The following is a 72,089-nucleotide window of genomic DNA, read 5'->3' as shown; positions in this document are numbered from 1 at the left end:
AGGAAAAAAATCGGTGGTCAAATCTGAGATATCCGAAGCCATTGATCTCAGTGGTGTCGGATGTGGCACCGACAGATGCTCAGTGACGTGGCGGCCCGTGAGGATCGCCGCTCTTTTGAACAGTTTTCTTCAACTTTTCGACAGATCGGCAACTAGAGAGTCTGCAGGCGTGGCGCGTGGTAAGGTCGGTAGGCAGTAGACCAATGCTTCTTGGTGCTATGGAAGGAAAACACTGAAATAAACAGAAGGAAAAAAAAACACTATAGACAACTTCAGTGTTGGCCTGACAGGAGGAGGGAGGGAGGAGTCGAAGTTCGACTCCAACCCCCCTCTGGGCGGAGCTAGGCAGAGAAAGATGTCGACGATACTAGGTAGAGAGAAAAGGCTCTAGAGAAAAAAACTAGTGGATTAGTTTAACATTCTATTAAATGTATGAATGGTAATAGAATTGTAATAAATGGGCACCCATAGTGAGCATCTCTTGCTATTCATATGCCTAGCAGTTATGCTTGACACATTATATGCACATTATGGCTGGGCTTAAACAAATAAGCCCAATCGTGGGTTACAAAATGGAAGAGTTATATATATAACCCCTCACACCTTAGTGAAAAATATGGATGATTGATACAAATGAAAATCTCTCTCTCAAAGAGTCCTCTCTAGTCTCGGTACTTAGACTGTGGAATATATGGGTATTGTTCTGGTCTTACCACGTAGCATGTTCTACCATCGATCCAGGAAGATTTCGGATGAACAAAAATGAAGACAGAAAATCTATGGATTAATTACACTAGATCTATGATTTGTCAACAAGGTAATATTGTTTCTGCTACATATTATGATATAGTATTTCAAACATTAGTATCAGAGCGAAATCGGGTGTTCCTGATTTAAGTTTTGACGTGCTTGTGATTTTCTTTAAGGAAATCATTTTTGTGTTATGAGAAAATCTTTCCTATCTTGAAAACATGACTGCTTGAGAGTCACCGCAACTAAAGGAGGTTTGCACCATTTTAAAGTGTTGTGCAAGTCGACACATTGCAAGCAGCAGCAACCCTTTGGTACATAAACTGGCAAAGCATGCAAGGTGTTACATGGGCACTGCAAGAGGTGCAATAATAGGCAGAGGTGCATTATGGTTATGCTGCATGCGACAGAGGGTTGCGCTCAACGTAGTAAGCTCTGTTTCATCCACAACGGAGTGTGGCGATGTGAAACCAGCGCAAGAGCACCCATGGGTTGCTGTCTACCAACATCGAGCACCCAATGGCATCGTGTGCCCACATGGATATAATAGGCACTGCAACTGCTGAGCGCAGTGCCCTGCACGCCCAATGCATTGCTAGGCGACAAGCAGTACCGCACAAGGTGCTGCATGACAAGCAACACTGCAACACCATGGTGTTGCACGTTAGGCATAAGCTTGTACCAGTAAGTGTTGCTCTAGTCTTGGCCACTTCTCTCCAACGAGGATGGTGCAACAACTAGCACTGCCACATGCAATGCTGCGTATGGTGGTGCAACAACTAGCACTGTCACACGAAGTGCTGAGTATGAGACCCCGTGTTCTACAACTTGTACCACAGAAGAGCACAACACACCGTGACAGTGAGGCGCACCATGGTGGAACAGCGTTGGGAAGTAGCAGAGCTGCCATGAATGGCTGCTCTACAATGCAACTGAGAGGCAAAGGCTAGAGCTACCGTTAGCACCGTGTTGCATTGCTCATAGCTCTGCCCTCACTAGTGTGCAACACCACATGTGGAGTAGGACAACACCAGTTAGATTCAGCGCCGCACAAGGCTCTACGCAACACCAGCTGGGTGCAGTGCACTGCCAATGGTGCTGTGCATAGGAAGCGCCTGTATACAACTGCAAACTGTACTGCTTGTGGAAGCGTAGCCATGTCTCTATGCTGCTACTATGAACTTTGATGTTGACATTAATATCTGCCGCACTGCAACTAATGGAGGCCATAAGTTTTCTTCTGTTAAATTGTAACCGTAGGAAGGTTACAGAGGTAGAAGATGAACAGTTAAGTTTTTTTTTTTCTGTGATAAAACATGTTAGGGCTCAAAACTAGTATAGGCTTATTTTTAATCAGTTTTGTTTTAATCCAGCCCATAGCTTTTCCTTGTTTTTAAAAAATAAAAACACATTCCATTTTCTTTAAGAAACAGGCCTCTAGGTGAATTGGGTTGTGAGCCCAACAATCAGAAGGCCTGCTCTGCATTTGGGCACTCAAGAGGGTGCGGCGCTAAATCTAACTAGGCCTAGTGACGTTGGAGGAAGTTTTTTTTAGCTAAAGGGCTTTGTGGTGTTTTGATCCCATGACCTCATACACATGAACAACGACCTCAACCATTGGGCTAGAGCTTATTGTAATGTATATGCTGATTTTATTAATTTAAATCAGCATGTAATTGTGGCACATAATATTTATTTGAAAATATTTTTTGCATGTGATTATGGTTATTGAATACATGCATGTCATGATATTATGAGATCATTTTATCGCATTTGTTAGGCATTTTATTACTTATATTATTATTTTTTGTGAATAATCAATATTTGGATGAAATGTGATTATTTTTGTGCATGTACTGTGATTACATGTAATTATGTAAGCTTATTTTATCACTTGTATTTGTTAGGTTAATTTTTGAAATTAGTCTTTAATTTTTTTTTTAGAATGTGATAAAATATAGGATTAAGTAGCCCGAGTTTGTATTGCTTATGCTTATGATTGGCCCAAAACAAATTTCTTCAATCTAAGAAGAAATTGTTTCTTGCATGTGACTGACTCGGTAGATTGTTTATCCTAATGGGAATTTGGTTGAGATTGATTTGGAATTAATCTCCTATACAATAGAAATTTGTGCAAAAATTAAAAGTAGAAATTAATAATTAGGTATTGTGGCGTAAGAGATGATCAGGAAGCTTAGTAAATTTTTGATTTTGCAGTGTGTGTTAATTATTTTTATTCTGACTTAAATTGACACGGTAAATTTCTTAGATGTGTGTGCAATTAAATGCACATAAGTTAGTAAATTTGAGATAACCATGAAGAAAGCCTAGAGATTGTATATGCAACTAAATTGTCGCATCAATCTCCTATATGAGCAATAGTTGGAATCAAATGAAAATTATTACAAGTGTTAGATATTCTTAGACAATCATTATTGTAAAAATCTCTTAAATGTCTAGAATAAAATTAGAAATGTGCGTGGGATGCATGCACTACAATTTTCATAGCAGTTGAAGAGATCAACTATCAAATAGAGTTAAACCATTATTTTGCCTGTAAAAACTTGTGGGTAATAACAGAAGTTGGGTGTCATTTTTTGTAACATAAACATTAATTGCTTCTACATTTGAGGTTAAACATTATAATCTTGAAACAACTTAGATTAACTCATAGATAAACACATACTCTTTAAAACTTGCTAGTATGTCTTGCAAGTAAGGACATTAAAATTTGAGTGTGCAAGTATAACACCCCATATGATAAGGATAATAGTAGGCCGTGAATGAGATCTCACATTGCTTAGAAAGGAAAAGTTATTGCTCTTTATAAGATTCTAATAGAGCTCTAATTGTATCTTAACTAGTCTTTTTGGAGTATAGGTCATGTTGTTTGGGTTTTTTCTTGGGGCATTACAGCAAGAGTGTTGAGAACATTCTTGATTGACACATTCATTTTAAATGTTTTATCAGTACACCTCTTTGTGGTATTATCACTGGTAATCTTACTCAAGTTTTCATTCTCTATAGCGAGAACAAATAGGTTTTTGCAGATATATTAACTTAAGAACACCCCTTTAGAGAAATGTAATACCAAGCACCTTGGAGATTTGCATGGTAGCTATGGAAAAAGCTTGAATAATTAGGTTCGATCCAATTAAGCCTAAAAATCTTACTCGTAGTTGCACTGATGCAAAATAGGTTTTAGACTAACATAATTTCTCGCAAGGTTTTCATTTCTCTCATATAGTAGATTGGAGAATATGAAAAATATTGAGTTAGCGAGAAATATGGATATATCCCTAGTTAGCGGCTAAAACGTCACATATTGTATTTTTTGCACAAAACGATATTTTTTTAGCACTTTTAATGAGACATTAGAGAAGGCTAAACCTAATTTGATTTAAAACTTATTGAGAATAGTTGTGTTAGTCAGAATTCCTAGAGGTTTAGAAGTTAGTCACTTATTGACTTAGTAATATTATTTCTCAGATAGAGAGATGATATGCTATAATGTGCCGTGGAGGCATATGATGATGGGTGTGAAACTTGAAAATTAAATATTTTTTCAAGAAAATGCAATATTTAGTAAAGTCAACTAGAAAATGCAATATGAGCATTTTTTATGCGAAAGTTTCTATACATGCATATTAAGGACATGGAATAATAAAAAATATTGTTTCATCAAATAAATGTGATTCTAATTTTTTTTAAGGAAAATATATTTTTCAGTTAATTTTTTTTTTAAATCGCAATCGTTTGAATTATATGATGAGAGCAGTTATCTCGCAATTTAATGACTTGCTGAGAATGGAGTTATAAATTAATTATGGCGTAAAATAGTTGTTACATCACACTTGGGTTGATGTAATATGAAGTTGCGGCCTTAATTCTGACTTGTCGACCTTAGATCAAGTTCATTTGCCATTAAGAAAAGCTAAGTGATTATTTTGTACGGACATGAATTTTTTTAAAAATCTAGAGGATCTAACATTGATCATTTTTTGTTGAGTTAAGAAAATTATTGGTATTTTCGGCGATGGTTGGGTATTTTGAATTTTTGTAACACTTACTTTTTTGAAAGAGCGTTTCATTCCACATTACCTTAATATTAATATTTTCAAATTCTTTTATAAAATGTTATCGAAAATAGTGAGGGTAATTCAACAACTAGTGTGAGTATACCTTTGAGTGATGATATACCACTAGTGATTGTGACTCCCAAGAATTTATAGAATATAAAGATCCTAACAAATAGTGTGATAGGTATATATCAGTAATCTCTCATCATTTAGATACTAGAAGAGAATATTTGTAATATGACTTTGCTAAAGGTACTGAATTCACATAGTAGGAATCCAAACATAGAATCTTATACTCACTTCACTTATATGATTCAACATGGGGTTGTTGATCTAATTGACAAAGAAAAAGTGAAGTTGATAAAGATATAAATCCATCTATTGGCATTAGTTGAGTTGCTTTTAGATAAACATTGATTGAAACTTTTCTTAAAAGAGTCAAATATTTGATTTTTGCAGAAAAGTTAGATGCTTAGCTCTTTGTGATGTTTAGGCGTAGAGTATTGTGAGCGCATGATTGTTGCTTGTACTGTTTGGTATAAAAAGTAAATGAATGAAGTTGGTACTGTTAACATGCGGCCTAAACGAACCATCTATTCAAATATATCCAATGTACCTAATCTTTTTTATTAACGATCTATTGAATAAAATGATGTTTTTTTAACGCTGTTGACAATCTTAGAAAAATGTCACTCTAAGAGAGATGATGATCTGATTGTCTTAAATAATTAATTGTCGGCTAATGAGTAGTTTTTCATACTACGAGAAAGTGAACATAGGTTTATAAAAAGTAACTCAAACTTCATGTCTTGTGAGACTGCTTATATGAAAAACAATTTCTAGGAGCTCTTGTTCAAAATTCATAGACAATTAATGAGATGAAAAATATCAAAAAATCTAATTTTTTCTATACTATTTGGTGTTTTCATTATGGTTTGCTCATGGAAGTTAGAGGTTAAGATTTTGTTAGGGGGGAAAATATGGCTTATTTGATTAAGTGAGTTTGTGAAGCAATTGGACAAGTCTTTAAAAGTAATGACTAGACTATTGTGATTGTCTTCTGGGGCAAAGGCCCTAATCACTTTACCCTTAATGAAAAATGAATGATGGTTATCTCACATGTTTTTGTTAAGTATAAGAGATTCATATGAAACCCTGAAGTCACACATTAAGTTTACTGAATGACATAATTTGTGGTTACCTTGTAGATTCTCAAAAGTCGCACTAGGACCTGCTGACTAGAATCTAAGTTTTATATTGTGAGTTTGACCTTAAATGAGATTCGTAATGAGTCGTCATTGACTTCATGGTTATACAAAAGACTTTTAAATATAAAAGTAGAGTTTCTTGGTAGGAGCATAGCATAGAGAGAAATAGTCATGTGTAGGACTTTGAAAAATTGCTACACATGAGAATGCGCATAGCGAGAAATGGTCCTAAAACATCACTTGAGAGTTGTGGTTTGGTTATTTTTAGTTGACCATTTGATTTCTCTCTATCATGTTATTTATCGTCATGCACATGATACTTATGTGTTCTATAATCATGTGGCGTGGTTTGAAACATTTTTTGGTAAGTATACACAGGCACCATAAATTTGGGAGTTATGGTGAAAAATGTATATCGACGGACATAGATTGGATCACTCACATGAGCGATCGTCTTTTGCGCTACAATGGGGTAGGGATCAAAGATGAGATAATGTATCACTCGGTACTAATCTAGAGAGGGATAAGTTGGAAGACATAAAAAATATGTCGCCTTAGTACGAGCTAAGATGAGGTCCATCATATTTCAAAGGGTTATGCATGGTTACCCACAATCCATGTAGCCTATAGTTTAGCCAGATGCGAGATCTTCTTTGGCGCTTCAAATAGCGAGCAAATTGAGGGACTTGGGTTAGACGCTGAGATAGCGATTAAACTAAGATTTGTACGGTATATTGAGATTAGATATACGCTCTTTATTTTTTAAAAGAGAACTCCATCGTAACATGTATCTTATACTACACATGCTTGTATGACCAACAATAGAAGTGAGTGAATTGATCCCTGCTTCCTCATCGTGTGAGTCTTGTAGGTTATAATTGATGACCCTAATTTATTTATGTCTTTAGGAGACTTTTGACTATATCACGAGGTTGATGTTTTAGTGTCTATTACTTTGGTATGTTATCTATGACCATAAATGATGCTGTCTAAAAAGACATTGCCGGAAAAATGACTAGAATAAAACTGAATGACATGAGGGTGAAAGGAAAACTATTTGGTAACATATTGATAATGGTGTGTACTCACTACTGCAAGTTATGTTACTTTTTGGGAGTTGAGACATAGTTGTTAGTACATCATGTTTTATGGAGATTGAATATTGCTCTTAGTCATTCAGACTCAAGGGATTAGAGAGACTTAGTCTAATGTGACCAAATGAGTCGAGACATAACGAGACACTTTTAGGAATATTGCTATGCTGGTCTTCTCTTAGAGAGATTTGGTATAGTACTTCTATTTTTCTTTTACAGATGTACTTGATGGTTGCACAACCCATTTGTCAGTGAAAAATTCTTCTCATTAGCCACTATTCACCACCTCACACCCTATGAAAAAGCTATAGGTGTGGAGTGTGGGAGTGAATAGTAGTTGATGCATAATATTTCTCTTTGTCAGTATAAACAAAATTGAGAACATATTGAGAAATACAAACTTGGGGTCTTACTCTCTATATGTAAGTGAAAGACGTAATACAGGGGCACCCATAATGGTCACCCCTTGCTATTCATATGCCTAGCAGTAATGCTTGACACATTATATATGCATTATGGCTGGGGATTTAAGCTCAGCCATGTGTTACAAAATTGAAAGGTTATATATATAACCTCTCTCCCATTATAAAAAATATGGATGATTGGTACAAGTGAAAATCTGTCTCTCAAAGAATCTTCTCTAGTCCCGATATTTAGACTGTGAAATATGTGAGTATTGCTTTGGTCTTACCACATACCACGCTCCACCATTTATACGGAAGGATTTCAGATGAACAACGACGAAGGAAAATCTATAAAACAACTGCACTAGATTTACGATTTGTCAAAGAAGTAATATCGTTTCCGCTATGTATTCTAATCTAGTATTTCCAGCAAGAATAAAATAAATACTAAAACATCCCTTAATTCGTTTTATATATATATATATATATATATCTTTTTTATTTGAGACTCTAAAGTTTTAAGCATCAACTAATTAGGAATATTTTCTTATATATTTTCCATCGATAATTTATGGTAATGAAGATGGTGGTTTCTCATAATGGTTCTGTTGAAATCGATGGGCAATTCGAAGACCTACATGAGCATGCATGCCCACAGTTATACATGACTTGCAAACATTCTTGTCTTAGCCACTTCACTTGCCAGACCACTTTTATTAGGTTCACTTCTTGGGATTATATATATAGTTTAATAAACTACCAATATTTCTGATCGAATAATTAATAGTTCAGGTATTTACAGTTATCCCTACAAAATTTATTGGTTTTTAATGCATTATATCATGTTCTGAGTTATATATTGATTAGTTATAGTAAAATCTAAAATCATGCATCTAACTATTAACAATTACTAAGATTTGAAGAATTCTACCCTAAAATTACCCATATTTGTAGTACTTCTTGTCCATATATATATCTTATTCATCCTCCGACATATATCGCGCCCTGTATTTGATGAAAGATGATGATGAACTAATTGAGACCAATATTCAAAATTTTGGTTTTTCCTCCAAAATTTAGAATAGCAATATTTAATGAGATGTGAATTATATAAAATAACATATATTTAATCATTACAAGAAAACGATTATTCGTGACGATTAATTAAAACTATCATTACAAGAAAATTATTAATAAAAAATAACAACTTTCGTTGTAAATAACTAGTTATATATAAGAGCTTGTTTGGATAGAGAAATCATCTCATCTTATTATTATAACTTTTTTAAATTCTCACACAAAATATAATAAACAATTCAACTTTTTTAAATATTAAAATAATAATAATATTAAAAAATAATATTTTAACAAAATTGTATTCAATTCATCTAAAATCATTTCATCTCATTTTATCTCATCTCACTATCTAAATAAATCTCAAGTGTTTTTCTTATAATGAATAAATAAGAGTATAATAATAAGTAAAGGGTTAAAATGATAATATTTTTCACTTCATATATATTTCTCTTCCAAAATTTAAAGAATTATTTTGTTCTAAAGTTGGTGTGTAAGTCACAAAATCTACATCATTAGTTTAAATAAGATTTAATTTATAAGATTTAAAATTTAAAATTTATCTTATAATTTAAATTATACAATATAAACACTCTATTAAGTCACGATATAAGAATAAAATTTAAAATAATCACTCTACAAATAAAACTTGAGAGAGTCTTTTATTACACCCGTCAAATCATAATTATATGCAGGCTTACGAAACTTTTATAGGTTGTGTTTGAATATTGAAGTGAGTTGAGTTGAGTTGAGTTGAGATGATAAAATATTATTAGAATATTATTTTTTAATATTATTATTATTTTAGAATTTGAAAAAGTTGAATTGTTTATTATATTTTGTATTGGAATTTGAAAAAATTGTAATGATGAGTTGAGATGAGTTGAGATGAATTTTGTAACCAAACTCAACTGCCACCCAGCTTTTATGCGTGCCTCCAGTACAATTTTATTTATTTTTAAATATTTTTTAAATTCATTAATAATAACTTTCTTAAATATTAAAAAAAATAAAATTAAAATGCATTAAAGATCAAACTAAAGAGACAAATTAGCATTTTCCTTTTCAAATTTCTCTCACTTCATCAAATCTACGGTAATATTATAGAGTAATGTTAGATATAGTCATTAAATACATAAACGTCATGAAGTCGTTTTGAAAAAAAGTGGAGTCTACTATTTAAAAATTAATTTATTTTTAAGTGGATCTCGTATTTATTCATTTTTTTCAAAGTGACTGCACGACGTTTGCATATTCACGATTACAACTATCATTTCTCAATATTATATGCCAGCTTATAACCTCTTCCAATATATCATCCCTTTGTTAAAAGAAAAATTAATACATTTTGTAAGAAGATTCTATAAAAATAAATTTATACATTGATATGACTTGATATGATCGATTATATTATAAAATTATTTTTATTATAAAATAAATCTAATATATCATATGAAGTCATATTAATTTATAAATTTATTTTTATGAAATCTTTTTATGACTGTAACACTTCTCTTAAAATATAAATGATTGCTTATTATCTTGCCCCATCATATATACCAACGACTAATTAATTTATGTAGTGACATGAGCTAGCATTACTTTTAAATTTCTCTACAACAAATGTGGCTATGACAAATACTACAATAAAATTTTACACTGCATACATTTATTTAATTAATATGTGATTTATTATTTTTGTTATTATAAGACGTTTATATTCGCAGCTCATCTCAACTCATTTCACTACTATTCTATACTAATCAGCAACTTTAACTCACAAATCTCACTACTATTCATAACTCATCTTATTACTATTTACAATCAATCTCAACTCATCTCAAGTCATCTTCGAATCCAAACGTCTTAAACACACATATTTAACTATTAAGATTGAATGACAAATATGATATAGAAAAATTATACTTATCATCTCCTACATCATACGTCAACATGAAATTTGTCATTTTTGTCATTCTATTTAAACACATATATTACTGTGTAAATATATTTATTTAAATAGAATGAAAAAAAATGACAAATCATATATTAATGTATAGTGTGAAAATGATAAGTAGAATTTTTTTTTACTGAAAAGATAAGTAAAAATCCTCTCTTATAAGGATGAAGATAGAATCAATGAAAGAGACTAGCGATCCATTACATTCTAATAAGTGACTTTACAAGAAGTATATGTTTTTAACAAGAAATATTACAAAGAGAGATTCTTTCAAGGTTAATCAAATCTTTCAAATAAAAAGATTCATTACATTCTAATAATTTGTTTTAAATCAAATGATTGGAATTCTACTGTACAAGCAATATTTATTAATATGATAAAAATTAGATTAAAAAAATGTTGAGATATTCATTAAATTAGAATCATATGATTTAGATTTGATAAGATGATATTTATAGTCATGTGCAAAATCCCTACACTATTTTTAAAAAAAATTGATTAAATATAAAATCTATATAAGAAAATTAAATTTTTAATAATGGATCACATCATTTTTTAAAGTTAGTGTGTAGAATTTATACACCTTAAAATTATATCTAATACTACTCGTTAGATTTAGGTTGTGTTTGGATGTTGAAGTGAGTTGAGTTGAGTTGAGTTGAGTTGAGATGATAAAATATTGTTAGAATATTATTTTTTAATATTATTATTATTTTGAGATTTGAAAAAGTTGAATTGTTTATTATATTTTATATTAAAATTTGAAAAAATTGTAATGATAAATTGAGATGAATTGAAATGAGTTTGGTAACCAAACTCAGTTTTAATGAATTCTACGATACCATCGTATTTAACTATCATACCACATAAAAACCTTTTTAAAATAAATAAATAAATAAAGGATGCTGATCAAACGTAAAAAATGTTAGAATTTTTATTTGTGGGCTGCTTTCCTAGGATCGAAATTGGGTATGATATTATTAAAGAGAAATTACTTACATTATCCTATTTTTAATGTAATCCTCAATCCTCAATACACTTAATATGTTGAGTTTAAAAAATAAAATACAATCAGAGTTTGCTGAGGGTGCGAATGATGCGTAGCCGGGCTCATTATCAAACTGCAAGATGGGCCTGCATACTTGTGTTTTATAAAGTTAATAACTTATTTCGAATCTCAGCCGCAAGACTGCAGCAGCCTCAGAGCTTCTCCGTTCTTCATTACTCAAGTCTCCCCGTCTCTCCCTTTTTTTCTTTTTTTTTGGGTTCTCAAGTTTTCTCGGTCTTGCTCCGTGATCTCTCTCTCTTTCGTCACGATCAAAACCGAAATCATTTCCAAATGTTCTCCCATTCTTCATAGTTCTCAACAGGTAATACCAATGATTTCCTATTACTTCTCAAGATTCTTAACAGAGATCTTATCCCCAAGTCTTTTCCTCGATTTATATATATATATATATATATATATATATATATATATATGTAAGATTAGGTTTACGTATAGGTTTTCTGATTGGGAGGGGCAATGTTGGAGTGGTAGGTGAAATCGAGGGCGAGATCCATGGAGTGGACGACGGTGCATCATCTGGATCTGCGCCACGTGGGACGGGGCCTGAAGCCCCTGCAGCCCCACGCGGCGTCTTTTCATCCCCATCAAGCACTCGTTGCCGTCGCCATTGGAAACTTCATCATCGGTAAGATGAAGCTCCGGTCGCCTTTTTGTTTTATGTGTTACTCGTTAATTTTGTGGCTCTGGATAGTTTTCGCAATTGTTAAAAAGTAAGAAAAAAAATTATATTGATGGGGATAATTTAGTCTTAAGCTTTATCATTTTTGCATCTTTTTCTAAGGGGATCTTGTGCTTCTCATTCTTCTATGAGGACATCCACATGGATGTATCTGGTGTCGCTTTTAAAACCCAAAGGAGTGAAACAACCAAACACGTATTTGATTGTTAGTATATGTCAATGTGGATTGATGGTTAGTATTTGTTTTATGTGTTACTCGTTGATTTTGTGGCTCTGGATAGTTTTCGCAATTGTAAAAAAGTAAGAAAAAAAATTATATTGATGGGGATCACTTAGTCTCAAGCTTGATGATTTTTGCATCTCTTTCTATGGGGATCATGTGCTTCTTATTCTTCTATGAGGACATCCACATGGATGTATCTGGTGATGCTTTTAAAACCCAAAGGAGTGGAACAACCAAACACGTATTTGATTGTTAGTAGATGTCAATGTGGATTGATGCTTAAGTAACTAACACGTATGATTTTATATGGTCTGATCTGTAACTTCTGTGTAATTGGTGTATTTAATGGTAGTTACACCAACAAATTGCAGCAATCCTTACTTATTAATCCTTAAACCCAGTGTCAGGGGCTCCTATTGGCGTATTGGTGTTTGACACAGATAGCTTAGAAGAATGCAGAACCATATTTAACAAGTGTTAGTAAAAGCTTGCTTAAGAGCAAAGCGCCAAGGCTGAAACGGTTCGGGTACCTATAAGTGAAGCGCATTTAAAAAAGTGTGCTAATTATGTGAACTTAAAGCTTCAAAAGGGCTGTTTATATTTTTTTAAATTATAAAATATTAGTTCAAGTCCTAGAAAATGAGTAAACAAATTTTCCTATGTATTTATTTGATATTGAAGATCATTTACGGATCATGGTGCCACATGTCATTACATGTGATGTATATGCTTTGAACCCAATATAATAGTCCAAATTAGCTTTCTACATGGATTGATCTTTGATTGTTGATGTTAGCATAGAAGTCAAGTCCGATAGTTCCTCAGCTTTTTTGGTCATGGCCTTCTTTGTACATTTTGATTAAATCATGTACTTGAGTTTGACTATGGCTATCAACTATCATAGATGTATGTATTTAGTAAAGCACGAGAATTATATAAAAATCTTATGTGATTTGTTGATTACTTAATTCTAATGTTGCATGGTGCTTGGAGCGCAAATGAACTTTACCAGAGGAAGATCCTTGAAACTCATCGATGTTTCATGACACAATACTCTGGTCACGTTATATAAAACATGAGCGTGTGAGACCTATAAATAAAATTCTCATGTTGCATAGTACTCTAACAAATAGGTTAAATATATTACCATTTTGATTTTTAAACATTCTTTTATTATATTTTTTGGATTTTCTGTTATTATGCATTATCTTTAAAAATGTATGCTTACATCAATCATTGTACCTTGCGTTTAGCCTCTAGATGGCATTTTCACCAACATTATGCTCACCCATAGGTGCATTGATATTATTTGAGTCTGTGCAGCCATATGTGTGATGATTTGATGAAAGGCAAACTTAACCTGAAATATTCCTATGCTGAGCATGCTCTTCTTAAACAAATATAGTCCTCCTTTTTATGATGCTTCTCTTCCATTTGAGTGCTACTTACTAGTTTTTATGATGATCAATTTTTGTATGCGCAGAATTTGATGCGTTGACAGGAAGTAAGATCTCTTCTATTGACATTGGTGCACCTGTTGTACGTATGTCTTACAGTCCTACAAGTGGGCATGCTGTGATTGCCATCCTTGAGGTTGGTCCCAAGTATATCCTCTTGTTTAGGATTTTTGAATTGGGTTAAATATTCAAGCATTTCCTCATGCAGGAATAATTTTTTAGGAATTTTGAAGTGCTAACTCATGTGTTAAAGTGACTAATGATTGGAATTTTTTACTGAGATTATTGTTATAAAGGAAGCACTGAAGTGTTTTCTTGACATCCATGAATTTTCAATGGCTTGTTGTCGCATTTGTTGAATTTGAGTTGTAGCTAGATAATCTACTTTGATTTTATTTTTTTATTTGGTGTATATCCTGTATACCCTCTATCTGCCTGGATAATGTCCTTTTTGATTACCAATAAAGATGAACATACCTATTAAAAAATATCTACTTTTACTACACAAGATGTGGAGATATATCTGTGATTTGCTTGTATTGGTATCTGATATAATTTTTTTTGGAGATAAAATCTACATAATCCCACTCTTTTGAGGGATACATGGAGGCATGAGTCAAAGTCTTTATGCGATGGGTAAAGTTTGTGATCATGAGTTTTCAATAGAAGTGTTTTCCCCTTTTTCTCCTTTGTTCTCATGCACGCACGTAAACTCATCTCCGGCGCCTCTCGCTGAAGCTGATTCCCTACTGTGTTTCTTTTTCTCCTTTATTTTCTGTTTCTTTACAAGTTACCAAGATGGAAAGTGATGGGAGTTTTATGGGAGTGAACAAAATGGGCCTTTCTAAGGAGTTGGTCATAGGTTCTAAATGTTTTACTCTCGTGAAAGAGGGGGGCAGTTTGGCTATCATAGAGAAGAGTTGGAGGATGGTGGCTAAGGTGGTTCTGGGTCCTTCATTGGTGCAGTGGCTGGCCAAGGCCATGGAAACGTGTTCAAAGGAGGAAAAAAATGATTTTTACACCTCAGTCCGGGAAAGCAGCCGTACCTTTATAGCACAACGCTATGCGAATAATTGAGGCCGTTATATGACGGTGGTGGAGGGAGGAGGAATTTTATCTTCGTTCCTGAGGAAGAAGGTAGTGGCTGGAATAGAATGGGGGAGGCGCTGCGGACTTTTTCTTCGACAGAAGAAACACCCACAACGATGGTCACACAAGTGGAAGGTGGCTGTGGTTCAGGCACATCACCACTCTTTCAGGGAGGCATTGATGGTGGAGCTGACCCTTGTGTCTCGAAATGGAAATGACGACATGCTAAGACAGAGAGGCATGCTAAGACAGAGAGGTGTGTCTACAGGACTTGGCTTTGACAGAGAGGTGCGGCTTGTATAGTGCCAGGGTGGTGGTAGTAGACAAGTAGGTGGCGTGGCAGAGGGGGAGACTTTGAAACCTTTGCTGGAAACTAAGGCGCAACTGATAGATATGCAAAGCAAAATTGACTGGTTAATAAGGAAGGAAATGGGCTTAGTTAGTAAAGGGCCTTGCGTGGGCTTGGAGGTGGATGTAGAACAACTTAGGCTTAGGCCTCAGGCAGATGGGCGTGAGCCAACAACTATTAGGCCTCAGTCTAGGGGGAACTCAAGTAATAACTGGATGGTGGGGTTTAAGCCAAAAATTATGGGCCGCAGTGAGCCCATCAGTCACAAGGCCCAGTTTGCATCCTTAAGGTCCTAACCCTCCATTTGGAGAATTCATAAGGAAGGAGACCCGCCCATTGCCAACGGTAACTCCACAACAGTGCCGAAGGAAGCACCGGAAACATTGTGTTCAATGGTGGGTCCTGTGCCGGTGGCCCAGATAGCACCGGCGACGGTGGTGGAGCAAATTTTACCATCACGCGTAGAGGAAAAAGATGCTATACTGCCAACGCCAATATTTTTCCTTGAGTTCTGCACACAAAAAGTGCCGATTCTCAACGTGGAAATCATATCTTCCTAGATGGAGGCTTTAGCTACATCAGAGGCTCACAGAGGTTAGTGATGATTTATGTGTGGTTCCCGACACCCATGAGATTACCCTTCTCTCTGATAACGTGGAGATAAACGTGGATTTTGTGGTTGAATGGGAAGGACGTAACCTGCTTTTTTTTTGGGTGGGGGGGGGAGATGCTAGTGGCAAGGACCCATTCCCACTAAATTGTCTACTACCAAATGACTTTGAGATCTCTCACTGGGTGCTCAAAAAGGTAAAGGACATCCAACATGTGGTGGGTATGGAGTGTGTGGGTTACGAAGAGTAGGTTATGGCCTTTCTCACGGCCATTGAGGTGGGTCATTCTCAGTCCAAGACAACTGGATCCAAGAAACAGAGGGAGCGAAAGAGGCGTAATTGGTCTTTGAATGAGGGTAGCTCAAGCCGTGATAGGTCCAAAGGGAAGGGTATCGTTGTTTCTTTATGAAGCCGAAAATTGTGTCTTGGAACGTGCGCGGGCTGAATGAGGGTAATAAGCGTCTTCGCATAAAAAACTTGTTTTGGGAATGGAAGACGGACATTGTTTATTTACAAGAAACCAAGTTGAAATGGGTGACCAGAAAACTAGTGAGAAGTGTGTGGAGCTACCTGTATGCAGATTGGGTTTATTTGGCTTCGAATGAGGCATCAGGTGGTATTCTTGTGATGTGGGATAAAATGGTGATGGAGAAAATGGAGGAGTTTATAGGGGAATACACAGTGGTTTGTTCTTTTAAGATGGTGGAGGATAATTTCTTATGGGCTTTTGCAGGTATATATGGACCGAATGTTGACAACATCAGAAGTCATTTGTGGGAAGAACTTGCCGGAATATATAGTTGGTGGGATCTCCCTTGGTGCATAGGTGGTGGTTTTAACATAATAAGGTTCCCTAGTGAAAGATCTAGAGACAGTCGTCTATGCCTAGCCATGACATATTTTTCAGAGTGTATTTTTGACTTGAACTTGGTGGATCTCCCATTAATAGGTGGTCCCTTTACTTGGTTTAATAGTCAGACGTGGTCTCGGCTGGACAGATTCTTAATATCGCCATATTGGGAAAGTCATTATCCGAAGGTATATCAGAAGAGATTACCACACCTCTGCTCGGATCACTTTCCCATATTGTTAGATGGAGGCGGTATTCTAGGAGGTCGTCGCTACTTTAAGTTCGAAAACATGTGACTTAAAAGCAAAGGCTTCATGGACAGGGTAAGGCTTTGGTGGTCATCTTATCAGTTTCATGGTACCCCCTCTCATATTTTTGCAGGCAGACTAAAAGCTTTAAAGAATGATTTAAATCTTTGGAATTCTCAAATTTTTGGTGACATAGGGGAGCAAAAGAAAACCATGATGGAGGAATTACAGAATCTTGAGAGGATTACTGAAGATAGAGTCCTCACCTCAGAGGAAGTCTCACGTAAGGCAGAGCTGGCCTCAGAGTTGGAAAGAGTTTTATCTTTAGAGGAGATCTGTTGGCGACAGAAGTCAAGAGCACTTTGGTTGAAAGAAGGGGATTGAAGCGCAAAATTCTTCCATAGAGTGGCTAAATCTCACAGGATAAATAATACCATTGAGATACTAAAAATCAATGGTAGAGACTGCACGGAGGCTCCTATGATTCGGGAACATGTGGTGAGTTTTTTTGAACATTCATTTACAGAAGGAAAGGGTTGGAGACCAAAATCAGATAGACTCGATCTTGATTCTATCGAGCCACTGTCAGCGTTTTGGTTGGAGAGATCTTTTGAGGAAGATGAGGTATATGATGTGGTCAGAAGAATAGAGAAAGATAAAGCACCAGGTCCAGATAGCTTTTCAATGTGCTTTTTTTAAACATGTTGGGAGGTAGCGAAAGAGGACATTATGAATGTGTTCCAGGAGTTATTCTTGGCTGGGTAGTTCAAGAAAAGTCTGAATGTTACTTTTATTGCTTTGATCCCGAAAAAGACCGGAGCATTGGAAGTGACGGACGTTAGGCCTATTAGCCTCATAAATGGGGTTCAAAATCATTTCCAAGGTGCTTGCAAACAGGCTAGGGGTGGTCATAGGTAAGATAATCTCAAAGTGACAAAATGCTTTTGTAAGGGGTCGCCAAATCCTGGATTTAGTCCTAATGGCCAATGAATGTCTAGATAGTAGATTAAAGTTTGTTATTGCAGGGATTATTTGTATGCTAAATATGAAAAATGCGTATGATCATGTAAATTAGAACTTCCTTATTTAATTTTATTAAAGATATGTGGCTTTGGGGAGAAATGGTGTATGTGGATCAAATTGTGCATTTCAACAGCAAGATTCTCAGTTCTGATCAATGGCAGCCCAAAGGGTTTCTTTAACATTTCTCGAGGCCTAAGACAGGGAGATCACCTGTCCCCTCTTCTTTTTATTGTCATCATGGAGGCACTGAGTAGGATGCTATCTGCTGTAGTTAGCAATGGTTTTATGGCTGGATTTTCAGTGGGTGATCTAAATAGGGGGCCTTATCTCAGTTTCTCACGTTTTATTTGCAGATGACACTTATTTACTGCGAGGCAGAGCAAGAACAACTTAGGGCACTAAAGGCGCTTCTCCTATGCCTCGAAGCAGCGTCGAGTTTGAGAGTGAGCTTTGATAAATCAGAATTAGTGCCAGTTGGAACGTCAGTATTGCTCGGCAATTGGCTAGCACTCTCGGGTGTAAGGTCGCTTCTCTTCCTATGACATATTTGGGATTACCGTTGGGGGCTGCATCACAGGCCGTATCTATTCGGGATATAGTTATTGAGAAAATAGAACGAAGATTGGTAGGGTGGAAGAGATTGTACTTGTCGAAAGGAGGCTGGATGACTCTTATCAAAAGTACTCTCTAACTTACCAACTTACTTTCTATCTGTATTTCCAATTCCAGCTAGTGTGGTGGCACGGATTGAAAAACTCTATCGTGATTTCTTATGGAGTGGGATGTGGGATGATTTCTAGTCAGCTAGGATAAGATGTGCAGACCAATTCCGTCAGGTGGGTTGGGAATAAAGAACTTGAGAACATTTAATCAGGCACTTATTGGGAAATGGCTTTGGAGATACAATATGAAACTGGAAGCCCTCTAGAAATTAGTGGTAGATAGCAAACATGGCAGTTTATGGGGGGGTTGGTGTACTAGAGAGGGGAATGAGTCCTATGGTGTGGGGGTTTAGAAGCAAATAAGACGAGGGTGAGGGGTGTTTACTCGCCATACTAAATTTATGGTGGGGGAGGGTGCTATCATAAAATTTTGAAGGGACATTTGGTGTGGAGAGGAAGCTAAAAAGGACTCTTTTCCTTCCGTTTTCTCAATGGCATGTGATCAAGAAGCTTTGGTAGCGGACCTCATGGTTCGTTCAAGGGACCAAGTCCAATGGAATGTCACCTTTAGTAGAGCAGCCCAAGATTGGGAAATAGACAGTTTTGAGGGTTTTTTCAGCCTAGTGTATTCTATGAAGCTCAATGGATAGAGGGACAATAAACTATGGTGGACACCTGCAGGTAAGGGTACTTTCTCAGTTTGATCCTTCTACAAGTCCCATACACTTATACCAAATACTCATTTCCCATGGAGAAGATTGTGGAGGAATAAGGTGCCTCCCCAAACACTCTTCTTCTCTTTGACAACGGCCCTAGGTAAGATTCTGACTACCGATAATTTGCGAAAGCCTGGGTAATTATCTCAGATTGGTATTGTATGTGCAAGAAAACTGGCGAGATAGTGGATCATCTCTTGCTACATTATGATACAACAAGTGCCGTGTGGAGCTAAGTATTCAGTCAAATAGGGTTAAACTGAGTGATGCCTACTGCAGTGGTTGAGTTATTGGCCAATTGGGTGATGCCTTGTGGTGCTTCACAAATCAAAGTTGTGTGGAAAATGATACCTACCTGCATTATGTGGTGCATATGGCAAGAGTGTAACGAGCGGACATTCGAAGACAAGGAGCGGACACTAGAGGAGTTTCGTGCTTTATTTTTTTCGCACCTTATTTATTTGGGCCGTAGCTATAGATTTTAATGGCGTAAATGTGCATGATTTTCTTTGTTCTATAACAACCTAGATAGGTCTTATCTCTTGTATAACTTCTTGTGTACTTGGGCTATGCCTATCCTTATTAATACTACCGTTTACTTATAAAAAAAAAAGTTTCTGATCATGCTTGTTGGTAGACCTGCAACTTGGCCTGCTCAGTCCTTGCACATTTACTCAATCAGGCTCTCTCCCCCCCACCCCCAAAAAAAAAAAAAAAAAAAAAAAAAAGGAAGAAAGAAAGAAGAAACAATTCATGAGCTGGAATTAATCATGCCCTTTTGACAGAGTTTGCATTATGCAATAGGAAAGTTTTCAAACTCTTGGAAAAAAAAGTAGAAAAAAACTGCTAGGACAGTTGTCTTGTAGTACTATCCTGGTAAGAATATTCCATTCTTTTTACAAATCTCTTTATAAGAAATGAGAATTGAAGGTGGCTATTACTTGGAAAAATGGCTATTAATTTCAGAGATTTAAGGTTTGTGGAAACCAATGAATTTTCTTCTAATTTCATACTTATCTCAAAGAGTTTATTTTGTGGTTGTGAAGGAATGTTTATGCACGATTGATTGGTGTATCAATAGGGATAAATGTTTTGAGTTTCATTTAATTTACTCTTGAATTTTTGTTGCTGCTATTATTTCAAGTCATTCCCCATTATTTTGTTTTACACTTTTTAGCATTAAGTTCTATTTTAGAACATAGTTTATTTATGAGATTTCCAATTCATGTTCCTGAGTTGCAATTTATGTTTTCATGTGTATGAAACTTTCTAATGTTTATGTACCATATATGATTCCACTTTTTTGTAGGATTGTACAATTCGTTCTTGTGATTTTGATGCCGAGCAAACTTGCGTGTTGCATTCTCCTGAAAAGAAGATGGAACAGATTTCTTCTGATACCGAAGTCCATCTTGCTTTGACACCTCTCCAACCTGTTGTGTTTTTTGGATTTCACAAAAGGATGAGTGTGACGGGTAGGTTGGTTGGTTTCTTTTATCATAAATAAATCATTTATTATGGCCTCGTTTATTTTCACAACCATTCTCATCTCATCTAATCATTACAACTTTCTCAAATTTTCACACAAAATAAAATAAACAACTCAACATTTTCAAATCCCAAAACAAAAATAATATTAAAAAAATATATTTTAACAATATTTTATTCAACTTTCAACTTTTATCTCAATTCATCTCATCTGTAAAAACAAACGAGACCTTATTCGTGGTGGACTTGTGAACTTTGGATACATCCAACTCTGCTACATATGCGATGTGGCATTTTTACACTAGTTTTTAATTTTTAACCTTTTGCATGCGTGAAGTTGTGGGAACTATTGAAGGAGGAAGGGCGCCAACAAAAATTAAGACAGACTTGAAGAAACCTATTGTCAATCTTGCCTGCCATCCTCGCCTCCCTGTTCTGGTATTGTACATATGTTTTCTGATTTGAATGTTCTATTTTCTTTGTTGGTTATTGGAAAGGTATTTAGCTAGATTAGATGTCCAGTCTACTTGATCTTTTTGTCTTGTGATATTATAAACTACTTTTTTTTTCCTTTCCTCTTCAGTATGTGGCTTACGCAGATGGTTTGATTCGGGCATACAACATCCATACCTATGCTGTTCATTACACACTACAACGTGAGATGGAAGCTATGCTGAATCTTCATGTAGAGGATTTTGTGTATCATCTACACCAAAATGGCTTATATATTTGTTGAACTCTTTATTATGGCTGCAGTTGACAACACTATAAAACTCATTGGTGCTGGTGCGTTTGCTTTTCATCCAACATTGGAATGGGTGTTTGTTGGTGATCGACGGGGCACACTTTTGGCATGGGACGTGTCAATTGAGAGACCTAGTATGATTGGAATGTAAGTTTTTTGTGGTTGCGTTTTTTCCTTGTTGGTAAAATAGTTCTCTCTCTCCTCCTCTCTCTCAAGTTGAAGATGAAGAAAAACAACAAAAAACTCGTAAGCTACAAAGGATAAGTTTGTGTATTCCCTGCTAGAATTATTGAATTTCTTTTAGGTGAATCCACTTCATTTGCATACTTATAGGGCTTGTTTGGGAAACTCATCTCATCTCAAAATTTCTCATAATTTTCTTCCTAAATATCACTTAAACACAAACACTTTTTTAATTTCAAATCTTCAACTTTTTCATCTAATCATTACAACTTTCCCAAACACAAAGTTGTAAGTTTGGGAGTTTGAGAAAATTGTAATGATTAGGTAATGATTATATGAAAAAGTTGAAGATTTGAAATTGAAAAGTGTTTGTGTTTGAATTGTGTCTAGATGTTGAGATGAGATGAGTTGAGACCATCTGTGAAAAACCCAAATAGAGCCTTAGAGGATTGATGATCAGAACTTCATAAGGAGATTGGTTTCTTGGTCTAGTGCTTTAGATTGTTCTAAGATTTTGAATGTGGTTGCAGTTGTACTTATGATTACCTATATGATATTATCACTTGTTCCTCTTAACCTAACGATTAAGTCTTATTGCAATTTCAGTACACAAGTGGGTTCCCAACCAATAACAGCAGTTGCTTGGCTCCCAATATTGCGGTTACTTGTGACTCTTTCCAAGGATGGAACTCTTCAAGTGTGGAAAACACGAGTTACACTTAATCCTAATAGACCTCCAATGCAAGCAAATTTTTTTGAGCCTGCTGGTTAGCTTCATATTCATTTGAACTTTTTCTGTCTTTACAATGGAAAGGACAATAACTCTGATATGATGAAAAATGCTGGTTTGCACTCCTATTGTTGTTCTCACATTTTGCAAAGCAATATAAGTCAGTTGCTGCTACATGCTGTTTTCCCCATAAATGTACTGACCGGATGTGATATTTCTCTGTTCTGTCATTGTATTTTTATCATGACTTCTGCTCTGTTACTCCTATCATTACTCAGTAAAAGCATATTCAAGGCTGTTCAAAATTCTAGGACAGAGATGCAATTCTTTTTTTCACTGTCGCCTATGCCATGCAGTGCTTGCATTTACACTTCTGCTAACAATAAGGCCATCTGCATAAATATGAAAACTACTTTTTGTTGGCAATTTATCTTGCTTCTTGTCATATACCACGAGTATACTGCACTAACTGAGATTCTTCAAAATTTTTGCTGCAGCGATCAAAGCAATCGATATTCCTCTCATCCTTTCTCAGCAGGGTGGAGAAGCAGTTTATCCCTTACCGCACATCAAAACATTAGAAGTTCACCCAAAACTTAATTTAGCAGCATTGCTGTTTGCAGTTAAGTCCAACCATTTAAATGGTTCACACAGTCTTGGTAGTAGTTATCTGAACCATGTATTTTATTTTATTTTTACAGAATTTGACAGGTGGAAACAATTTGAAAAATAGGGCTGCATACACAAGAGAAGGAAGGAAACAACTCTTTGCAGTTTTACAAAGTGCAAGGGGATCGTCAGGTGATTGTTTATTTATGTATTCATGTATGGCCATAATCACTTATTGGATACCTAGGATTTTCTATGGAAAGAGTCTTCATTTCCTGGGATCATGTGTTGTGTAAATGTTTTCACAAGGGCTTTTGCTACTGTTCTTAATGGGGCTAGTTTTAATGTATGGTGCAAAGATCAGCCCCTCAAAGAAACTTGCCTCAACCTATTTAACCTTTCTGGGGTGAAGGAAGCATCAATGGAAGACAACTTACAGCTCTTAAATGGCTCGCCTCAATGGGAAGTGGAGTTTATACACGGCACAATCTTGAGGCAGATCACTTTACCTCCTTTTATGCTAGGTTGTACGTGTTAAAATAAGGACAAAATGGTGCAATAAAATACGGTGGTGCAAACAAACTACGGTGGACAATGTCCCAGTGTGGGGTGGTTGATTTTAAATCATTCTATGACGTGCTAATTCCAAATGACAATATCTCCTTCCCATGGGAACATTTGGGGGAATTAGGCTCCATCAAAAGCAGTGCGCTTTGTTTGGATGACGGCATTGGGGGAGATCCTCACTAGAAAACTTGACGAAGAAACACGTTTTGGTGGTCGAATAGTGTTGAATGTGCATGTGGGGTCACTTATAAGGTAAAGGCAATTTGGGATGAGATTTATAGAGAAAATTGAGCATTGTTTAGCCAGATGGAAGAGGATGCATTTGTCCAAAGTGAGTAGGTCAACTGTGATTCAAGAGCACACTTTTTAACCTGCCCACATATTTCATGTCACTCTTTCCACTCCCTTACTATGTTGTAACGTGCATTGGGAAGGTACAACAAGATCTCCTTTGGGGCGGTTTAGGGGAAGAGCTGAAATATCACCTGGTTAGTTGAGATCAGATTTGTTCTCCAGCTTCTAGGGGGTTGAGGGTTTGTAACTTGCTTTAATTCATCCATGCATTATTGGGAAGGAGTTTTTGGTGTTATCAAAATGAGAGAAGCTCTGTGGAGAAACGTGATAGAGCCTAAATATGGGGGCATGTGGGGGTGGATGGATTACAAATGAGGTCCATGGGCTTCATGGGGTAGGCATATGGGAGAATATTACAAAAGGTTGGGGGAGTTTTTCAAATCATATTAGATTTTAAGTGGGGGATGGATCCTGGATATGATTGTGGCATGAGTTATAGTGTGGAGATAAGGTTCTCAGGGAAGTTTTCCCAATTGTGTATAGTGTTACTCGTCTTAAGGATGCTTTAGTGGTGGATAATCCGGAGATGTTGAGTAATGCTATTAAATGGAGTGTCAACTTCATCAGAGCAGCTCAAGATTGGGACATTGATGCTTTCAATGAGTTGTTAATACATTACATTCCACTAGAATGAGAAGGGGAGGAAAAAAAAACTAGTAACAAAGAGATTGTCTTCAAAGGAGGGAATGTGGACTTGAGGTGGGAGTGAAAAAGTGGTTTTCGCGAAGAGATTGTTGGTGGATTCTAAAGTTTTTATGTTCTCTATAGAGGAAGGATAGTTCCATCAGAATCTTGGAGAGTAGTAGGAAAGTTAGTTTATTTCTTTGGGTGAGGTCATGGAGTGGCTGGTAGCTTCGATCGAGTCTTGTATATAGGTTTGGAAAAGTAAAGAGTTCTACAAAACAATCCGAGATAGTTCATGAGCTGTTTTTGGTACAAAGATGTTTGAAATACTATGGCCATTTTGTGGTGGTGGCGGAATACGGGGGTGGTGGTAGAAGGGGTTTTATTATCATTCCAAAGGGTATGCATGGTAATGGATGGAGGGGATTTTTCTGGTTCTCTGCGTGAAGTCAATTTGTCAAGTACCTCTGTTATGAGGTTGGAAAACAGAGGAAGGGCTGTATCGTTTGGCAACTCCTTGGTTCGATAGAGAGAGAGCCTTCGAAGAGGTTTTTTTGGAGTGATGCTATGGTGAGGGGTTCGAAATCTTTCAAGGATGTTTTGGTGCATCTGGCTTGTTTTCTGGCTACTCAATCCTTCATCGACTATCAAGGGGTGGCTGGGATGAAAGTTGTTGGGGGTGGACGTTGAGGGGAGGGCCGATTTGTTTGTCGTTAATAGCTAGTCTAACGAGACTACCAGTGGAGAGCTTGTTCCCGAGGGTGGCACACTTGGTGGCACGTCTGGTAGAGAAGACGAAGGGTCATTGGAGTTTTTTAGGACAGAATTGGTGGGAGATAAGGGAGAGGATTAATGGTGTATTGTTGAAGCTTGATAAAAACTTGGGCTTGGAGAAGGAGGTGGGCCGTGAGGTGGTGGGTTTTAAGGAGAAAGCCCAATCTCATTTTAAGGATGTCAGTCACGCATTAATGAAGGGCTGTGTTTCTGAGTCCCCTGGGCCTTCTTGGTTGGTTGGTTCTAATAACAAAGGTGATTAGGCTTTTGTATAAAGGTAAGGATAAAGTTGGGTCTGTTATGAAATCGGCCCAACGAGCTTTGCAATGGCAGGCTAAGCCCGTAGTGGGTTCGATGGGCCATGGAGCTTCATCTTCGAAGATTCTCCAGAAATCATCGCCTGCTCCTTCCCCTGCGACAGATCTGCCATATAACTCATCATTGGTATCTTCTGCTCCTCCCCTTGCAGTGGATCTGCCACAAAACTGATTGTCGGCGATGGTGATTAATGCTAGGAAGACTAGTTGTGCAGGGATGTTGGAGCCATTGTTGTCTATGGCTTCTGTGGAGTTGTTTGTCCCTGTTCAGGTGACAGTGCCTCCACAAACTCTCTCGCCGCAATTTCTGGGTCCATTAGTGGTGATTGATCACCTATTGGTGCTACTATAGTAAAGCAACTACAACCAAGGGTCGACAATGATGGTTTATTGCTATTTGAGAGCAAGTACGGAGGTCGGGAGCTTGGGTAGTGGTATTGTTGGAAGAAAACCTTGAGCAAGAGGGAAGTTTTCGAAAATGTAAACAGGGAGGTGGAGGTGGAAGTTTGTGGACAGCAGTAGAAGTTTGTTGTGGGTACAGCTTGCTGTTTAAATTAGTTGGTGGGACGTGCCTTGGTGTGTTGGTAGGGATTTTAATGTCGTTCAGTTTCCGAGTGAGAAGTCGACAGATTCTAGCTTTACCCCGGCAATGAGGGAGTTCTCTGAGTTCATTTTTTAGGCTGAGCTTGTCAAAGTACCTATTTTAGGTGGTGCTTTTACATGGTCCAATAATAGGACCTGGTCCCGTTTGGATAGGTTTTTGGTTTCTCTTTCTTTGGAACCTCACTTTCTAGAGGTGTACTAGAAGCGCTTGTCTTGTATTCGCTCAGATCATTTTCCTATTCTCTTGGATTGAGGTGATATTCATGGGAGCCATCGATATTTAAAATTTGAAAACATGTGGCTTAAGGCTGACAGTTTCAAAGATATGGTAAAACAATGGTGGTCTTCCTATCAATTGTTTGGTACCCTTAGTTTCATAATGGCTGGAAAGTTAAAGACCTTTGAAAAAGGATTTGAAGGAATGGAATGAGCAAGTTTTTGGGAATGTGGATAGACATAAGGAGTCTCTTATTGAGGAATTGCAGGGGTTGGAGAGTCAGGCTGTGGGTAGTATTCTTTCGGAGGGTGAGGTTTTGAGAAAAAGAGTTGTTGGGGCTGAACTTGAGAAAGTGATCTTGATGGAGGAGATTTCGTGGAGACAAAAATAAAGGGCTCTTTGGTTAAAAGAAGGGGATAAATGTACAAAGTTTTTCCATAGGGTGGCAAACTCTCATCGGAGAAACAATGCTATTGAGTGTATTGCGGTTGATGGTGCTGAGTATCTTTAATAAAGCATTACTTGGAAAGTGGTTATGGAGGTATCATCAGGATTGCGAATCTTTGTGGAGGGCCATGATTGATTTAAAATATGGGAGTGATCGGCATGTTCTGTTAGGCTCTAAATATTCTGAATATAATCTTTAAAAACATCCTTTACGTCAATATCTTGCTATTTGACTAGATATGCTAATGTTTGGGGTACTATGCAGCTTCTGTTTTGAAGGAAAAGCTTTCATCTTTGGGTGCATCTGGAATATTAGCTGATCATCAACTTCAAGCACAACTGCAAGAACATTATCTCAAAGGGTGAGCTCAGAATTATTGTTAACCAGGATAAATATGTTTAGATCATGATTAGGGGAAGTATAGGTTGGATTTCGCATCCAATAATGTAATAATAGCATTTTAATAGGTTTAGGTATTTTATTTTGGGGTGCTCTTGATCTTGGATGCTAATAGGAACTGCCAAGAAAAATTTTAAACTTCTTGGAAAATTTTATACGTGATTACACCCACATACTGGCTGAATTTAACATCAGGTACTAATGCCACTTTATGACATGGAGTTAAGTCGTTGGACATGCAACTCACATAGTCTAGACTGGTATGCAACATGCATGGTTTTAGTCATGCCATGGTGATTACTTATCAAAAAAAGTTATGCCATGGTGATATTCGTGCAAGATGGAGCTTGTTGAAGAACCTTTCACTATAAAAAATCAAAGAAATATTATTGCAGGGACATAATAAAAAACAATTTCCAACCTGGTGCACAAGTTGTGGCACCTGAAAACAAACTCTATTTTTGAAACTTCTAACCAACCATAAGATATATCTTTTTGGTCTGGTTGAAGTCGGGACATAACCTTTGTTGTTTAAAAAGTTACTCAATCCTTATGACAAGTGGGAATTTTGTTGAAGATATATGTTTTTTTTATTGGCACTGGATGTTCAGGAACAACGTCCCAACTAATCCCGGGGGTGCACAGACCCTCAGTAAGGATGTTGAAGATATATGTTAATGTGATATTTAACATATCCTGATAATTATCTGTTCAAATGATTAATGTGTAATAGATAATGATTAGATGTTTAATAGATTTTTGTTACCATTGTTTTTTGGATAATTTGCTACTGTTTAGTTTGATTAAGTCTTGGGCTGTCAAGTGCATGTGTGAGCTCAAATGTACTACTTCATAAAAAAGGCTGAAAGTCAGAAGTGTATCTAGAACTGCTCAGGCAAGACCCTGCTTTGACATTATACGCACCGGGTGATTGGTTTTCATTTTAGTAATAACCTACTCATATTGATTTGTCGCAATTGAGACCTTTTCTTGCCAATAAGCTTCTTACTTAATTTCCTCAATTCTAGTCTTAGAGTTGTACTCTCAAAATTTTTTATTTCAGGCTAAGCCAGGATGAAAGTTGTGAATATCTTTTTTTTCCTTTTTATTTGGAAGTTTCGATCCCACATTGTGGGTATTGAACTTGTGCCTACACTTTCTACCTCATTTTTGTGGTAAAAGGTGTCATTCTAGCAGACCTCATTTCCTATAAATTTAGCAATATCTAGAGCATGAAGATTGATGAAGTAACAATTTCTTTAAAACCATTGACGGTGAATAACATCTTTCTTTTCTGAGAATTTTCTGTCAGGTTATAAATTTAAGTTTTGCAATGATCATCTACTAATCATTGACAATTGTCTCCCTTATGGCAGCCATAGTCAGCTTACAATGACAGACATCGCTCGGAAGGCTTTTCTCTACAGTGTATGCTTCTTCTTTCTAATTAATATTTATCCAAGTAACAAATTCTGGTCAATATACTTGCCATAATTAGTATATCTAACTTATCAATAAAGTATCTATCTAAGAAAATTTGGGTCAGGAAAAATTGTTATGGCTTGGAGTAACTTGGGTCATCGAATTACGAGGTCCAACTTTGCCCGATCTTTTTTTTTAACTGTAGCACACTGGTGTTACATTAAGAAAATGAATAGCTCACATAGAGTGGATAAACTATAAATGTAGCCATGAGTGCCAAGTCCCAAATTGGCTACTTGGTGATATTGTAGTTTTTTTTAGTCAGTAAATAAGAATTTTATTGATGAAGGCGATATTGGACTTTATAATTTCCCATATATAATATGATAAATTGTTGATATTGGACTTTACAAGTGATTCTAAGGAAGCTTCAAATTGACAAGTATTTTTGGGTTATATCACATATATGGCTAATTCTTTTCTTGGATCGTTGCATAATTTATAAGTGATTCTTGGGAAATTCCAAATTGACTGGTATTTTTGGGGTTGTATTGCACACATATAGCTAATGGTTTTCTGGGTTGTTACATAAATGCCTTGGACACCTCCCTCCTTAGAGCATTGACTTTGGTGCAGCCATTTGCTCTAAAAGGTCAAATTTTGGCTAATTAAGCCCAAAAGTGATCTGCATTGGATTAGGTATCCAATAGCAATCCAAGCTTTGAACTACAGTAGCTCAACGTATATGTAGATGAACAGTGACTTAGTCATCCACTTTTCAAGCTTATTTTCTCTTCCTGAACAGTCATATTATTTTTCTCATTCCTTGTGCAAAATTGATTCAGACATCTACACAATCTTCCATTTTTCTCCATCTCTCCTCCAATCCAAACAGGGGTAAAATACATGCTCAGACTTTTAGTTTGTTTTGGAAATATATGCAAAAAACAATAATCTAATTAGAATGAACGTTATTACTGTTATGTTATTAATTATAAAACGATGGAAAATGCATGTTATAAATTATAACATGTGGGATAATCCAATGTGGGATTAAGTTTTGAGTGGGATAGGTAAAGGTAAAAAGTGTGATATTAGGCAAAATTAGCCTAATGAGATGACGAATCCAATGCTAATGCTCTTACTTATCTAAACTGAAGTCCTTATTTTCACAAAGCTTCAATGTTGTTGATAACTTGTTTGTACATGATTCTTATAGCATTTCATGGAAGGTCATGCAAAAAATGCTCCCATATCTCGGCTGCCACTCATCACTGTTTTGGACACCAATCATCATCTGAAAGACATTCCAGTTTGCCAGGTAAATTCATTGGTAATTTTAATTGATTTTTGGTGTAATATTTATGTGGACTTTGTTTAACTTGTGTGTGAAACCATCACTGGCAGCCATTTCATTTGGAGCTAAACTTCTTCAATAAAGAGAACCGAGTTCTCCATTATCCTGTCAGGGCATTTTATGTGGATGGCATACAGCTTATGTCATATAATCTATCTTCTGAAACAGATAGTATCTACAAGAAACTTTATACGGTAATGTAGAGAGTTGTGTGTAATATTATGATTTGTATCTTTAATTTAACTTTTGTGCAAAGGTTTTTCTATCTGGTTGTGTTACATGTCTGCATTGCCACTGAATTTACTCTCTTTATTCCCAGGTTCCTGGAAATGTGGAGTACCATCCAAAGCGTATGCTTTACAGTAAAAAGCAGCATCTATTTCTTGTTGTTTATGAATTCAGTGGTGCAACAAATGAAGTTGTGCTATATTGGGAGAATACTGATTCCACAGTAGCAAATAGCAAATCTAGCACAGTCAAAGGTTTGTTCGTGTTTGGAACTTATTTTTTTCCTCTACTATATCACAAAACCATCTTAATTTTCATCTATGCAATATAATAATTCACAATACATATCCCTGTATTTTCAAGGTCGAGATGCTGCATTTATTGGCCCCAATGACAATCAGTTTGCAATTCTTGATGATGACAAGACTGGGCTGGCTTTGTATATTCTACCGGGATCGGTTTCACAAGAAGCTAATGAAAAGAATGTTGCAATTGAAGAGAGCAAACCTGCTGATACTAGTAGTGGTTCTATTCGGGGCCCGATGCAGTTTATGTTTGATGATGCAGTTGATCACATCTTTTCTACTCCATTAGGTGCTTGGGAATGAATATGTCATGTTTAATATAATGTCATATATAATCTATATGCTGATCACATTCTTCTGTAACTGTAGAGTCTACTTTAATGTTTGCTTCGCATGGGAATCAGATTGGCTTGGCAAAGTTGGTTCAAGGATACCGCCTTTCAACTACTGATGGTCATTATATATCTACAAAAACTGAAGGGAAAAAGTCAATCAAGTTGAAAGTAAATGAGATTGTACTTCAGGTAAATTTTCAATTTTTAAGAAAATTCTAGGACTTTTAAGGGCGAACTTGTGCTCTTGAGCCCAATGTCATAGGTTTGATTCCCCCTGGGATCAACTGCGATTTAAGTGGGGGGCCATGGCGGTGGGTTGTTCTGCTAGTCTCTTTTGGGGTTTAGGTGTGAGTCCTAAGGGCTTTGCCATTGGGGTCCCGTCATATAAAAGAAAAACCAAAAAAAAAAGAAAAAGAAAAAAGGGTATACTTGTTGGTCAACTAGAAACCTCCAAAATCGAGAACTGAAGAAAAGAATGCCATGGGCTTGGAGCAGTACCACTCCCAGCCTAGGAAGGGGTACCCCAAACTTTTTAAGAATCCTAGAAGAGAAAAGACATTTGTAACCGTGAATTGTACAACCGCCGTATAATCACTTTGAAAAAAGTGAATAAAACATAAGACCCACATGAAAAGAATTAATTTTTTAATAGTGGACCCCACTCTTTTTCAAAGCGATTACGTGGCGTTTACGCACTTAATGGTTGTATGTAGAATTACTCATCCTAGAAATTTAATTTTAAGGTTTTGTCGAGGTAGATTTTGTAAAAATTAATTACACCCCCCATTTTTTTATATAGTTCTCCCCCAAGCTAAATTTTGTGGTTTCACGCCTACTGAGGACCAAATTGAATTAGTTAAGAACCGACTGGATCCGGTCGGTTCAGGTGGTCTGGTCCACTTTCTTTGGTCTTTTTGTGCACTCTTAATTTAAATCCTTGATTCAAGCCTTGTTACTTGTTTCAATAAAAGTTTCTTATTCTTAAAAAAGAAAAATCCTTGATTGAATCCTCGTTACTTGTTTCAATCAGATCTTCAATGAATGACAATATTTACATGAGCAAAATGTTCTCAACATTCACTCAACTTATTTTTGGGATTTTCTATGCCAAACTCTACAATTGTACAATTGTGCCCAATTAGTCAATCCAACATATTTTATTGGCCTAGGTTTTCAGGCACTACAACCTTCACCTTAATGCATATAATCTTTGAAATATAATGCTGCTATTAATGATTGAGTAATCCTATGATGCTTCACTTAAAAAAACCGTGGGTAAGTAAAATAAGAGAAAAATACACTTCCCACCCTCCAATTAATAATTGGTTTACACTCTTCACCCCCAAAATACCAATATTGACACACTGCACCCTCTAACTGCTAAAATTGACAAATGACATCCTTGTCAAGATTGTGTACATCACATACTTTCACAAATTTTCATTTATCTTATTGGCTAATTGGATGAGGGTGACTATTGCAACTTTCTTGTAGTATGAGGGTGCAATACGTTAGCATTGGTAGTTTGGGGTGAAAAATGTAAAATGCATATTAGTTGGAGAGTGGAAAGTGTATTTTTCTATCTAAAATAAAACGTACAATCTCAAGATTTTGCTTGTCTTGCCTCTTGCTATAATGATTTTATCTATATTGTTTTTGTTAGTATTATTACATCTTGTATTTACACTGTTGTTTGATGCGGATGCATCTAGCATGTAGCCATTGAATTGCATGCAAGTTTATCTTCTCAAAACTAATTCTTCACAATGACAACTATTGTAATCTTATTCAATAATATGTACAAAAATTTGAGAAGTACTTGGTGAAAATATTTTTTCCCAACTCTGATAGGTCCACTGGCAAGAAACTCTTAGAGGCTATGTTGCTGGAGTTTTAACTACAAAAAGGGTGCTTATAGTTTCGGCAGATCTTGAGATACTTGCAAGCACTTCATCAAAATTCGACAAAGGACTTCCTTCAATATCCTCAACTTAAAATGGAGTGAAGTTATACCTTTTTTTTTTATGTAAATTTAATTGTATGATTGAAGTTTCAAGATGCTTGTTTGAATACTTAACCTATGTGCACTTTAGATCCCTTTTATGGGTTGGGCCTGCACTTCTTTTTTCTACTGCCACTGCAATTAGTGTGCTTGGCTGGGATGGAAAGGCGAGAACCATTCTCTCCATCAGTATGCCTTATGCCGGTATGCATTTTTTATGCTTCTATTGCTAGTGTCAATTTTTGGTTTATGTGGCATAAATGTTTCCAATTGCATTTCTACAGCCAAGTATTATCCTTCTGACCTATCAATACAAACTTCTTGTTTGCAGTTCTAGTTGGTGCTTTGAATGATCGATTGTTGCTGGCTAACCCAACAGAAATAAATCCCAGACAGAAGAAGGGTATTGAGATTAAGAGCTGCCTTGTTGGGCTTCTTGAACCTCTTCTCGTTGGATTTTCCACTATGCAAGAAAGTTTTGAGCAGAAGCTTGACCTGTCAGAAATATTGTACCAAATAACATCAAGGTAATTTTTTTTCCTCTGCCTATACACATGCTGTCTTTCTGGGAGGTAACTCCAGCGTCTATTGAGTTTTTACAGCTAAATGCTGTATATAGTTATGGTGGTTAATGTTCATTTATCTTTGGTTTACCTGCCCGAGGCTCATGACTTCTAACATCTTGAGTTGTCAATTGTTATGTGATGAAGGTTTGATAGCTTGCGTATTACACCAAGGTCTCTTGATATTCTTGCTAGAGGTTCTCCTGTTTGTGGAGATCTTGCTGTGTCACTGTCCCAAGCTGGCCCGCAGTTCACTCAGGTGAGCTATTGCTAATATGTTGTTTTGCACTCTTGTATACTTGGATTGCGCTTTATAATTAAGTTTATTATTTATCAAAAAAAAATGTTTTTGCATATTTTCTTACCTGTCTATTTTAATTTCTGAAAATGTTGCCAATTGAACTTAGGTGTTGCGTGGTGTCTATGCTATCAAAGCTCTCCGCTTTTCTACTGCTTTATCTGTTTTGAAAGATGAGTTCTTACGTTCTAGAGATTATCCAAGATGTCCTCCAACCTCTCATTTGTTCCACCGGTTCAGGCAGTTGGGCTATGCTTGTATCAAGTATGTAGCGTCTCGTGACTTGCCTACTAGTAATAATTTGTGTTATAATCCTCTTGTTATCTTTCCTAGATATATATTATTCTGCTATTAGTTACTGTCATTATTTTTCCTGAGTGGTGTCTCATGACGTCTCTACTAGTAATTATTTTAATTTTTTATTCCTTTTGAATCTCATTATAAGCAGGTATATGGAATAAGAGGTGCCGAAATTCTTTTATGTAATTCTAATATACTCTGGAATTTCTTGTGAATATTTTCTATTCTGATTGTCCCTGCCAAATTCCTTTTTCCAGATGTAGTTCTGTCGCATGTCTGTAGCAATTATTGAATTATATATATATATAATTTTTTCATAATCAATCTTGAGCTGGTATATAAATTCTTGGCTTTTCCTTAAGTGGGACTTAAGAATGTTTGGCTTATGTGCTGGGGTAGGTGCTTGATTTTCTCATTGCTTGTTCTGCGAAACATCTGTTTCCTTGATGAGATGACCATGTGTGTAAGTTGACGATCATTTTATTAAAAATTAAATGATGGGTGTAATGATAACCACGGAGAATTATGTGCGCGCTGGCTAGTAAGTTCAGAATATCTGAAATTTTGGAGAAATCAAATTTAGGGGATCCGTTCTTTAATGGGCATGCTAGATATCTATATACCCTGTCCTTAGGGGGGAAAGTCTAGAATATGGGATATGTTTGATGAAAATTATTGGTTGTTGTCATACTTGTTTGTTCCTTCTTTCGTCGGTAATACTTTCTATGTTTTTGTGTAATTAGGGAGAAGTATCACCCACTCACCATGGGTGAGTAGTGCTAGTGATTAAAATAAATAAATATAAAGGGAGCATGATTCCACACACCTCAAGATCAAGAGCCCAAGCGGAGTTTGAAAAACTCCTAACATGGATTTGAAGAACATTTCTACAAGTAGCCTTCATAAGAAGATCGGCTACCATCTTGTTAGTAGAGATATGTTGTAGGATCACCTCACCTCACACAACATCTCGAATGTAGTGAAATCGAATATTTGTGTTTGGTTCTGCCATGGTATTTGGGATCCTTGGCATATGCCAAAGCTGTCATACTATCATTATATTTCTAGGAAAATTCTATACACCACACTACCATAATAAAGGATCATCCAATGGTGATAAATGTGTCACATCTTACATAGTGGGATGAGAGTGTGGTGTATATCATTACTCTATTTCTTAACGGCTTTATTTGCAAGAGTTGTAACCTCTAGGCATTGAAAAAATCCCGTCAACCAAACAGCCTCTTGTACAACTGCTAAACAAGCAACTCTGACTCCAACTAATGTTAGTAAACCTTACATAGTTGGACATGTGCTTTGTTCATTCTCAATATCATATTCTTATATTGTTAATGTTTCTTTGTACTGTGTAAGTAATTTGTGGTTGTAAGTCGGGGTATGCCTATTTACTTGATCAATAAAACTTTATTTCACTTGTAAAAAAAAAACAAATTTGCGGCCCTGTGTACTGTAATGTAAATATCAGTAATAGCACATTGTATGAGTGCGTTTGATATTCTAGGTATAAAATATGCTTGCTTCTTTTACATCCAGCAACCAAAGACTCAAATATTGAGCTCTTAAAGTGATCCCTTTTTCCTTATTTATAAATTTGGAGCGGATTTTGATTTCTTAATTACGGGGAGATGCAGATTTGGTCAGTTTGACAGTGCAAAAGAAACTTTTGAGATTATAGCAGACTACGAAAGCATGCTTGATTTGTTTATATGCCACCTTAACCCTAGTGCTATGCGGCGTCTTGCTCAAAAGTTGGAAGAGGATGGCACTGATTCAGAATTGAGGAGATACTGTGAAAGGATTCTGAGAGTCCGCTCTACCGGATGGACACAAGGCATTTTTGCCAACTTTGCAGCTGAAAGTATGGTTCCCAAAGGCCCTGAATGGGGTGGTGGGAATTGGGAAATCAAAACCCCTACTAACTTGAAGAGTATACCTCAGTGGGAGTTGGCTGAGAAAGTGATGCCATACATGAAGACTGATGATGGTCCTATCCCATCCGTTATTACAGATCATATTGGTGTTTATGTGGGTTCAATTAAAGGAAGAGGCAACATAGTAGAAGTAAGGGACGACAGCTTGGTCAAAGCTTTTACACCTGTAGGTAGTGACAAGCCAAATGGTCTTCAAATGCCTTCAGTTAATTCTCGTAAATCCAATGGAGTGCCTGATGGTAACTCCAAGGCTGATTCCTTGCTAGGTATGGGATCCCTCGGCAAACAATTTGCAAGTCCTACTATTGCAGACGAACAGGCTAAAGCAGCAGAAGAATTTAAAAAGTCAATGTATGGTGCTGCTGCTGACGGCAGCAGCAGTGATGAGGAGGGGGCATCAAAAACTAAAAAGATACATATCAGAATACGTGACAAGCCAATTGCCTCTGCTATGGTGGATGTGAATAAAATTAAAGAAGCCACAAAACAGTTAAAACTTGCCGAAGGGTTGGGTCCGCCCATAAGTAGGACCAAGTCATTAAGTGGTGGATCTCAAGACCTTGGCCAGCTTTTATCCCAACCTTCTCCTGCTACCGGTGGAAATTTGACTGCAACTGCTTCGTCTGCCCCTGGTGACCCGTTTGGCACCGACTCATTGACACAGTCTGCAACAGTATCTCAGCCAGCTTCTTTAGCTGTGGGTATGGGGGTTACAGCTAGACCTATTCCAGAGGACTTTTTCCAGAATACAATACCTTCCTTCCAGGTTGCAGCCTCACTGCCTCCTCCTGGAACTTATCTTTCTAAATTGGATCAAGCTTCTCAAGGTATCGAAAACAAGGTAACACCTAACCGGATTAATGCATCTGAAGCTGATATTAGTTTTCCTGATGGTGGTGTTCCTCCTCAATCCACCCAACAACCTGTCGTCCCATTTGAGTCCATTGGACTTCCTGATGGTGGTGTACCCCCACAACCCTTGGGTCCAGCAGCTGTGGCCACTCAGGTCCCACTTTCTACACAACCTCTTGATCTTAGTGTCCTTGGAGTTCCAAGCTCTGCAGATTCAGAAAAACCTCCTGTCCCTTCTGCCTCGCCCCCATATTCTGTACGTCCTGGACAGGTAAATATAGACACAATCCATGCATGCATTGTCTTTATAGAAAATGAAGTTTAAGAGGGAGGATTCCTACTCGCCACTTTGCCTCGTTATGATTCTTTATAAACAGTTAGGGTAAACACTTGCCAATTATAAGTTTCCTATGCTAATTAAGGTGCCGTTTGGATAGTGAATTGAGATGAAAGTTGAATAAAATATTGTTAGAATATTATTTTTTAATATTATTATTGTTTTGGGAATTGAAAAAGTTGAATTGTTTATTATATTTTGTGTGAAAAATTGAAAAAGTTGTAATGATGAAATGAGATGAGATGAGATGAAACACTTTCACTATCCAAACGGGACCTAAGTCATGCAGTAACCTGTAAAATGTAAACTACATCCCTTAGTCAATCATCATCTAAGTTCTTGTTTTTTTTTTTCTTGGTACATCCTCTATCTAAATTGTTTTCAATTTTCATTTTTTTTTTTCTTCAAACATGAGTTGTACATGTAAAGAGTGGAATTTTTTTTTTATAGCCCATTGGTTGCCCTTGGCATATCATGTATGCCTGGTGGACGTGTTTTTATCTAGCTTGCCTTATTCTTTCTAGTTTCGTGACTTTTCTCATTACAGGTTCCTCGTGGGGCGGCTGCTTCTGTTTGTTTCAAGACTGGACTTGCACATCTTGAGCAGAATCAACTTTCAGATGCATTATCTTGTTTCGATGAAGCTTTTCTTGCACTGGCTAAGGATCAGTCTCGTGGAGCTGATATTAAAGCTCAAGCAACCATATGTGCTCAGTACAAGATAGCAGTTACTCTTCTTCAGGTATTATAATGTGTATTCAGTTTTCATAGATCAAATACAATAAGCTTGTGTTTCTTGAGGCCATAGGATTGCTTCTTTCTGTTGTTTGAAACAGTTTTCATCTTCCATATTGTTTTATAATGCCTTACTGATGCCAATTTGTCATCCTATCTTGATATAGAGGACTATTGCACCTTGCATATTTGGGTCTTAGGCTCTTTCTCTCTTTCTCTCTCTCTCTCATCATCAGAAAAAGATATTAACTGATCTTGGGTGCAGTAACCTTTAAATCCAAATTTGGACATGGTCAGATGATTGAACTGGCAAGAACATGAACCATTGGGTTCCTTTGACTCCTGTTATAGATACCACCTCGGTGGCCTATCTTTATTAAGTAGAAGGGAAGTATTAATAAGGGGTAAAACATTCCTCATTCAGAGTTGTGGCCATTTTTTAAAGTACCTGCATTCAAAGTCTGTGGTTTGAAATATAGGGGTTGGCTCAAGTGGTAAAGGCCTTAGGCTTGGGGGTATGCTCCCCCTAGGTCTAAGGTTCAAATCCCCTTGGGTGCAAACAATCTCTAGGAACCATCAGACTGAGGGACTTTCCCCTTGAATTACCTGAGGTGCACTTGCTGGCCAAGAGCTTGTGCACCCCCAGGATTAGTCGAAACACTGTTCCTGGACACCTAGTGCCTATCAAAAAATATATATATAGGGGTGAGGTTTTAGAATTTTATTGTTGGGTCGATGTGGAAATGATCTTTTTTTTTTTTTTTTGGTGGCTACTTGTCATACTTCTGCTCAAGTGACAGAAGCCAACTTGGTGGAAAATTTTTTATTTAACAATTATTCACTGATATTATAGGTGAAAATTCTTGTAGAAGCTGGCTGTGCTTTTTCTCGTTTTGAGATTAAAACCTCAGTTTTTAGTTTGATAATATCAAAAACTGAATTGAGTCAATTTAATGTGAGACTTCCATTTGACTTTTCTTTTTTTTTCTTTTTTATGAATAAAAATTTTATTGAGACAAGTAACAAGGCAAAGCCAAGTATACAAAAACTGAACCTATTCCATTTGACTTCCCATCAAATTACTGACAAAAATTGTTGATGTAGACCCTGCTTGAGCTAGCATGTCTTCTAATTGTAAAACGAAGAATACAAAAAAGCATGACTGAAGATGTCCATAATTGTTGGCGTGGATCTTGGATTTAAATGTACACATATTTCAACATCATCAAATTTAAAATTTGGTTTTTAATGTCTAAATAAGAAAACACAAGGCATCTATCTGAATTGACCTTTTATTAAATGCCAATATCCAACACTTTGAGAGGCTCTGTTGATTTGTTGCAACTACATGTTTACTTGATGTTTTTTGGTTACAAATTATGGAAAAGGTTTGGAATTATGCAGCTCGGGCCTTTGGTAGTGCTGAATAGCAAAGAGGGATTGATGTGTCTTGGCTTATGTTCTTAGGTTGTTACTCGGTTGATTACAATCATAAAGAAATTAAATATTTCTATTTGTTAAGTACAACATTGTTGAGAAGATAACCGAAGTCTTCTTTTTATTGGCATTGGGTATCCAAAACAAAGTCCCACCTAATCTCGTGGGTGCACAAGTCCTTGGTAAAGAATTTCCAGCAAGTGCACCTCAAGTAATTTAAAGGAAAATTCCCCCAATCTGATGGCCCCTAGAAATTATTTGCACTTAAGAGTTCGAATCTTAGGCCTGGAGAAAGTGTACCAACAAGACCAAGGCTCTTACCACTTGAGCCAACCACTAGGTGTTCATAGATGAAGATTATTATTATTAACCATTATTGGTTGCATTGTTATTTAGCTCCTTGGTATCCTAGTTAAATTAGTATATTTGGGCTGGTGTTGATAGTTGGTGCTTATGCTACATCTTATTATTTCATGTTTTGATGTAAGTATTACAAAAGGCATTGTACAGAATATACAGCATCTGTTTCCATTCTTCCCTAGCCTGGAAAAACTAACAAATTCAAACTTAAGTCCACTCAAACTACCTGAACCAGCTCAAAAATTGTGATGGTTAATGTAGTTCTGTTATTGCGACCTTGTAATGCCATTTCAGTAAATAAATTTTTGAGTTTTGCTTCAACTCCAGAAAACCGTTCTGTACTGTTGCCATTTAATATGAGAGATGTAATTGGAATAGAAGTTGTGCTTTCTAAAATTTTACCTGACTTTTTGCTTTCAGGTCGTTTATTTTAATGTGTACATAATGTCCTGCTTCATGATTGCATTTCATTTGCCTTCTGCTGCAGGAAATTGGGCGGTTATCAAGGGTCCAAGGCCCAAGTGCAATCAGTGCTAAGGATGAGATGGCGAGACTGTCACGTCATTTAGGTTCATTGCCTCTTCTGGCAAAGCACCGCATAAATTGTATCCGAACTGCCATTAAACGAAACATTGAGGTGCAGAATTATGCTTATGCGAAGCAGATGCTAGAACTTCTTTTGTCTAAGGCACCTCCAAGTAAGCAGGATGAATTGAGGAGCCTGATTGACATGTGTATCCTAAGGGGTTTGTCCAATAAGTCCATTGATCCATTGGAGGATCCCTCCCAGTTCTGTGCTGCCACACTCAGCCGGCTTTCAACTATTGGATATGATGTTTGTGATCTCTGCGGAGCAAAGTTTTCAGCACTCTCAGCACCTGGATGCATTATCTGTGGTATGGGAAGCATTAAGAGATCAGATGCACTTGCAGGGCCTGTTCCTTCACCATTTGGCTGAGGTCCTAACACCCGTAATTTGCTGCTCTAAACTATGGACAAACTTTGGGATTTAAGACCATAACGTTCCAGCTCAAGGATCCTGCTACTGGGTTCCCCACCCCTTCAGCGAGTTTCCAGGTTGCTTATTGAAAGAGAGTAGGTACAGTACGTACATAATGTATCATTGACATGTTTGCAGGTTGAGCTTTGTCTATTCTTTTTTTTTTTTTTTTTTAGTTGCCTTCTTACACATTGTTTATTGTTGTATTATCCCTCTATATCAGGTCTTCATGGCAAATCATTGACATTGCTGGTTTCCAGTTTTGTAGAGATATCACACTATACACCCTATTTTGTGATAAACCTTGCATAGGCATCAAAGTGAGTTATTGGTGTCGTCTAGCAAGACTTTCACTCATTCTATCTGTGTCCCATTATATATGAAAGTTTGCAAAACAGCAGCACGTATTCCCTGATGAAACAATAATTGCATTTAGATGGACCTACTGTATTTTTATTTTTTTATTTTATTTTTTTAGAAAAAATGATAATTATTATAATTATTTTTTTATTAAAAAAACACTGTTACCATAAAAACAGGTAAAGTAAATAATGTGGGGGCAATTGCAAATGCAGAGTAAATAAATAGGAAAAAGCTATTTGTAGGTGGGGTGGGCTCTGTTTCGACCGGTATCAAAGGCTTTTTTAAGTTGTACGTTTTACCCAGTAGATCATAGAGGTTTTATTTTATTTTGATGGGAGGTTTTATTTTATTTGTGAAGGCCATATGGCTCCAACTTGTTTAAATACTGTAAATTTGTTCGTTTTCTTATTTCACCTGGTACCATCTTTGTAAGCTTCTGTTTCAAGTGTGCTTCTCTCTCTCTCTCTCTCTCTCTCTCTCAACATTGATTCATCATTTTTCCTAGAGCATTATCAGTTAGTATACAGCCCCGTATCCATGCCACGCCATTCCAACTATAGTCGACGAGTAATTAAAATTACTAATAATAATGAGGTGAAAAACAATAGAAAATAAAGCAATCTAGTAAGGACAAAAACATACAATCTTCAGTCTTGGATCAAGGGGTCTCTATTCGAGGGGGTGCTGATCTGGATCCCTATCGTTCCTGACATTCACCTTTCTGTTTTTTGAAGCGTGCTTGGTGGTTGATATGCTATTTATTGTCTTGAGGGAGGCAACATGAATTTTGGGTTTTCTGTGTTATTTGAAATGGATGTATGCTGGTTACTTTACTGTTCTTAAAAAGCATTAACTAATATCGATTCTCCAACAGTATTAACTAATATCGATTTAAGCACTGATGTTGTGTTTGTATGGTTATGTTATACAAACGATGTTGACACAATTATCTTGTTTCTTTTGCTTTCTTTTCTATCATTTACTGTTCTTACAAAGCATTCATGGATTTGAGTGTAAACATGTCGATTTGCAATCCATGAGTTGACTGTTATGGAGTACTTTGCTAGCCACATCATACGACAACGATTCTTTCCATTTCATATTTATAATATATACAATTTAGTGTAAAACATAGTTTTTAGGTCATTTCAGTTATCAATCTAATTCATAGTTTTAAATAACATGCTGGTACGGCCGGTATTTGTCATGCCGAGTAGTGATCGGTATAGGGAATGTATGTGTTTCATACTGGGTCAAATACCAGTCGGACCAGTGTGTTTCAATCAATACCGACCAATTTTCGGTGTACCGGTTGAAATTAGTGAATTTTTGTATTTTTAATATATTTTTGTAATTTTCACTCCAATTCTCATATCTGAAAAATATTTTCTTAACTTTTTTTAATCTCATTTTCTCAAGGACTAAAAATCAAATCCCTACTCTCATTTTCATTATGAAGATGAGTGATTATTTTTTTAAATAGTTGGTTTCAAAACTTAGAAGTACTATTGAATTGTATAAATATGTGTTTTAACTTTTTAAGACTTGCATTGATGTTATTTTGAAATATAATTTATACATATATAATTAATTTATCTATATATAGACTGTCTCGAAACGGTACCGATACCAAAATATTTCGTTTCAATGCCTTAACCAAAACGATATTCAAAACTTTTATCTAATTACCTTTAGAAACACAGTGATCAAAAGTACTCCATATTTTTATAACCCATGCTACTTGGGGCTGAACATTTCTCAATAGATTAAACTTCAAATTTTTTTTACTTCGAATCCATCAAATCATATAAGGTGACCAATCCCACCGCGAAGTGGTCAACAATTATGTCAAGAATTTTGAAAGTTGATCAAAATGAAAATCTTGAAAAAGAAAAATGCGAAACAAAAAGCATACAATGAAGTAAAGAATTCACCATATTCATGTACTCTTCCCCAAAATAATGAATCAATCAACTCACCCTAAACCCATTTGTTCATAGTAATGGTATTTTGCCCACACTTACAAATGCTACGCCATATATATGTACTTTCACTTGTGTCTATCAATACACAACCCCACCACGTCCAAAATTAGTGAAACCAAACAGACTCCAGGAACGTTTTACAAAGAGATCTCATAAGAGTAAAGCTCACAACCTAATGCGGTCATGTTGTCACATCAGTCTGTGAATTTTATTTTTGTGAGATCTCTTTGTGAACCAAGCATTCTCAAAACCAAAAAAAAAAAAAAAAAAAAAGGAGAAAAAAAACTTATCGGTGTAGAAGTAACCTGAAACTGAAATCATACGGCATTACTTGCACTAATTGTGAGAGGGGTTCACTTCCCCTTCTCTCAAGGCATTTAACTGCTTCACTGCGAAGTTCATCAGGTAATTGCAAACAGACCCAATCTAGCAATGATTCCAAGTCCTTAGCAAAGTCAAGTTGATACCAATCTAGTAGCTTGGGGATAATCAATTTGCTTGTCTTGGTAAAGCCAACTGCTGCCTGCAAGTAGTCCCTCTTTGCTACTTCCAACTCTTCTTCAACTTGAGATGCTGTGTACACCCTCACCTTCATTGAGGAAAAAAAAAAAAAAACAATACGTTTCAGTACCAGCATACTCATGAAAAAACCATAGCACTGTATGGAAGCTACCACGAACATAATGCTTGTAACAATCAGTTCTGAATGTCAAGCATTGAATTAATTAAGAACAGAGAACTAAGATATTTTACTTGTAGCCTTGTGGGGTACTTCTCCCATTGAAATCAACCTTGTGAACAGTTAAAACCCATGAAATCATATTGTCATACTTCAATTTTTCCTAAAACATTTGGGACTTCCCTGGAAAACTAAGAATGTCACCACAGTTGGATACAAACTTACAGCAGGGGAGGACCAGCTTCCACAGGAGAGCGCAAATGTAACCAAGGGTTCAGACCATTCTAATCCAAATACGCTTCGTGCTTTCATCTCATCGTTTTTTGCAGTTTTTGCACATGTCTGTTGAACAATGGAAAAGGAGGAATTTCGATCACACATTAAAAGTTACTTTATTGTGGATTGGTGGGGGCAGGAATTTAAGAAAATCAAATCATGAAGGAACAAAAAAAAGTTGAGATAATGACTCACAAATTTCAAGTGATAAGGCAGTCTCAAGATGAAGTGTTCAATTGTTATTGCATTCAGCAAGTGTCCCCCCACAACTATTGTCGCCTGAGGCAAGCACTGCCGAGTTTAGTCAATTACTCTGGGAAAACCCCTGTTCTTAATGTATTGTAAGGTAAACAAGCTTAATGAGGAATCTCTAAAAATGATGACAATTTATCGTCTCGACAAGTCACTAAAGCCACGAGACAATTCTAACAACTGATATCTGTCCATTTGAGAACTAGATTAATAGGTGGAAAAGGAAAAAAGAAGACTAGATTATTATTGGGCAGTGAATTACAAGAACGATGGATAAACTTTACCTTCTGCATCAGTGCTACAACCATTTCGGGGGTATTGGGTATCCCATGCTCTAAAAATGCCTACAAAATTGACGTTTAACTTTTTAAGTATCTAGTGTTGGTAAAGCACTTTTTCCTGAGCCATTCAGTGTCCTAAGAAAATATTTATCCATCATTTTTCATTTTCAAGAATCCTGGTACCATAGGTAAGAGGAGATATCTTACATTCATCATACAGGAGTTGTAACTATTAATCCAGAATGCAAGCTTCTGCTGCTGAGTAAGACCCTCCAAGTTCACAGTGGCAAGCTTTCCGAATAGCAACCTGAATAGATTCCATTAGAGGAAATACTAAATTCAAATTCCAGCAGCATTAAAACTTCAGTACAAAAAAGCTAAGAACTTACTTTAGTCTATGGATCAGAAACAAAGCATTTGTTGTCCGATTGAGATCAATTGAACTCGCTTCAATTGAACAGAGATGCTTATAAGGACCAATATCTCTGTTTCTGTATTCTGGACAGATATCATAAGGATCTCTAAACTCTGTTTCTCTGTTGCTTGCATGAGAAGCAACTGATTGAAAAGCCCCTAATTCTGCTACTTTGTCTTTCAACGTGCTCATCCTTGCAAAAATGCCAGACAAGCACTTTACTATATCCTCAGATACTTTGTTCGGAGTGCTATCAGCTTCCAATACTCTATCCCCTGAAGAACCAGAGGAACTCTCCTCTGCTCTCTCCTCTACTAATCTGCTCTCTAGCTGGACAATGAACGTACACAATTAATATGACTATAACTAGGTACAGATCAGTCTTATGGAATTGTGCTAATTTGTATACCTTTGACCGAAAAGGATCCGCACACTTCTCCATTGATTCATGCTTGATTGGAGCTCTCTTCATAGAGGCTACAACTTTTGCGTATTTCTTTTCTGGAGATTGTTTGTCCTTCACAGAATTAGAACACAACAAATTCTCTTTTCCTTGTCGATCTTCTGGAAAAGATGGAGGGGAGTTGCGTTTCTTAAGAGTTTGTTTCTCCATCACTGGCACACTGGAACAATTAGCAGCTCGATCAGGGAAGGTATCTGGGGATGATAGCTTTCTACTTGTGCTTCTGGCAAGACAAGGTTGAGGCCGGGCCGTAGATGTTGCTGAATGGAGCTCATTTTGGGGCGAAGACTTCGATCGCTGATGTTTGGTGCTGGAGCTTTTAACGGAGTTACGGTCGATTGCATCACTCGAATTCTCGACATTCTTCTTGGAGGATATGTATACAGCTTCCTGATAGAGACCTTGTCTAAAATTCACAACTTGCTCTTCTAGACGAACAACCTCCTCTTCTAGAACAGCTACTTCGGCGAGAAGCTCTAATGTCTACAAACAAAAATCGCACCCCACATTACCCCGAATCCATTAAAACTTATAAGAAAATATATAACAAACGAAATTTCCAGTATTAGGGATCGTATAGGGTGATCGGAATGTCCTATTCACTTGGGCTCCATTTATTTCTTCCCACAGCACTTTTATCGCGTTGTCAACCCTTCTCCACTCGAAGAATGTTGAATTTTCACAGATGTTCACAGAGAGAGAGAGAGAGGAATTATACTAACATATGGGGGAAGATAAGGAGGAAGACGAGGTAGAGCTCCTAAAGGTCTCGTAAAAGCCCTCTCCAATGCTCTGTGAACATTCTCTTCATGCCTGAGCTTCTTCTTTAGCTTATCAACCTGCATGCTTTAAAATTCATTAATCAGACCAAGCAAAGAAAGAGGAAAAAAAAAACAAGTTAGCACAACATTGGAGTAAGGATCAAATGGAATAGTTTTGCAGAGAAAAATACATCTTGAAGTAACGCCATTTTTCTCTCTCTATTTGATCTCCGTCGATTAGTCACAGGTTTCTCGGCACCCCTTACTTTGCGCCCTTGAGTCTCCATCTTCTCCTTTGCAATTCAGCATGAAATGGCATTAATCAAACCAAGCTCTTGAGAGAGAGAGAGAGAGAGAGAGAGAGAGAAGAGTAAAGGAAGAAACTATTCGTTTCTTGGGAGAAGTGCATAACCCAATTCAGATTTGTTGGATCAGAAGCGTTTACTTTTTGCATTTCAGAAGGAGAGTACATCACTAGAAGGAATATCTAATGGGGAAATTAAAAAAATTAAGTAAACTGTGACTGAGACTGATACTGAAGTAGGTTTGAAATGAAGGCATTCCAAATAACACATTAGATATAATCACTATTTCAGGTTTTCCGCTAGCTTTCAACTATCAAGCTTCGAACTCCAGGCGGAAGGCATTTTCTTGAGAAAGTGACAGACCCATCTCGAAATTGTAACTGATAAGACCTTTCACTTTGAGGAAAAAAAAGGTATCAACAAAAACCAAAAGAGAAAGTCACTTACTTTATCAAGGTTCAAAGGAGCTTTCATTGCCTGAAGAGCGGTCCGCACTCTGGTATTCATCTTCTTTTACTTTTTTTCCAGAAAACAGTGCAACACAATTAATACACCCTGAAAAAAGATAAATAGGTAACGAGTAATTATCATAAAATCTAAAAAAATAATAATAAAATATTTAAGAAGCAATAATATAGAATCCCAACAGAGAGGGAGAGATAATTTCATACATTTTACAGAGAGCGGGAAAGTGGAAACTTTGAGGCAGTGAGACCAAGAAACAGAAATGGCAGGTGCATATTTTTGAGTTTCTTTTAAATCTCGAACAGAGCGAAAGAAAACAAACAAAAGCTAGCTCTCAGAAGAAGGAGAAAGAAACGACAACGTTTCGAGGTTGAAGCGTCATCCAAGAAAACGTCACAGATGGACAAGAACCGACTTGTGTTAAACTAATATTCCAACTGAAACCAAGATAGTTTCAAAAGATTATATAAAACAATCTACATAGTCTGGACGTAAACAAAAAAGATGAGCAAAGGAAAGTGCGAGAGGGATAGAGACAAGCAGATCAGATACTTAGAAGAAAAGAAAAAAATTGAGTACGCTCATGAGTCTCTCTCTCTCTCTTATAGTCTTTTGGTTTTTGTTGTAGTGCTCCAGTTCTTCGTCTTCGCTAATATAATAAAGCATTTAGACTATGCGACCCAGAGAGAGAGAGAGAGAGAGAGAGAGAGATGAAAGCGCATGTTAGTTCATGATGTGAGCGGGTTGTCACACACAAAAGCTAAAAGTGAAGCAGACAAGCGCATGGCGCTTCTTCTTCGCCAGGTCACTCACAGACATGCACTCTCTCTCTCTCGCTCTCTCTCGACATGCATTATCTACCGAGGACTTCTACTCATCCTTATTCCACACAACAGATTTTTTTTTTATTTTATTCTTATTACACTAAAAGAATTATTCTACTTATCATTCATATACTTTATATTTAATAAAATCAAAAAATCATAAATCATAAATAATATGTAATATAAGAATGATGAATATAATTTTTTTTATCTACCTGTATCTCGACTCTCTATTGTTGTTGAGAGTTACGGGAATGAGAGTTTTGAGTAATGTTAAATAAAATCATGATTGTGCAAGTGAGACACATTTCTTTTAAAAATGAAAAATTCATCATTAAAAATTTAATTTTTCATATAAATTTCATATTTATTAACTTAAAATAAAAAGTGTCTAACACGAATATTCATTTCTCAGAATTTTACAAGAATGGAGTTTGTTTTTTTACCATCACCCTCCTTCTACTACTGTGTAATAAATTAAGTTAAAGAAAAATGCTTGATACAGTCAGTTGAGAAAAACACAAGGGAGTCGGTGCCCACGTGAAAAATGGAATGCATCGTTTTCCTCTAACTAAACGAATCGTTTCGTTCAAGACGATACATGAAAACTGCCACTCTCCCATCTCTTTCTCCCCTTCGTTCTCCTCCCTCCTCCACACAAACTACCCTCCGTGTTCCCCCTCTTGACCATAAGATTCAATTAAAGCTTGATAAAAGATGAGAGACCCGAACAATCACCCAAGAATAATATGCTAGATTTTTCTAGTCCAATTATAAGGAAGTTCATTGTATATTTGCTTCCTGTTATAGTTTCTGAGTTTTCTTGGAAAATTAGAGTTGGTAAAGTGAATATTTGGTTCAAAGATTGGTCGAGTGTGGGTTTTCTAAGTTTTAAAAGTTAGGGTTCTTTCATATCTAAGCCTCGATCTGAAGTAAAGAAAATTTTTACCCAACCGAACCCATTATGCACAGATATGTTCTTTGGTTTTTTCTAGCTTTAGTGAAGCTGGTACGAAGATAGTGGAAGCTCAGCCTGGTACGATGGCGAAGAAAAACTCAGTCTAGTACGACGGTGAAGACAGCTCAGTCAAATATCCACGAAGATCCAGTTGAGAGTAGTATTTTTTTTTCTTACTTTATAAAATTATAACTTTTAACTTTTTTCCACCAAGAAAACATTCTCAGATTACAAATCCGTAGAGCATTCGAGGCAGGAACGATTCCTTAGCTTTCACATCATTCTCGAAGCTAGTTTTTCGACAACGAAGCTTGGGATTTCACGCAATCCATGAATCACTAGATCCGAAGCAAATTCACCCACCCTCCAAAAATCACTTTTTTTTTCATTAAAGAAAACAAAAAAATCTGTGAAAGAAAAAAATTGACCTTTTAGGAACTGGTGATGAGCTCAAATGCAAATAGATCAAATGAGTCTGAGAATTAAGAGTGGTGGAATCGGGTGAGAGAGAGGTGAGGAAGAGATGAAAGAGAAGACAAGATGTATTTTTAAAGAGAACTAAGAAAGGTTTAGGGGAAGGAAATAGTACTAGAGGGTAGTGGTGTGAAGAGCTATCGAAGGAGAGGAACGCAGCGCAATTTGCAGTTGAGATTAGTATTTGACTAAGAAAAGAGAAGCAAAGATCTTACCAATGTCTGATGAAGCTCCAGTTCTTCTACCCATAAAGACAGAGAGCTCTATCTTTCTTCATCGTCATGTTTTATATTTCTTCAATTTTCATCCTTTATTTTTTTTAATAAATCGGCTGACATGGCAAGTGGATTACTCCTCAATTACGCACAAATTAAATTAAGATTCGTTTGGATAGTGAGATGATATGAAATAAAATAATTTTAGATAAAAATTAAAAGTTAAATAAAATATTATTAGAATATTATTTTTTAATATTATTATTATTTTAAATAATTAAATTATTTATTATATTTTATATAAAAATTTAAAAAAATTATAATAATAAGATGAGATTATCAAACGTACCATAACTTTTCCATTTAACGATCAAAAAAAGTGGGAGAAGTGCCTCTACTTTTGCGAAAGTAGGAGAGGAAACTCTGTCAGCACGTGAGAAGAAACTAATTACTTTATAAATAAATGAAGATACTTTGGGATGCCCCATAAATGTTATGATTATCTTAATACATTCCATATATATATATAATTTGGAATATAATAATAATAATAATAATAATAATAATAATAATGATGAGCTGATAATTAATAGCCAAGCAAATGTTGATACTGAAAGATCATTAATTTGATAATTGCTTGCTGTCTATTAAGAGATCATGGAGGGAGGGAGGAAGGCTGCCTTTTATTTAACTACATCTTTTCGCATAAGCAATGTAACGTGGGGATTAATAAATGATAATGTGAAATTATTACTTATTTTAAAATTTTAAATTAATAAAAAAAATATATGTATAATCACTTATCTTTTATCTTGACAGACAAAATCAAGTACATCTTCATATGTATTATCACGAAAAAGTCTATCATGTGTGATTCCGTAGTTGTCTTGAGAGTTTTCATTGGTAGTGTTGATCATTCATTGTTTTTTTTTTTCTTTCTTTTGTCCCGCACTCAATTCCTGTTCTTTCTTTTGAAATATGATGGTATATATGGCCAACTCCTCAAAGTGGTGTCAATTTTCAAGCCAATATAATGGATAAGTGGGGCTTGGATATATGCTATTTTTCCCTCACTCACTCACTCCCACCCACCCTTTTTATCCGAATATAATTGAATTTCTTTAGGAAAAAAGATTGAGTTTATTTTCACAGATAATATGAGATAAGTTGAGATTAAAGTTAAAAGTTGAATAAAATATTATTAAAAAATATTATTTTAATATTATTTTTATTTTAAGATTTGAAAAAATTAAATTGTTTATTTTATTTTATGTGAGAATATGAGAAATTTATAATGATTAGATGAGATGAATTGAGTTATGAAAACAAACGAGGCCTGAAATTATCATTAATTAATGATTCACTCAATTCTTGATTACCAACCCATTATTAATATATATTACAGACTCATTAAGGTATCCGAGAATGAGTGATTAGTTATTACATGTGAAAAGTGGTGAATATAAATATATGTTGGATGAAATTAATAGTCATAAAGCTAATTAATTAGTGGATAAAAAAGAAATGTCGTTTTCTTTTTCTTTACCTTTTTCTTTTTTGGTTTGGCCTTTTCCTTTGTTGTATAAACTTACACTGATCTTTTGATCTTTTCTGTGACATAAAGTATAAGTTGTGTCCACATATATGATTTGATCGATGATCATCAATACATCTACATGATAGAATGCAAAAGATTGTTGGTGTTGGTGGGATCCAAAAATGGAGACATGAGAATGAGGATGCAGGTCATCAACGTACTCAGCAAACTGCTTAGTTGTCGCCATGTTTTTTTTTATAACATTTAGTTGAAGAACGTGATCTGCCCGGCATGCGATATTTCAGTCATTTGGCCAATGTGTTGGACCTTAATGTGATCGTCCTGTCCTTTCTTTCCTTGAGATTTAAGAAAGGTAATTATATTATAATATGAGTAATGCTACATACAGTCTTGTAATGCACAAACGTCGTGCAGTCGTTTTGAAAAAGAGTAGAGTCTATTATTAAAAAATTAATTTCTTTTTATATGGATCATCTATTTATTCACTTTTTTCAAAGCGACTGTACGGTACTTGCACACTTACGACTGTAAGTATCATTTCTCTTATAATATAATTTCAGGATATGTATTCGTTTGATGAACAAGGAATTAAGATACCAAATTGTTGGTCATCAAAATTAACAAGTAATCAATTAATCTTGTTTTCTGATATAAGAATTATAAGAAAATTAATTATTTGTGATCAATTATTTTTAATAAAAATGATTATTTTCTATTAAAATGAATCCATTTTTATCATAAATAACTATTTGTTATCGTCACAGATAATCTAACGCAAATATTTATTTTTCCTATAATTGTCTTGTTAAGCTAAAGTATTGATCAATTTATTAGTCATTAACTTAAATATTTGTTATGAAAAAAAAAATCAAAAATCAAGATTTTTCAGAGATGCACTTGGGTCGAAAAACTTTTGTTACCCTTTTCTGGGTTTTTTTTTTTATATAAATAAAATGGTTATAATTTATTTGTAAAAACAGTACTACTGGGGTTCGTTGATGATTTATTTTGCATCGAAAATTGGAGTAAATGATTTCTTCCTGTTAGCAAACATGGTCTCTCTCACATGATATTTTTTCTCTCTTACGGTGTGGGGTTGATGAAATTGGATGGCGTGGTTTGGACTCAACTAAATCAATCATTCATTATTGTCACCATCGTTCAGGATAAAAAACTCCATCACTTTAGTTCTAACAATATCGTAGATTGGCTGGCAATGATAACAGCAAGTACATGAACTGCCAAAAAAACATACTTTTTTTAATAGAAAATAAATAATCAAGGAACCTATGATTCCTTCAAAATACCATTAAATTATATAAAAATAATAATTAATTAAAAATCTATTGAGTATATCTCTTAGATCTAGTTTGGATATTGAGCAAGTAATTTATGAATATTTTATTATTATTTATTATTTTATAATTATTTTTTACTTATTTTTTATTACTATTCAATATTCTCTCATTATTTTTTCGGTATTATTCACAAAATATTTGAAAATATTTTACTATCCAAACGTAACATCCTAAAAATGTAAATCATTGTTTGTCTCAATACGTAGAATATTTAATTAAATCAAATAAAGTGTAAAGTTAGAATTCGAACTCAATATTTTTGTTATGATACTATATAAAATTACCACTTATTAAAAAAATTTAAATCGATAAATAAATAAATTTAATTATTTATATTATATTTTTAATAAATCTTTAAGACGAAAATATAACTTTTGATAAGAAGGCATTTGCTACCACATTTAAAGATTCAAAAGGAAATATGAAAGTGATTAATTATGTGTTTCCAAATACATAGTAAGAGGTAGGTTAAAAGTGGACTTTGAGAGAGATGATTCCCGAGGCATTAGATAGAGCATATGATAATATTATAATGAGATAGGGACACAAAGATTAGGTGCATGCATGGATTTAATGATACCATGCAATTTTTTTCTTTTCTTTTATTAGCAGAAGCACGTGAGCGTGCAATATTTCTCACAGGCGTGCAGGTATATGTGGTTCAAACAGGAACATATATATGCAGCCTATCTATATACAAGTCTCTCAAAGTAGTATACATAACCCCCCCTCTCTCTCTCTCTCTCTCTCTCTCTATATATATATATATATATATATGAAAGAATGTTATGTATCAGTTATTATTCACTCTCACAACCTATACTTATAATTTTTTCATATGGTGTGAGGCCGATGCTTTTTATAAGATATGAAATGTGGGGTATGAGGTGATGAATAATGATTGATGAGAAGAATTTTTCATATATTATGTGCTTCCTCTACCTACTACTACTACTACTCATGCAGTGGAGCTTGATTCGAGCGAAAAGCAAGTGCCTCCAAACTAAACACTTCGGCCACAACTTGAACGAATTCCTATATCTCAAAGGACCAAAAATTTTGATATCAGAAATGTTATGGGTCCTGACTTCAGCATTACACAATTGCAATCGTGAGAGAGAGAGAGAGAGAGAGAGAGAGCGCACTTGGTAGTGGTGGAACCAGCTTGCTAGTTCCTGGTCTACTCTTACAAATCACCTTTAAGATATAGTGCATGTGAGGGAAATCCCATCATATATATATATATATATATATATCTTGATGAAAAATCTTGATATTCCATGTAGGGGTTGAATTCTATTAAATTCTAGAATTTAATATGAATCATATATAATGGTTCCAATTCAAGAATTTTGTTATAATATTATGCTAACTCCTGCAGATTCTATACTTCATTTTTTTTTTCTTGGGTCTACGCATGAATAGTCAGTCATGCATGAGAGGCTAAATTAGGAGCATTAGTTGAGGATCACAACAACTTCCAATGACTTAATTGATTGGCATGTTGCCTCATACTTTTCTTTTCTTCTCTCTAATCATGTTGCTAAATTTCTTGGCAATGTGTATATAATTGAAGTGGTATGTATTATTTTTTGTGGTTAAAGTAGTAGTACGTACAAACTTTATCAGTAGTACGTGATGCAGGGACCAGGTATCAATGGCATGCACGCTTTTATTAAGGGTGTCCATGCTCATCGGAGACGACGGAGAGTGCATTCTCTCTCTCTCTCTCTCTCTCTCTCTCTCTCTCTAAATATATATATATATATGCATATAATTCAAGAGAAAATATATTTGTAACCGTGAACTGTGCAACTGCTACGTAATATTATTTTGAAAAATGTGAATAAAATATGAGATTCACATAAAAAAAATTAATTTTTTAATAATATATATATATTTTTTAAATGATTACATAATATTTATATATTTCACAATTATACGTAGAATTAGCCGTAACCCAAAAGCAAATAAAATTGGAGAATTTCACGAAATGGTCCAAGCAACCATTTTCATTTTATTCTGGAGTGGTCCCAAACATGGAAGGGGTAGTGACCCAACATGAGATTTTGGGCTCAATTTTGGAATGAGAAGTGAGGCCGAAAGCATAAAGTGAGACCACGAAGATTGATCCAAAACATGAAAAGGGCAAAAGCTAAGGCACATGCAGAAAGTCTTCTTCCTCATCACAGATCGAAAAGGAAGTCTTGAGATTCATGGCCATGCATGCATGAGGCTATATACTATACTATTATCTCTATAAATCTGAAAATTTAATAATTTATTACGTCACAATACAACAAAGGCTTTTGATCATCAAAATGTGAAAATCAATAATGTTATTTCAACCTTCCAACTCTTTATATATAAGATACCATTTTCCAGCACTCTCCTTTTCTTTATACGAATATTTCTTGTTTGGAATCAAATTTTGCGCATCAAATGATCATCACTCATTTGATAATGTGCATCATAAACTACAAAAAGTAACAATTTGCACCTTAACTTGCAAAGAAGTTTAATGTGTATCTTCAATTAGTATACGATCACTAAGACAGACATACGAAAAATAAATCGCACGACATAATTTTAATAATTTGAACAATACATACTAAAACTTAGTGATAGTTTAAGGTTTATTACAATCCATTGTACTTTATGAAAAAAAAATTAGAAAAATGGTAGTACTTTGAGTGCTATCTTTGCTTAAGGCGATCCTTGAGCAAGATCCAAGGAGAGGGTGTCATGTGAAGTTTTTTTTTTTATTCGCAGAGAAATAGTTTTTTTTTTTTTTTTTAATGTCAATTTTATTGATTGCCTTCACTTGTGACGGATGAAAACCATGGTTACAGACACGACACCTAGAATGTACATATAAGCTAAGAATTTAAGAACCTAGGCATCAAAACCATTATAATCATATAGAGTACACGATCTTAAGAAAGACACTTAACCTACATCCGAACAAGCCAAAGAGAGGAACCTCCAAAAAACCAAGCACACAAGAAAAAAGAGACAAGCAAATAACACAAAACTTACTAGGCACGAACCTTACGAGATCCTCAGGTAGGGCATACCCAATTTGTCCATGAGGAGAAGACCTCTCAACAAGCTAGGCATCGTGTGAATTTCAGACCAATCAGAGTTCAAACCCTCAGGCCCACACTTAATCTAGGCAAGGTGTCATGTGAGGTTAATCTGCAGTACAAATGAGTGAAATAATGAGAACAGAGAGTGCCAATGGTGTCTTTAATTGATTGATTTTTTTTTTCTTATTATAATTTGGGGCATAATCTAATTGATCTAAACCAACTGGTGTGGACTAATAAATCAGCAAAACCCACCTTAGTAGTACTGATCATTAAATCACCATTTTACAAGCAAATTTTAAATAAAATCCAGCAAGAAATCCTGGTCCAAGGTTGCTATTGATAGATTAGCTTGGTTTTCATCCGGATTTAGGAAACTCAACTTCTTCACTATTTCTGATAGCTGAACCCAATATAAATTCGGATTTTGTTTGTTGCTCACCACCTTCCATAGCAAGTCAACATGATTAGAATCCACCCAATTTGTTGTACTTATGTACAGAAGTGAGCAAGCAGCAGACATGGCAGAAATAGACCCCTGTTAGGACATTAGAAAGTCCCCAAGCTTGGAGACCCCATAGCACCGGACCAGTCAGAGTCATTTTGCTGTCAAAAGTGGTCCAAACGACACAAGGAACTGGACCACCTTAATGGGGTCCAGTTTCTATTCACAACCAACTAGCTCTATGCCAATTACTACAGTATCAGAGACTTGAATCATCCTTCCACATAAAAAATGGTATAAACAAAGCGAGGGAAAATTATCAAGTATTCCTTCCATACTTCTGGATTATAGATGAACATATATGGTATTCTCATGGATTATGAATCGCATGTTATTTTCATTTTATCGCACATTTCATGTAATTAAATTTGTTTATATAAGCACTAATTTTAAATGACAGCAGCTTTTGATAGATTGGAAGTATCATTAACTAATGGAACATAACGACAACATTGGATTTTCTTGTTAGTTTCGCATGGTCATCGTCTGGTTGCAAGACCATACATACATATATACATATATATATATATATGTGCCAGCTGCTTTGCGAGAAAAAGAATGGTCCCAGAATTTCCCCTGATCTGCATTATCGTTTCTCTGCACGAGACTGATTAAAGGAAAATGATAGTTTTGCCTGTTCATATAATTTTTTTCTTCATTTTTTTATTTAATAGTTATGAAAGTCACTATTAATAAATTTATATATTTTTTAAAAAAAAACGTTTAAAAATATATGAAAGAAAAAAAAAAAATTACACTAACGGTTCGCCCAGCATAAAAGCTGGCGGCGGACTAGCCTAATTAAAAGTCCTTCCCTGTTGCCGGCTGTTCCAGCACACGCTCACGGGCTTATTACTCTCTCGTCTACATCAGCCCTCACGGAGTGAAATGGAGATTCTGGGAACTGCATTGTGGTGCTGGCTCTCATTATAATGTGAAAGTTACAACCTTCCAAGGACCATTATGGCGTGCACAGGCACTCATGAAACACTAACTTTAAATGGGGAAGTAAGGACATCATGTCCTGCCCGTGCCAGGAAATACCACTCTGCTTATAGATCATTATTTATCATGTTAATTTCTTATGTGATAATCATGCACTGACAATTTACATGCTTACCCGACCTAACATTTACGAAGCTTTATGTTTTTTAATGGTAAACTGTTGTGAAATGTTATGCAAAACACACATATCAACGATGGTAAATAAAATAAAAGCAATCACAATCAAGCACATGATGTACAATATACGTAGTTCGGCAAATTGCTTACGTCCACAGAGCTACATAAATCTTATTAACCAGAGGAGATTATAATCACTCAATCTCAACTCACACTCTTTAGGACTTTTCACTCTCTCACACAATATGCACTCACTAGACAATTTTTCTCTCTCAAAATATGTTTGAAGCCATCCAAGACATGTTAAAATATGACATATATATAGCACACAGCGTGGAAACCCTAATCTGGCAAAACTGCATACTTCGCTCGAGCGGCGTGTCAAGTGCTTGTCGAGTGAATAGTCAAATGAACATTGACTCAAGCGGAGTGTCGAGCAGGACTCGAGCAAATACTAGAATTTGCATCTCGCTCAAGCGGAGTGTCGAGCAGGACTCAAGCGAGTTCTCGAACTTGAGTTTCGCTCAATCGGTATGTCGAGCGAACTTTGGCTCAAGCCAACTTTTAGCAAACATCTTTTTCAGCTTCAAAACTAGTCTCCACATACACCCCAACATAAACATCTACAAAATTCTACAATTATGTATTTTTACGTCAATTGCAATGGATGCTAAAGGTAACAAACCTATTAGCTTAGTGATGATCAGTATTTACAAAATCATCTAGAAAGATTTTGCTAATAGGTTGCATGTGGTACTTGAGAAGATCATCTTGAACAAGCCTCAGAATGACAGAGGTAGACAAATCTTAGACACTGTATTTATTGCTAATGAGTGCCTGGAAAGTAGGATGATATCCAAAGAGTCAAGAATACTCTACAAAGTAGACATTGAGAAGGGTTCCTATAATCACATCAATTGAGGGTTCCTTGTATAATGTATACCCACTGAGAAGATGAGAATTTTTTTTAGGAAAAATGGCAATTTTGGATAGCCCATTGTATTTCTAGTTTCTACATCAATGCACTTTTTTTTGTGAATGGAACTTCTGCTAGTTTTTTTTCACCAGCTCCCGTGGCTAGCAAAAGGGAAATCGTCTATCTCCTTTTTCTTATTGTGAATAGAACTCCTTAACTTATTACATCTTCTCTACATAAATTATACATTTTCCATTCATGAATCACCTTTGTTGTTTACATGCTTTTATTCTTATGCTTCGAAGTAGTTGAAGGTTAATTTATTTAAATTTCCAACTGGTTGTAGTGCGTTATGACAGTTATGTTACCAATGCGAATGGTCTGTCTAATGTTTTTGGGAAGTAAGATGTCTTCTTTACCCATATATGAAGTACCTCTAACTTCCTTTGGGGTCTACTTTCAAGGCCAACGCAGTTTGGGATGGGATTATAGAGAAGCTTTTAGTATCAGTTGGCTATCTGAAAGATGATGCATTTGTCCAAAAGTGATGGATTCACTTTGTTGAAGAGTAATCTTTCTAATCTTTCTAATCTTCCCTAGCATTTCATGTCTCTTTTTTCCACTTCCTTCCCGTGGGGCTAATTACCTAGAGAAGCTATAATGGTACATCCTTTGGGGATATTGGGTGAAATGTCAAATTTCACTTGGTAAGCTTGGTCAAGATATGTTCTCTGATCTCTTAGGGTGAGTTAGGAATTCGGAACCTACTCTTGTTTAATCTTGAACTCTTGGGAAAGTGACTTTGGTTCCATCGGAACGAGGGAGGAACCTTGTGGGGATTATTAGTAATAAATCCTTAACATGAATGTTCATGGGATCCATAGTGTTCTAAGGCGGTCTATGGGCCTTAGGAGTTGGGATTATGAAAAAAACATAAGGAAAGGTTGGGGGAAGTTTTCTAACCAAATTTGAAATCAGAGATAAATTCTAAATTAGATTATAACATGATTTGAGGTGTAGAGATGAGACTCTCAAGAAAGTTTTCCCAATTGTATAAAGTGTCTCTCCTACTAATGATGCTCTTGAGGTAGGCTATTTGGAGATATCTAAAGATTTCACTTGGTGGAATATAAAAGTTTTACTAGAATGGCTCATGATTGAGAGGTGGATGCCCTTACTCCAAGATTTAATGAGCAATGCTATTTTTCGATTTGGTTTTTGTTATCCATAGTCACCCTTGTTTTAAATGGTTTAATAAATCAACCACTTAAATAAATAAATAAAATTACTTAAAAGTATTATCTCAGCTTGTGTGACTAAAAAAGACAAAATTCAAGATAGAGAACAACAAATATCCGGCCTCTTTAAAATAGCAAAATCCTGCTTTGGGAGCCTCAAAAATTTCATGGACACTTGCATAATACGATGGATCCAGAATTTAATAACATGCCAAACCGACTTAACCGTATCAACCTTACCCTCATATATGGTTTTGCAACATCTATCTCATTACTTCCAAGAAATAATAGACAGGAGGAGATCAAAGACAGTCTGAATGTGAGAAGAGTGCCTAGCATGACAAAACCATAAATTAACTTGCTCCTGCCATGTGTGGAAAAGACCCATATGCACACCTAGTTAAGCTGACGCCAAACGCCATATTTGTGTAGCAAAATCACCCATAAAAAGAATATGATTAAGATCTTCAAGATGACCCACAAGGCAACAATTACATTTAGAAATCATAGGAATGCCAACCATTTTAATCTTCTCATCCACACTCAAGCAACTATTGATAGCTTTCCACATCATAATAGAGATTTTCTTATGGAGGTTAGCATGTCAAATCCATTGGGCCTAAGGTAAAAAATGAGTCTGAACCCTGATACAGTCCCAAACACTTTTAGTATTAAAATTACCATCATTTTCACTCTTCCAAATAAGAACATCATGCCCCTCTTTGCGCCTAGCTAAGAACTGAACCAAATCATTAGCTTTTTGGACACCCACAAGCCTTTCCAAGAGTGGAATGTCTCAACCATTCTCAATGCGACACTCTTTTATCTTCAACAAAGGCTTCTCACTCATTGGGTACTGGTCATGAAGAGGACCACCATCATCCCAGTTATCATACCAGAAAGAGATGTTTTCATCTTTCACTAACCACTTTGAATTATTTAAGGCGTCTGGCATACTATTAACAACAGCCTTCCAAAACCGAGTACCCTTAGACTAATCTACAATAGATAAATGATTACCTCTAACATACTTGCCTCTAAAGAAATCCGCCCACAATGAATGCCCCGAAATCAATCTCCAAGCAAGCTTCATATTAAGAGCTCTTTAGATATCGCCAAAATCCCGAATATCCACCCCACCTTCTTCAATGGGTTTACAAATATTTTTCCAGGCCACTCATTTTCTCTTTCCTTTATCCTCTAAATCACCTCAAAAGAAAGAGCTCAAAAGCCTATTTAACGTCATGAGAACCACTTTAGGGACATGTAAAACAAGAAGAAGATGAGTGGCCATGCTTGACAAAACATGCCTCAAAAAAAATATTTCTACCACTTGAAGAAAGCAGTTTCATCTTCCAACCTACAATTTTCTTTTTAACTTTCCCAAGTAACTCCCCTAAATCAGAGGCTTTCAGTTTACTAGTCACAATAGGAACACCCAAATACTTGAAAGGAAAAGACCCTTCATAAAAGCTAGTAATGTGAAGGATCAAACTCTTTCTGGAAGCTGGAATAAGTTTAGAAAACTAAATAGCACTTTTATCTTTACTAATGACTTGACCCGACCAGTCAATAGGGATACTTTACCTAGTCAGTTAAGAGGCCTTCTTCGCATGGACAAAATTGATTTTCCTTATTTGAGGTTATCAAAGTGAGGTACTGAGTCTTTGTTTCTCGCTTCTTGTTTTTTTCTTTTATGTGTGATATGTTCCTCTTCTTGCAGGTTGGTTTCTTAGGGTTGTTCTTTTTACTTGGTTTGTAATTTTTTGGTTTTCTTAGTTTATGGTTGGATCTTTTGGTTTTTGATACTTGGGTTTTGGGGTCCTTTTGCTTATTTGTAACCCCCAGGTGTCTGGTTGTAGCCACAACTTTCCTCTGCCAAAAGTGATGACTATTGATAGAGATGTTATGTCTATATTTCCGCATTCCTCATGATAAGCGCTTTCCTTGAAAAGAGTATCTGGCCTCAAGAGCTGCATTTTTTTCATGGACAGCTTCTCTATAAAATTCTCACCATGAGTTATATATAGATGGAGAAGACAAATTATTGTATTGATTGGTACTGCATGTATAAGAGGAATGGAGAGTCCGTTGATCATCTTTTACTCCACTTGTAGATTGTTAATGCTTTGTCGAATGACTTTTCTAGTTGATTGGCTTGGCTTGAGTCATGCCTAAAAAAATAGTAGACTTTCTTTATCCTTGTCGAAGGTTTGGGGCAAGCCCGCAAATTGCAGCAGTGTGGAAATATGTCGTATTTGGAGGGAAATGTATGAAAGAAATTTTGAAGATAGTAAAAGGAGAATTAAAAATGGGTGCCACCATCCCAGCCTCGATTCAGCCGGGTTCTATTGATCATGTCCCCTACCCAACAGTTCTACCTTGTCTTGGGGTGTCTTCGGCTTTGGGAGAGAGAGCCCACCAAAGATGAAAAGCTTAAGAAGGATAGGCCATGTTTCAATCCTGCCTGGGGTGGGGATGCACTTCTCTTCATGAAATACAAGATAAAGGATCTCATAACCAGTTCAATCTTCAGCGCTCCTACCATTTTAGAGCTCATACTTGAATAAGCAAGCTCTCCTCCTTTGGATAGACTCTTAATGGTTTTCTTACATCTTTTTATCATAGATGTCTCTTTTGTATAAGTTTTATGTACTTGAGTTGTGCCTTCTGCACTTTTTAATGAAATTGTGTCACTTACAAAAAAAAATGGAGATTTAAAATAAAATCAAATTCAATTTAAAAAAATTTAAAAATAAAATTTAAAGACTTCAAAAATACTCATAGCTTATGCAGTATGTGAATGGAAATGGCTAATGATGTGCAAGCTTAAGAAAAATCAGCAGCTGCAAGGAAATTTAGCAATTATTTAGTGATCTATAATTAACCTTATTTTCCAAAACTTACAGATTTTGACATTGTCACGAGGCTTTGTGGACCCCTTACAAAGAAGCTTTCAGAATCATAGACATTGTCGTGAGGGTTTGTAGGATTGGACACCATAGACGTGACATCCTTTGACCGTAAATGCAGTCCAGATAAATGGTCACCCCAGATATCATATGTATATTCATCCCCAAGTCCTGCCTTTTCTTTGGCTTTCTGGTTGTAAAGCTTGGACCCAGGAGCTCGAGCATGTGGAGCAACTGCAGAAGATGAAGCAAGAAAAGGGGAAGAGCACAGCGCATTGGGGGAAGGCCTGCCAAGACAAGGGAAAGTAGCAGAAGGCAACAGAACAGGCTTAGTAGATGTTTTTCTTGATGCTGAAGGCTGCTCTGGAGTAGGCAAGAGCAAGCTGTTACCGCAATGCCTTGCAGAAACCTGACGCTCCAATAGGTTCACCTCAGTATCAGATCCACAAACCTCATCCTTCTCGGGGAGTCGGTCTGCTTCTTGAGTAAATGGACACCTGGCCTCAATAGTTTGTTCCATATCAGGAGATGGCAGCCACGTGCGTTTGGGTGTAACAGATGCGAACGGGGACAAGGGAGACGAAGGTGTAGAATTTCCACTTTGACTGCTAGAAACTTCGAACAGCCCTGTAAATTTGGAACCTGCACCCTTTCTCTTCCTTCGCCTTCTTCCTTTCTCGTTCCCAGTTTTGACTGTAAGGTTACCTTGTTGGGGTGTTTCTATTGTATTAGAATTATAAATTGCTACAGACTTTGACAGTAAAGAGGATGGAAATGCTCTTTCCTTTCGATTATCCAATGGATCATCAAGTTGTTTATGATTTTCAAATGTTGGTCCCACAAGTTGAGCAGTCATTCCCTGTCCTGGGATCCCGTCCTGACCATCAGGATGTCTACGAACAGAAGCGTGCACCGAGATTTTTTCATCCCCAACAGACCTTAAGAGACTATCCACCTCACTCGACACAGACAACTTCCCATTTCCCTGATTATGATGCGTAAGAACGGTTTTGCCGGCCTTCCTTAAAGCAGCAGCAATGGATCTCCTCTCACTCTTGCACAAGTCATCCTGGGATCCCAAGGCTATGACTTGGGAAAATATCCAACAGAATACCAGAAATATTAAGGAAAAAACAAAGAAGACTGCTACAGGGGATTTCTTCACTCGCATCCAGAAGACTGATTTCTTACAGATATTAAGCATGTAAAAGGGCAGACTCGCCTTCATGGGAATCACATAAATTCCAGCATCCAGGGACAGTTCGAGATCTCTATGTATCATGGCTGCAGAAAAATCATACTGGTATGATATCAGAAGCTTTGCTGATTCCCCAGGTTCGAGAGCAAAACCATTACAAGTATGCACTATAAATCCATCCATCCCACACTCTGTTCCAGAAACTTTGATTTTTCTAACCTCGAATGGCAAGTCTCCTGTGTTCTTGGCATAAAGCTCTTTTGACAATGGCTGTGAACATGCATAAATGGTCTCTTCCAAGTGCACCAAAGTGTCGGGGGGAGAGGCATTCAGAGGAACGGGCAAGTTGAGGTTAAACTCCACACTTTCTACAAGCTCGGGCCCCTCCAAGAGGACAAGGGAAAGTGACCCTCCAAATCCCCTCAAAGTAAGCCACTCCACACCTGAAAGATTGTTCCTAACCAGAGCTGAACTTCTCCAGCTACATCGATTTGAAGGTTGAAAGGAAATTGGCCCAAAAGATGCTCTACCATAAGGATGAACATAAGCCTCTGTTAGTGCACTCTCTGCTATTGAGAACCCATATTTTGCTGGACCACTAGATTCATCATGAACAAAACTACTGGATGGTGGTTGTGTGAACCCATCAGGGGCACTGCATTGATCAATAATCTCTCCTGAGTTCAGGATAAGCTGCATGATAACTGGCTGAGGGCTAGGATTCTTTACAGTGATCCACTTGGAGTGATGACTTCCAACTTCAACCATTGGGAAGAATATCTCATGGTCATCAAGCACAGACATGCCACATTTAGTACCTTGAGACTTCCAGTTTTCTAGAACGAATTCATCAGCTTCTGCTGGATCCAGAGCCTTCCAGATAATAAGTTCATAGCAACATCTTGGTTATTGTGAACATAGACCCATGAAAGAGAAAGTAGATAGAACCAACATACTTAAGTTCTAATATTCTGAGTCTGTAAAGCTTCTAGTATGAATAACTACTCACTCTACCGCTAAGGTAATAATCACAAAATTACACCTGCCAACAGAAAAATGTGGGTAGGCTCCTATAGGACCAACCATTTCAGAAATGGCTTCCGGATGTTCACAAATCCTCTAATTCACTAAATTAGCACCATATCTACTAAGAGGGTTCCCACTTCCAAGTTCCTAATATCATTCTTCTTTTCCCATTTTAGATTCTTTTTATGAAACATCAATAATAACATAAAAATGCCATACTCCATGAATAATCAAACTTGCTCAAGTCCTACCTCATGCTGAATAAAATGAGGGCGCAAATTGTATTTAAAATTTTATGCATTATATGGAACCTCTGTTTCCCCCATAACAATACTATCCTTTCGACAAGTTTCTTTTCTTTTCATTTTTCCCCACCTCTTTTTTCAGGTGGGGTGTTTAGATGCTATGGGAAATAGAATAAAGGGATGATCTCTAGTAAGAGAAGTGAGTAACAGGAGAAATAATGGAAATTTAGTAAAAAACTACAAAGACAACCGGAATGAAGGAGTTCTCACCAGTATAGGGTGAGATCTCCCACACATGATCTTGCTACCCACTGAACAAAGGTTACTACCTCTGCTTCTAAATATGGGCCACCAAGAGTATAAACCATTCAACAGTAACCTTTAAATACTAGTGTAACCCATGTAAGAAATATTTTAAGAGCCTGTGTAATTGGCCTCACCAATTAATATTAATAAAATTTTACTTATCAAAAAAAATATTTTAAGAGCCTGTTCATACATTGTTGTTTCCTACAACCTTAGGCCATGTTTGGTTTCATAATATTTCTAAAATTTTATACTTCAATCCAAACATCTTTTAAATCTGAAAAAGAAAAATCTATTCCTCAACAAAAGAACATTCCATCTAACTATTCCCTAGATTTCTGTGGAAAAAAAAAACTCTTACAAAAATTATCCAAGCAACTTTTCAAATCTACTTGCCTAATTTCACAAATTCTATGGCCTCGTTTGCTTTCACTACGCATCTCATCTAATCATTACAACTTTCCCAAATTCTGATATAAAATAAAATAAACAATTCAACTTTTTTAAATCCCAAAACAAAAATAATATTAAAAAATATATATTCTAACAATATTTTATTCAATTTTCAACTTTCATCTCAATTCATCTCATCTGCAAAAACAAACGAGGCCTAATACAAAACACACCTGAGAAAGATTTTATCCAAACATTTTCACTTTTCGTACCCACTTACACAAAACTCAATAAAAACACATGTCAAAATTCTTTTCAAAACCTCTCAAAAATTATACTAATCAAACATGACCTTAGCTTTTTTCCCCATACAAGGCCTACAACCTTAGCCCAAAACAGAGATTACCTAAAACAGTAAACAAAAAATAATAAGGGTGATTTCTTCAGCATATTTTCACTTGTGCTCTGATTTTCTTCTTTCTAAAAGTATTAGTTTGTTTGTCTGTCTTGATATTCTTCTTCTTGTCCTATCAGTCTTTAGACTTCCACATATCACTATTTCATTCACAGAATCAGTGCATGTATCTTTAAGAACTAAGAATGTAGCAGCTGTGGGGATTGATTAAGTTCAGAGATATCACAATGCTCAGATACACAAGATGACCTTTACCGATTTACTGAGCAATGTTGAGAAATAATTTGTTTGAATCGGAATGAAGAGAAGAATCTACATGTATCTTCCCCTCAGCTGTATCATAAATGGCAAAAAAATATATTTGAGAGGTAGCAGATAAATGTAATGTTTAGCCATGTCCTATATCTTTGCATACTCTGCTACTCAATTGGCTTAAAAAGCCAACCTTTTTTGTATTACATCTCCAAGATCTCATGAACCACCATGTCAAAATTTTGAAACCTAGCTCAAGTCTCTGTTCAATCTACTTGTCAGCTTAACATTGACCAATATACATAATGGACTAACACGTAATGTTTTTGCAAGAAAAGATATGATACTATTTCCAAATAATCAAGAAAGATCTGCTTACTCACTAATGACAAGGCACATGCAGTCGCATTATTTTTCACTGATAACAGATATATAGAATTTAGAACAAATAAAAGAGTAACTAGACTTTCAAAAAAAAAATCAAAGCTGATCCAGTGCCACAATAAAGGATAAGAATATACATACCTTGATCTGTGATGGAGAATGCATGCCACTGCCCAAGGACCCTGACATCATATAGCCAGATTCAACCTTTTCAGACTGATATTCAAATCCAATAGAAGAGTCCTTCTGATGTCTTGAACAGTGATAGGTTATGTCCTGGCAAGGAATTTCTATCCGAGGACTGCTCGAGTCATTTGTAAGTATGAGTAACTTACAGCTCCAGTATATATTGGCTACTTCAGGTGGAGAATCGCTTAATTCAACATACAACTGTGAGCATGTAATCAAAGCAACTTGTGTGATGGTGCCAGGAAAAAGTAGTAAGCCTTCCATGTATTGGATATGAAAACTTTTCCTATCTGAAACTTCACTAACCTCCATGACATTCAATAAGTGAGAAGCAGCATTTCTCAGAGACAGAGCAACAACAGCAGTTTCACTAGCATCACATGGAACTAGAGGTTCAAGAAATGCTGATATAGATCCTGAAAGATCATCATAGGCGGCTTTCCCATCTAGTTCTGCTTCAAGAGGAATCATAACTGTATCAGACTTGTCTTGTGAAGACCTTAGCAGCTGCATACAAAATGCACCAAAGATTTTCCCCTCAGACTCAGTCGAGACATCTATCTCTATCACTGCTTCAGAGCTTTGGGGACCTATCTCCCAGTTTCCATGAGGCCTAATTGCCAAGACTGGCACACCAACTTGACCCTTTTTCACAACCAACTGTTCCCTAACATTTGCCAAACCAAGGTCATTAGAGCCCTGAAAATTTTCTATACTACAAATCACTTCAGTATAATGAGAAGTGTGCCCTAGAGAAACTAGCATCCACGCTGTCACTTCCTTCACATGGAGGGTTTCATCAAAGGGATTGAACAAAGACAAATTCTTAGTCCATCTTCCACTGGAAGAAAGATCCAGACCTAATATAGGTTGAATTCCATAAGGCGACTCTATAGCAAAGCCCTTAGCATGGACTAGGAAACCACCAGAGCTTGTCTGCAAAATCAAATGAGCAGAGGACAAGCCCAACCATCTAGGAAAGTATATAAAACAGATCGAAGCTACTTCACCAGGTCCAAGCAAAGCCTCACTAGAATTGCATGGATAGAATTGAACATCAGTGCTGAAAGGTTCATAGACATGTAAAATGCTGTCATTGCATGTGTTTGCCACAGTCAAGAAAGCTAATGAAGGAAGATACAAATACTTTTGTCCCCAATCTAGAACATTAGGCTTAATTTCGACACTGAAAGATGAAGAACCATCAAAAGAACATGTTTTGGTCACCTCAGAGTTCCTTTCTGGCCTAAAACTTTTGCACTTCTGATTAATTAAAGATCCTCTAGAGAAAGAAAAATCATTTTGATTAGCACTGTCAGCTTGAATGGTTGATACCTCATTAATGTCCTCTTTGGAGTTTAAAGAACAAGAAACAATCCCTCCTTTCAATAACTCAAACATGCCATGGTCAGATGACCAACTTTGATTACTCATCCACCCGCTATCCCTAGTAGATTTATCAGGTAATTGACAATCAGACTGACTCCCAGAAGCTTCTAGAGCAGCATCTCTGTGTTCATACTCTTTAGAAGAAAAACCCGGTAATGTTGATGGGAAGCAGAACGAACGAGAGTCGGTACAGACAGTCCCAATATTTACGTGGGTCATTGGCTTTCCATATTGAGTACTACTATCACCAACACCAATATCCAGAAACTCCACATCAAACCTGTCTCTGTATGACCCACACGCATCATGTTCCACTGGCTTCAGCATCCCATTCATGGAGCTTGGTCCACATGTAGCTTGGCAAAAAAGGATACATGAAAGAACCACTATAAATTGGAATGCTCTGACTAGGTGAAACAATCCCCTGAATAAGCCATAATCATAAATAACATAGCGTGAAAAGGGTTCCGAGATTACCATACCATTCAAAGTTGGTATTAGGAAGAAAAAAAAATTGCCGCACAAAAGCTCCTTGTTAGGAAGAAATTCAAGAAAACATGATATAACTGTTTTTATTTTTAAGTATTAGCATGACTGAGGAGCCAAAATTTAATCTTTTACTTTCGTCAGCATTCAAACATAGGCAAAGTGGCGTAAACATGCTGGGGCCAAGATATTAACTTAATAAGGCGCATTAATGGGTATACTATTAACAAAAGCAACATAATGCCAAGCCAAAAAAAATAGAGAGATGAGTAGGTCTAGTGATGCTGCATTTGCAGATGATGTTTAAAACAAATTCCAGCCTCTCACAGTTCCATACAGTAAATACCAGTGTTTATTGCATCCGTTTTACCTAAAACCAATAAAAATACAAAACAAAGTAAAACGTTAGAAGTAATCATATGAACAGTTTATTAGAACTTATTACCTAACTATTTATTCCCACAATCTTGGAAGTGATTCTATATCCACGACCTAACACATTAGATTTACCCATATGAAGTCCAAACCTAACACCGATAGCTTCAAAAGCACTTCGACTTACTACTAAAAACAGTTAAGTAATCGATTCGAAGAGAGCTCCTTAGGAATCACGTCAACCACACGCTTGGTCGAAAATTAATAAACAGGTGCCAGAAACGGAAACAAAAAAGCAATCAACTTTTCAGAAGTAGCAAAAAGCATATTTCTTTTTTTCCCCCTCCTGAGTCCTGATGATAAATATAAGAAGAAAAACAGAGAGAAGGAATCGATGACGAGAAAACGAACGAAAACAGAGTGGTTTTAGAGCAAAAATAATCATAAACATTAAAAGCGAAACAAAGGGCGAGGTAGGAGAGCTTTAAAAGTTACCTGCTGGGGTACATGGAGAGCTGTTCAGAAGCTCCGATCTTTAGGGTTTCGAAGTCCATGTCTGAGGAAGAGAGAAAAAATCATGAGAGTGTTTTCAAGGGCTCTCGTTGATAGCTGCGACTCTCCGTGGCGGGCCTACGTATATGCTTTAGAACGCAAGCACGCACACTTGATACCAGCGAATGAATGGCCTGCCGAGAACCAACCCTGAAGACGGAGACGGAGAGTCAGAGACAGACACATGGAGAGAGAGAGAGGGAACATGACATGTGTCGCACTGAGTCCATTAAAATTACTAAACTGCCTTCCACCGTCGTACGAAGCAGGCAAGCAGCCTTAAGACTACCGGACAACAAAATCTCACACGGTTGGCTTACTTTTGAAAAAAGAATAATTTTATTGAAAATTTTTAAACACGTATAATTTAATTTAAATAATAAATTTTTAAAATTTAAATATTATAAATTAAATTATATCATATAATATATAGAATAAATTATAAAAAGCTTCAAACGGCACTACTAATAAAAAAAATACATACATCCTTACAATTTCATGCAATGACTTTTTTCGACTAATTTTAAAAACGCACGCATCCTCAATAAAGAATTTCATCACAAGATTAAGAACAAATTTGGAGGGTGGGATGAGATATAAAATTCTCATATCATCATTACATATTTTTTAAATTATCATACAAAATATAATAAACAATTCAACTTTTTCAAATCTCAATTCAATTTTTTCAAATCTCAAAACAATAATAATATTAAAACATAATATTTTAAATACTAAAACAAAATACAAAATTCTCATCTTACCTCCTAAACCTGCCCTAAGATGCGGTTTGGAAGTGAAATGAGATGAATTGATATGAAAAATTAAAAATTAAATAAAATCTTATTTTTTTAATATTATTATTATTTTAAAATTTCAAAAAATTAAATTATTTATTATTTTTGTGGGAAAATTTAGCCCGATTTGGATGCCTACCTGAGCTATACTTCATCTTTCATCTACCTATCCAAACGGTAGAAAACAAAATCTTATCTCATCTCTAATTTTTCAACAATCGTTATAGTAACGCTACAGTACCGCTGCAATTGATCTGTTATATAGTTTTATCTGTCTCTACAGTATCACTACAGTAACGCTAACTGCCACATTTTTAATATATAATTATCTATTTGAATTTTTTATTTTATTGTAATATATAATTAGAAAAATATATTTCAAATTTTATAAAATATTGTATAATAAATAGGTCATAATATAATAATATAAAAATATATTTTGAGAAAGTCAGAATATTTATGAGTTTCTAAATTAATAATAGATATTAGTTATTTTTAATATATTCATAATATTTTACACCCAATAATTAAAAATATTTTTCAATAATTGGTATGACTCACCACTTTATCAAATTTTCAAAAAGTTAAAAATATCACATGATCTCACTATGCAAATTTTTACAAACCACCTCATCTCATCTTAACTCAAAAATCTCACTACTATTTAAAATATCTCTTACCATCTTATCTTAACTGCATAATCAAATAAGGTCTTAGAAAGTTATAATGATCAGATGAGATAAGATAAAATTAGATGAAATACGGCTCCGTTTGGATAGTGAAAGTATTTCATCTCATCATTACAATTTTTTTAAATTTCTACACAAAATATAATAAACAATTCAATTTTTTCAAATTTTAAAATAATAATAATATTAAAAAATAATATTATAATATTATTTTATTCAACTTTCAATTTTTATCTAAAATCATCACATTTTATCTTACTATCCGAATTGTATTTTATTGTATCTAAACGGGATCTAAATAAACAAGTTTCTTATTATATCAATAAAATCTCGATTAATTTTAAAGAGCGCAGACATTCTCAACAAAGAATTTCATCACATAACTGTAAATAAACTTGTTTTTCTTTTAAGAAAACTACAAAATCTTATTATTTACATATGCATGTCGCGTGAGATGTATCGTAATTTTTCTTTATTTAACTTTGGCACCTCTGATAAAGAAAAATTATCCCAGAAAAATACTGGATTAGGTGGGGTTGTGTCGGAAAGACTCGAGGAGGGTGAAAAGGTAATTGGGAATAAGTAACCCATTAGAAGTTGAAGGGAAGTTGGAAGTGCTTTTGGTGGTGCCAAAGCCAATAGCATCTAAACAATAAAGGTTTAATTATTTAATTAATTCGTGTTGTTTGGATTGTAATGAGACGGAGACAGTCCCTAGTAATTGGTGCGTGAATGCGTGAAAGGCGCATTGCTGATTGCTCGGGGGCAATGACCACACCACATTGCCTGCAAAGTACACAGTACCAAGGGAGTGAATAAAGGAGAGTGATTTTGGGTGGTCGGACAATTATTGGAATCTTGTTTTTTGTACTCGGATTTAATTTGACAGTGAT

General features: G+C 35.9%; 3 protein-coding genes across 9 annotated transcripts; 1 reads left to right on the top strand and 2 right to left on the bottom strand.

Annotated features, from left to right (window-relative positions):
- The first annotated feature begins 11,749 nt into the window (after positions 1-11,749).
- LOC109013033 lies at positions 11,750-41,448 on the top strand. 4 transcript variants are annotated; one of them, XR_001999538.2, is made up of 26 exons: positions 11,750-11,939; positions 12,110-12,263; positions 14,024-14,133; positions 20,855-21,020; positions 21,371-21,471; positions 21,617-21,689; positions 21,790-21,925; positions 22,568-22,728; positions 23,189-23,313; positions 23,393-23,492; positions 27,469-27,565; positions 28,980-29,031; positions 30,245-30,346; positions 30,433-30,576; positions 30,702-30,864; positions 30,974-31,204; positions 31,285-31,439; positions 33,102-33,230; positions 33,339-33,456; positions 33,584-33,779; positions 33,963-34,074; positions 34,223-34,377; positions 36,066-37,488; positions 38,102-38,296; positions 40,574-41,185; positions 41,310-41,448. XR_001999538.2 is itself a non-coding variant. In XM_018994952.2 (25 exons), exons 2-25 carry the CDS (start codon positions 12,131-12,133, stop codon positions 41,042-41,044), a joined length of 4,848 nt encoding a protein of 1,615 aa, XP_018850497.1. In that variant the 5' UTR covers positions 11,750-11,939; positions 12,110-12,130; the 3' UTR covers positions 41,045-41,448. The 4 variants fall into 4 exon arrangements, 3 of the variants coding, with proteins under 3 accessions (XP_018850497.1, XP_018850498.1, XP_018850499.1); XM_018994952.2 differs by having other exon boundaries at positions 40,574-41,448; XM_018994953.2 differs by having other exon boundaries at positions 12,074-12,263; positions 40,574-41,448.
- A 1,939-nt stretch (positions 41,449-43,387) lies between these two features.
- Positions 43,388-48,077, bottom strand: LOC109013035. Of its 3 annotated transcripts, none has more exons than XM_018994955.2 (11): positions 47,538-48,077; positions 47,314-47,421; positions 46,753-46,854; positions 46,523-46,639; positions 45,747-46,283; positions 45,312-45,667; positions 45,130-45,229; positions 44,926-44,985; positions 44,585-44,680; positions 44,339-44,455; positions 43,388-44,023 (listed from the first exon to the last, which is right to left on the bottom strand). In XM_018994955.2, exons 2-11 carry the CDS (start codon positions 47,371-47,373, stop codon positions 43,721-43,723), a joined length of 1,848 nt encoding a protein of 615 aa, XP_018850500.2. In that variant the 5' UTR covers positions 47,374-47,421; positions 47,538-48,077; the 3' UTR covers positions 43,388-43,720. The 3 variants fall into 3 exon arrangements, with proteins under 3 accessions (XP_018850500.2, XP_018850501.2, XP_018850503.2); XM_018994956.2 differs by having other exon boundaries at positions 44,585-44,668; positions 47,538-48,074; XM_018994958.2 differs by lacking the exons at positions 47,314-47,421; positions 47,538-48,077 and having other exon boundaries at positions 46,523-46,646; positions 46,753-46,847.
- Positions 48,078-62,435: 14,358 nt separating this feature from the next.
- LOC108983280 lies at positions 62,436-69,958 on the bottom strand. Of its 2 annotated transcripts, none has more exons than XM_018954861.2 (3): positions 69,654-69,958; positions 66,861-68,721; positions 62,436-64,571 (listed from the first exon to the last, which is right to left on the bottom strand). In XM_018954861.2, exons 1-3 carry the CDS (start codon positions 69,710-69,712, stop codon positions 62,478-62,480), a joined length of 4,014 nt encoding a protein of 1,337 aa, XP_018810406.2. In that variant the 5' UTR covers positions 69,713-69,958; the 3' UTR covers positions 62,436-62,477. The 2 variants fall into 2 exon arrangements, with proteins under 2 accessions (XP_018810406.2, XP_035548026.1); XM_035692133.1 differs by having other exon boundaries at positions 66,861-68,653.
- Between the last annotated feature and the right edge of the window lie 2,131 nt (positions 69,959-72,089).

The sequence above is a fragment of the Juglans regia genome, chromosome 7 (genome assembly GCF_001411555.2).
Source record: "Juglans regia cultivar Chandler chromosome 7, Walnut 2.0, whole genome shotgun sequence".
Taxonomy (NCBI): domain Eukaryota; kingdom Viridiplantae; phylum Streptophyta; class Magnoliopsida; order Fagales; family Juglandaceae; genus Juglans; species Juglans regia.
The sequence above is the reverse complement of the archived record's forward strand: the minus strand, read 5'-3'. Positions and strand labels throughout refer to the sequence as shown.

What these genes read in the sequence shown, in the direction of transcription:
- LOC109013033 (XM_018994952.2), top strand. Translation starts at nt 12,131, where the DNA reads ATGGAGTGGACGACGGTGCATCATCTGGATCTGCGCCACGTGGGACGG. An exon ending in AGACCTAGTATGATTGGAAT is followed by an intron (nt 21,926 to 22,567) that starts GTAAGTTTTTTG and finishes TTGCAATTTCAG; the next exon opens with TACACAAGTGGGTTCCCAAC. An exon ending in AAGTGCAAGGGGATCGTCAG is followed by an intron (nt 23,493 to 27,468) that starts GTGATTGTTTAT and finishes GGTACTATGCAG; the next exon opens with CTTCTGTTTTGAAGGAAAAG.
- LOC109013035 (XM_018994955.2), bottom strand. Translation starts at nt 47,373, where the DNA reads ATGAATACCAGAGTGCGGACCGCTCTTCAGGCAATGAAAGCTCCTTTG. An exon ending in CTCCTTATCTTCCCCCATAT is followed by an intron (nt 46,284 to 46,522) that starts GTTAGTATAATT and finishes TTTTGTTTGTAG; the next exon opens with ACATTAGAGCTTCTCGCCGA. An exon ending in CGGATCCTTTTCGGTCAAAG is followed by an intron (nt 45,668 to 45,746) that starts GTATACAAATTA and finishes TTCATTGTCCAG; the next exon opens with CTAGAGAGCAGATTAGTAGA.
- LOC108983280 (XM_018954861.2), bottom strand. Translation starts at nt 69,712, where the DNA reads ATGGACTTCGAAACCCTAAAGATCGGAGCTTCTGAACAGCTCTCCATG. An exon ending in CTCTCCATGTACCCCAGCAG is followed by an intron (nt 68,722 to 69,653) that starts GTAACTTTTAAA and finishes TGGCTTATTCAG; the next exon opens with GGGATTGTTTCACCTAGTCA. An exon ending in ATTCTCCATCACAGATCAAG is followed by an intron (nt 64,572 to 66,860) that starts GTATGTATATTC and finishes ATTATCTGGAAG; the next exon opens with GCTCTGGATCCAGCAGAAGC.